This window comes from Solanum stenotomum, chromosome 7, assembly GCF_019186545.1.
Source record: "Solanum stenotomum isolate F172 chromosome 7, ASM1918654v1, whole genome shotgun sequence".
Lineage (NCBI taxonomy): Eukaryota > Viridiplantae > Streptophyta > Magnoliopsida > Solanales > Solanaceae > Solanum > Solanum stenotomum.
Window position 1 is genome coordinate 37778386 of NC_064288.1, and position 72089 is coordinate 37850474.

At 35.5% G+C, this 72089-nt stretch overlaps 2 protein-coding genes and 1 long non-coding RNA gene across 7 annotated transcripts; 1 reads left to right on the forward strand and 2 right to left on the reverse strand.

The window, feature by feature from the left end:
* Positions 1–10472: 10472 nt before the first annotated feature.
* LOC125871930 (CBS domain-containing protein CBSX3, mitochondrial) lies at positions 10473–12991 on the forward strand. Its single transcript, XM_049552651.1, has 6 exons — positions 10473–10608; positions 11162–11434; positions 11512–11593; positions 12280–12353; positions 12510–12570; positions 12659–12991. The coding sequence occupies exons 2-6, from the start codon at positions 11168–11170 to the stop codon at positions 12799–12801; spliced, it is 627 nt and encodes a 208-aa protein (XP_049408608.1). The 5' UTR covers positions 10473–10608; positions 11162–11167; the 3' UTR covers positions 12802–12991.
* A 14560-nt stretch (positions 12992–27551) lies between these two features.
* Positions 27552–35578, reverse strand: LOC125871921 (ubiquitin carboxyl-terminal hydrolase 2). Of its 5 annotated transcripts, XM_049552632.1 has the most exons (8): positions 35491–35576; positions 35397–35451; positions 34479–34555; positions 33867–33910; positions 31684–31730; positions 28867–28913; positions 28632–28734; positions 27552–28541 (listed from the first exon to the last, which is right to left on the reverse strand). In XM_049552632.1, the coding sequence occupies exons 4-8, from the start codon at positions 33895–33897 to the stop codon at positions 27765–27767; spliced, it is 1005 nt and encodes a 334-aa protein (XP_049408589.1). In that variant the 5' UTR covers positions 33898–33910; positions 34479–34555; positions 35397–35451; positions 35491–35576; the 3' UTR covers positions 27552–27764. The 5 variants fall into 5 exon arrangements, with proteins under 5 accessions (XP_049408589.1, XP_049408588.1, XP_049408587.1 ...); XM_049552631.1 differs by having other exon boundaries at positions 34479–34632; positions 35397–35578; XM_049552630.1 differs by having other exon boundaries at positions 35397–35577.
* Positions 31994–33151, reverse strand: LOC125871943 (uncharacterized). The gene is made up of 2 exons (XR_007447067.1): positions 32245–33151; positions 31994–32135 (listed from the first exon to the last, which is right to left on the reverse strand). It is a non-coding gene; the product is annotated as an uncharacterized LOC125871943 (long non-coding RNA).
* Positions 35579–72089: the final 36511 nt, after the last annotated feature.

Sequence of the window (72089 nt, forward strand, 5' to 3'; positions counted from 1 at the left end):
TCATTGTCCATATACACTCGGTGCTAAGCATTATTTCCCAAAATTATACATTATTAGTCTTTGAATTGCATTTATATGTGTGAAGGAATATTTTGCCCTTCGTTCAATACAATTCATCAAAATAGCTCATAAATTCATTAAAGTGAAAATGTACTTTCAACTTTAGAATCATAATTAGTATGTGAGAATGACTTTAACACTAAGATCATGTGCTCTCATGAGAATGGACTTTCAATCAACACAATAGGATCATCATGGTCATGTACATTACATGCACAATAATGTGTAAAGATGCATATGAGAACTATACTTTCAATTAACACAATTGATACATCATGATCATGTTTATGCATGAAGTGTGTGTGTGAAATTGTCCTTGCAATGACACAATCAACAATATTATAATCATCCTAGACCATTCATACAATATCAAGTGTAGGGATAAGGGAAGAATAGCCTTTTCAACAATACCACTATATACTCAATAGTCATAGGCCTTTCAACATCTAAGTAAATCATGAGTTCACACACAATCTTGTCAATATGCACAAACCTTCACAATGTGCCCTTCAAGGGCTATGGACCAACTCATCCCAAACATATAGCAATAGTACAATAGATAAGGGAATACCATGATCCAACAACTCATCAATACATTAATCACATCATGATTGGCACTTTATACTTCAAGTATTCATAAACATGCACATGATATCATGATCAAGTAAATTAATGTTTAGAAGTATTACCTAAACCAATTCAAGTCTAGGTGGTCTAATCTAAGGCATTATATTGCGAAATTCATCGTTCTTGGAGGATCACATTCAAACCCTCAATTAGCCTCTTTCGTGGCACAACCCTAGACTATATCAATTCATCTTAGAAATCTTAGGTTAATCAAGTATATATGTTAAATCACACTTAGATCATGCAATTACATCATAATTAACTCACATTCACTCAATTGGACCAATTTGCAAAACCATCATATAATGTAAAGAAGAATCGTAGCTAGGGTTGGGGAAAACTCATGAATTCTTTGTAATTCAAGTTAAAATCATCTAAAATCAATAGTATCATCAATAACAAACATAATCCAACCTTTAAGAACAACTTTGAAAGGAATACATGGGGTTGAGTTGAAACCCTAGCTAATTGGATTGTCTAGAATTGAGTTAAAAACTTTTGAAAGGGCTCCTTGGGTGATAGCTTCCCAAGGATGAAGAACTCACATACCTTAGTGTAGAATCCAACCAATTTCGTGTAGCAAAGCTCCCTTCTTGAAGCTCTAACTTGGTTTCCTTCTTGGTTCTTCAATAGAGTTTCTAGAGAGAAGATTCTTGGAGAGAAGAGTAGTTGGATTTTGATTTGGGGTCTTGGGTTATAATGACTTAAAGAGGTGTTTATGGCCCCTAATGGAAACTAATTAAAAAGGAATTAATTGGAAACTACCTACCTTGGCCGAGATGTTTGGACAACTTACATGTGTGGTTCACAAGACCCCCATCCACGGACCATGGATGGGACCACGCCCCGTCCTGTGGGTCGTGGTTTGGGTCTGTAGTTAGGCCTTGGTGGCCTTGTCCTATGGAGCATGACCACGAGCTGTAGATCAATCTACTGGCCATGGATTGCATCCGTGGTTCACAAGTTTTTTGCCAACTTTTGCTTTAATGGGCAGCCTTGGGGTTAGGCTGTAGGGTCCCCCTCAAGGACCCTTGGTTGGTCCTTGGGGGGTCGTACCTTGAAATTTAACCCCTATAACCCTCATTATTAGTTCGGGAAGTCAATATACAACCTAAAACCAAACACCAAACTCAAAAGCTCACACGTTAGACTATAGTTTCACCTACTAGTTTCCATTAGACTTTAGCTTGGTCTCACTAGTTTTTCCGGGTTGTTACATTATCTCCCCCTTAGGAAAGTTCGTCCTCGAATGACACTTGAGACTCTTTTTGGAATTAAAGACTCGAGACTAGCAGCCCAAACAAGCATGAAACATCAATAATGCACAACTCAAGATACGATATTCACAATGGGCACTTATCCAAAGGAGGTAACATCAACTCCAATTCAACTTGTTCAATGCAATACAAAGAAGTATGAACTATAGCTACACAACCTATTTATGCATGATATTCTCACAACTTGTCATGTTCAAGGAGGAACTACCATCTCATAACTAAAACATGTCCATTTATTCTTCTCATGAAGTACAATAGGCAACTCTTACTCAAAGCACCACAACATGAGGAAAACAATTCACATAAACTCATTTTCTTTCAAAACACAAGTTTTCATGAATATGCAATAAATAAAGAAGTCATGGCAACATATGAGCACATAACAACAATATTAGCTAGGCATACCATCTCCCCCTTAGGAGTGAGCCTACACAACACTTCTAAACATCATTAATCACATAGTCATAGGAAGAATTACATTTTGTCATTAAAAGCAAGCTCAACACAATCAACATAGAGCCCAAGTGCCATTTCATCAAAGACACAACAAAACATGTTCATCACACTATCTCATGAAGTCAAATATGCCATCTCCATACTAGGATGCACAACAACATGAGGAACATGTAAATCATGAAAAATACATTTTATACAAAGTAAGAATCCCTCAAAAACATGCAAAACTTAAGGAGATCATGGGAATTTGTAAAACACTCATGACCCCTAGATATAGAACAAGCCCAAAAAAAGGAACTCTTGGTCTCAAGCTAGAATATGAATAGAAGAAAAGATGAGGATATCGAGACTCTCAATCAATGGTTCTACCCAAGCACATGATCTCCTCCTTGGGAGTAATCCTTTTTTTACAAAAACCTCAGATACTACTCCTTTCAACAAACTCAAGACATTATCAAGACTCATTATAACCTTACCGGGCTCTAAGACTAATAGAGGTCTAATAATCATGCATCCAAATCCTACCAAGGTTAACAAAAGTAACTCTATGGGACAAGGAAATTATAGAACACACATAACATCCAAGACTCCATCATCAAGAAATGGGTCAAGGAGAACTCATCATCTTAGGATAGAGGAGGAATAGAAGGGGACATAAGGATATTGGGACATCTCATTGGCCCTTGGCCTCCCAATTAAGCACCTTCAACTAACACCCTTACTAAAATACCACTCCTCAACATTTTCATGGAAACACTTTCTCACTCTTCTACATCCGGTCTAAGATTCCAATTGGTACTTCTAAATTAGAGAGGTTCTCATCTAAGTACTCTTGCTCACAAGAAACCTTACCAACTCCACTCAAAACCCCATATGAGCCTACCAAACCGGGCCAAACTTCTCAAACTCACTACACCTCTTAAGGTGAGATTAACAAGCAAGCCTAATTCATGAACATCAAGGACACTCAATGACCTTACCATCTAAGCACATTATCCCTCACTTGGGGTAAGCCTATACAAACTCTTTACAACATCTCTTCCTTCAACTCTAAGGTCGGAGCAAGTCATAATTAAATCTTCACACTCATCACACAATATGATTCTAAACCATGGAGGATTACACTTTTATCCTCTTTTAAATGAATTTACTCACTCAACCCCTCTAGGCATCACTTTAAACACCACCATTCATCCAAATCCACCACATCATAAAACTCATTATGGCTAAGTTGGGTTATACTAACAACCACATGTGGCCATAATTAACCCATGAATACTAAGGACAACACAAAAGTTCATCATATCCAATTTATCAAGTCACAAAAGACAAGTATTACCAGAATAGAAATAAGCATGAAACACATACCGGGAGCAACATTAGGAGGATACTCTTGTTCACCTCTATCTTGAAGAGCATCAGACCTAACTTTCTTCCTTTCCTTTCCTTTCCCCTAGTGGCAAGTACCGGGCAATCTCTTATTTTGTGGTCACTCCTACCACATTCATAACAATCCTTCATGCCGACTAGACACTTCCCATTATGTTTCTTTCCACACCTAGCACAAGTAGGCCTAATCACATAATCCACTACCACTCACTCCTTGATATTTTGGGGTAGACACCTCTTTTTGGTTAAACTTAGGGGGAATATTGGAAAAGCTTTGACCATAAAACCCTTCTTGGGAGGAGTCATCATCTTCAAGCCTATGCCTCTTTGTTCCTCTAGGCCTCTCTTCAAGTTTCTCCTGTTCAAACCGTTGAGCACGAATCACAAGACGATCCACATCCATATCATTCTCAAGCATAACCATACTACACTCCCTTTTTATCAAGTTAGATAAACCCGATACAAACTTACTCATCTTCATCTTAGGGTTGGCTAATATGGATGAAGCATATCTTGCCAACCTAGTGAAAACCCGAGCATATTCCTCAACACTCAACCTACCTTGACGAAGGTTAACAAACTCAAGTATCTTAGCCTCTTTCACCTCTAAAAGGTTAAACTTATCAATGAACTCATTCTTAAATCTTCCACATACCATGGGGGCCTTTTCTACCGACCTAGCTCATTTCCATTGACTAAACCACATTAGAGCAACGTCTTTCAATTGGTAAGCGGCCAATTCCGCCTTCTCTACCGGTGTTACTCCTATAAAGTTCAACACCCTAGATATTTCCTCTATAAACTCTAGAGGATCTTCCTCCATCTTTGACCCATAGAAATCCGAAATCTCTATCTCGACTTGAGTCAACCAATGAAAACCATACCTAATACTCTCATTTGACATTAAGTCAATAGGAACTCGAGGATCTTGAGGAGAATCTCATTGATCATCATAATCTTCTTCAAACCCACCGATGCAAGCTCCTTCAGTAGTCATATCTAGTAGATCACCGGATAAGGATTAGAAGAAAGACCCTATAAGGTTAAACTCTATCGCACGACTCAAAGAATGAAGAAGAAAAGTTTTTCCTAACATTCGATATCCTCCTATTCATAAAATGTGGCGCACTTCACATTTATGAACAAGACTCTACTAGATGTGGTTTGACACATCCTGAAAACCACCCCATACACCTTATGCTCTGATACAACGTTTGTCACGACCCGGGGTTACCCCCTAGAAGTAACACGGCTTAATTAACCCCAAAGGGGTCGCATACAAACCTCATAGCATTCATGAACATTAAAGCATAGGAAGATAGTGTGGAATTTAAAACTTTTCTTTACAATCGAAGTCTCTTATAAAAAAATGAAAGAGTATCTATGACACTATGTCTCAACCATCTATTATACTTGGAATAAAACTCTTGAAATACAAATCTTAGGGACACGACCCTTACAACAAAAGTCTAAAACATCAAAGAAAGACAATAAAGGACATAAGGTTGAGCACTCGAATACAATGAGGACTCACCAATCTTCTTCTTCTTGATCTCCAATGAACCTAGCCACGAGAATGAAATACAATATCTCCAAAGCCTACACTTATAAAAAAAAATGTATAAAGATGGGGCTAGCGCAAAAAGAACTAAGTATGGAAGTCATGCGCAAAACTATTAAAACATGCATGAAAAGGGACTTTTCATTTGAAATCAAGCTATATGCCATTTTTTAACATCATCTTTGAAATAGTTGGAGAATGCAACCAATAAGGCAACTCACATACATTTCATTATAGCATGAGAGATATCATTATAATAACAAGCATAGTCTCCAACATGAATGTAATACAAATCCCAATCTTCACAATACATAGCCTCCAATCATAAGGTAATACAAGTCAAATACCAAGACCATCTTATCATTAAGTAATCATAACCTAAGCAACCCCTAAGAAGCACTTGTGCAATGTATGGTAACTAACATGCATTTACAATGTACAACACAAGCCAAGATCACATTCATACCCATTTAATAGTAAAGCCATCACCTTAGAAACACCTAAGGAACACTTGTGCAATGTGTGGTTAGCATCCCATAATACCAACCCTACTAAGTACTCCTTTGAAGCTACCTTAGTCACGCACTTCATCTTTAGACCTCATTATAATCAATAGTCACAAATAAGGAAAATAGGCATGTACATTACTTGAATTATAAGGAAAGTCATTCATAACAACTATCCATTCAATATACATGCATGCATTCAAATCTCATCAAAATGCAAAGGAACTATCCCATGACATCCTACTAAGTCTGCTTGTGCAATGTGGAAATGAAGTTCCATACCCCCACTCTTACTAAGTAAAACTTATTAAGAAGTCATAGTATAATTCATATCTCATTCATTATCTTTATTATATAGGAAAAGTTGTCATAACTGACATAGACCATGTGAGCTACATGGAATCCGGTGTCATGTAACCTCACACCAAAAGAAGGTGTCCTACTTGCCTAAGGTAGAACTAAATGTATAGCTATAAGGTGGATCCACTAGCTAAAGTCCTATGTTGGCACATAGTTATGGAATAAGGAGATTGCTTCTAGAAACCCGACCTCTTGCATTGGCGGAGGAGCTTGCATCTCATGAGTTCACTTAGATGACCCAACCTATTGCATTGGTGGAAGGGCCTTTACCTCATTGTCCATATACATTCAGTGCTAAGCATTATTTACCAAAATTATACATTATTAGTCTTTGAATTGCATTTACATGTGTGAAGGAATACTTTGCCCTTCGTTCAATACAATTCATCTAAATAGCGCATAGATTCATTAAAGTGAGAATGTACTTTCAACTTTAGAATCATAATTAGTATGTGAGAATGAATTTCACACCAAGATCGTGTGTTCTCATGAGAATGGACTTTCAATCAACACAATAGGATCATCATGGTCATGTACATTACATGCACAATAATGTGTAAAGGTGCATATGAGAACTATACTTTCAATTAACACCTTTGATACATCATGATCATGTTTATGCATGGAGTGTGTAATTGTCCTTGCTATGACACAATCAACAACATTATAATCATCCTAGACCATTCATACAATATCAAGTGTAGGGATAAGGGAAGAATAGCCTTTTCAACAATACCACAATATACTCAATAGTCATAAGACTTTCAACTTCTAAGTAAATCATGAGTTCACACAGTCTTGCCAACATGCACAAACCTTCACAATATGCCCTTCAAGGGCTATGGACCAACTCATCCCAAACATATAGCAATAGCACAATAGATAAGGGAATACCATGATCCAACAACTCATCAATACATTAATCACATCATGACTGACACTTTATACTTCAAGCATTCACAAACATGCACATGATATCATGATCAAGTCAATTCATGTTTAGAAGTATTACCCTAAACCAATTCAAGTCTAGGCGGTCTAATCTAAGGCATTATATTGCGAAATTCATCATTCTTGGAGGATCACATTCAAAATCTCAATTTGCCTCTTTCATGGCACAACCCTAGACTATATCAATTCACCTTAGAAATATTAGGTTAATCAAGTATATATGTTAAATCAAACTTAGATCAGGCAATTACATCATAATTAACTCACATACACTCAATTGGACCAATTTGCAAAACCATCACATAATGTAAAGAAGAATCATAGTTAGGGTTAGGAAAAACTCATGGATTCTTTGGAATTCAAGTTAAAATCATCTAAAATCAGTAGTATCATCAATAACAAACATAATTCAACCTTTAAGAACAACTTTGAAAGGAATACATGGGGTTGAGTTGAAACCCTAGCTAATTGGGTTTTCTAGAATTGAGTTAGAAACTTTTGAAAGGGCTCCTTGGGTGATAGCTTCCCAAGGATGAAGAAATCCCATATATTAGTGTAGAATCCAACCAATTTCGTGTAGAAAATCTCCCTTTTTCAAGCTCTAACTTGGTTTCCTTCTTGGTTCTTCAATGGAGTTTCTAGAGAGAAGATTCTTGGAGAGAAGAGTAGTTGGGTTTTGATTTGGGGTCTTGGGTTATAATGACTTAAAGAGGTGTTTATGGACTTAAAATACTTTATATACATGTATAATTACCATATTAAACTACCCCTAATGGAAACTAATTAAAAAGGAATTAATTGGAAACTACCTACCTTGGCCGAGATGTTTGGACAGCTTACAGGTGTGGTTCACGAGACCCCCATCCACGGACCATGGATGGGACCACGTCCCATCCTGTGGGGTCGTGGTTTGGGTCTGCAACTAGCTCTTGGTGGCCTTGACCTACGGAACAAGACCACAAGCCATAGATCAATCTACTGGTCGTGGATTGCATCTGTGGTTCACAAGTTTTTTGCCAACTTTTGCTTTAAGGAGCAGCCTTGGGGTTAGGCTTTAGGGTCCCCCTCAAGGACCCTTGGTTGGTCCTTGGGGTTCGTACCTTGACGTTTAACCCCTATAACCCTCATTCTAAGTTTGGGAAGTCAATATACAACCTAAAACCAAACACCAAACTCAAAAGTTCATACATTAGACTCTAGTTTCACCTACTAGTTTCCATTAGACTCTAGCTTGGTCTCACTAGTTTTTCCAAGTTGTTACACTTAGGTGGTTGAAGGTGCCACATCAACACAAAAGGTGCACAAAAATACGAAAAAATGGGTTCAGGGGAAGGGGGGGGGGGGGGGTAATAGGACCTAGTTAAGTTTAGGTGTGTGTGAGAATTCGATCATAGTCTAGGAGGTACTTGTACCCTTATCCCCTTTATGATAATTATTTGCATTCATTGCTCAATTAAAACATAATAAAATCATTTAAGAGAAATAAAGTATGCATGAAACATTTCGGTTTTTAATTATTATTTTTTATTTTCATTAGAGTACAACCTAAAATAATGTGTTTTAAAGTTGCTCATTTTAATTCTCACATTTTCATTGTTCATTGTTTTATGTGAATAAAATACACATCTTCTTCATTCTTATACCGATGGTTATAGTGCACTCTACATAACCTGAAAATCGTTCACTTTTGTCATAATATTCGTTTTCAACTTCTTTCACATATATAAATGGTGAGTTCTATCAACTTCTTATATACATGAATACTACCTCTGATCAGTATGGTCTTTTAGGTTATTTACTATTAAGTTTTCTATTTTTGCTAATTAGTTCTTATTTTTTTATTTTGTTGGAAGGTCCTCATTTTTTTTATGAATATTATACTATTGTGCAAATTTTTTTTCTATTTATACAACACATATTTTTTTTAATCATTTCTTAATTTATAGCACAGTAAATTTTTAAAATGAAAACTTTATTTACATATATACAATATTAGATTAAAAAAGTGACCTTGCAATTAGTGATTGTCAGAAAAAAGATAGATGGAACAACAAATCAATTAATTTGATGTTGGTAAGTCTTTTTTTTTATTTGAGCAAATTAATATCAATGTCGTTATTAGTCGATACTTGATCATTCATAGCATTACTATATATTCAGTTTTATTTTCATTTTTCAATGAAAGTTGATGACCTACAAAATTCAAACTTTATTCGTATTGTATTACATATTTAAAAGTAATCAATTTTAGATTACTAAATTATTTGTGATTCACTAATTTTCTAGTTATCTAACATCATATATTAAAAGTATTAATTTCGTTCTTATTCTTGATTATCACTAGACTATTACAACTTATGAATTTAAGGATTTCGACAAATAAAAAACGATCATATGGACTTAAAGTATTGCAAATTATATTTCATGGAGAGGTACTTTATAAAAAAATTATTTTAAATTATTGTTATACCGCATAAAGCACGGACAAATTTTCTAATTCAATATTAAGTTAAAAAATTCATATTTCTAAAGTAGTATAGATAGAAGATAGATATATAGTTTTGTTCTTAAAACAAAGCGAGCTAAATTATGATTTCAAATGTCAAACATAGGTTGATAATAATTGGTATAAGAATTTCCAACAATTAGCAAAAGTTGACATTTCTTCTCACCATAAAATATAAGATTTGATATTTTTTAAAAATATTCACGTGAGCTACTAGTTAAACTTAATAAATTCTATGAGCTCACATCTTTTTTTCTAGGGATAAGAGTCTGAAAAATACCCAACTTTGGTCGGATTTGCTATTGCAATACTAAACTTTCATAAGGACCTATTACCTCCCTAGACTATTTAATATCGTATTTTTTACCTCCTAAACTATTTAATAGTGTATTTTAAAGGTATATATGTGCGGTATATATGTGCCCACGTGGACACATTACTATTTATAATTTTATATTATTTTTTTTGTCCACGTGGACAAATATATATGTTTAAAATACGGTATTAAATAGTCTAGGGAGGTAATAGGTCCTCATGAAAGTTTAGTATTACAACAGTAAATCCGACCAAAGTTGAAATATTTTTCAGACCCTTATTTTTTTTCTATTTTGATTATAAAATGAAAATAATGTCCATTTTTTATAGAAAGGAGTAAAATAATGGTACATACATAATGATAATAGCATAAAACAAGGGATGAAATGTCTGGTACCCCTAGTAAAGTGTCCGTGGTATTAAGTGAGTGGTGGAAAGGTGAAGGGTCACGATCATCTCCTGCTTCCTCACAAAAACAGTGTATGGTCCGATTTGGACACACATATTACTACCCTGTTATAAGTATAGGATAAACTCGTAGAAATTGTTCTGGAAACCCTTATTTTTTCTTTTCATTTTCTTCCGACTTTCTCTGTCAAGGTCTCTTCTTTTCTTTCTTCTCCTCTAATTTCCATCTTACTGTTTGTTTATGCAAACAACACCAGATCATGATTCTTCTTTTGTTTTTCTCTATTTGATTCAATGAAATCACTAAGATCTATAGATGTAGAGTATCATTCTTTTGATTATAAAACATGAAAAACAAATACCTTCGATTGGATTGATATATACATCAGCTTGTCTTTTTCTGATCTGTTCATTTTTCTTTTCTTTAATTTTGCTTTTATGGTGTGTCTTCTTTATTAAATCCGGTGAAACATCTTTGATCTGTTCACATAAAATGATTACTACTTTTTACACCTACTGTTTTGGTTACCGGTAGACTCGTTTTGATGTTTTGAACAAACAGGGCTCAGATTTCCTTTGTTTCAGAAATAGCAAAATGGAGCATGTCCAGCTTCTTTTCTTTATTATTAATAATAAAGCAAATAAACATCTAGGGATCTTCTTTTTTGTTTGAAATAAAAATGTTCTTTGTCTTCTATGATTGCCAAAGTTGTTATATAGATTGCTAATCTGAATTAATTGATAGGCAAAAATGCAAGGAGGAGGATTCAAGCAAATGTTCTCTTATGGAAGTGTCTTCAAAAGTGCTGTCTTACGACATGTCCGATTGGTGAATCCAGTTCTAGTGTCGAGGCCCCTTATGTTTGTGCGCCAGGAAACAACTTCAACTGCTCGTATAGAAGAACATGGTTTTGAAAGCACCAAAATATCTGACATTTTGAAGGGCAAAGGTGAAGGTGCTGATGGCTCCTGGCTCTGGTGTACTACAGATGACAGTGTTTATGATGCTGTCAAATCGGTTAGTTAGTATTTGCATTTTATGATGCTGTTACTTTTATCCTTTATGAGAAACTCATTCTGTGTGTCTATGTCCAGATGACACAGCACAATGTAGGAGCCTTGGTGGTTGTCAAATCTGGGGAAAATAAGTCAATTGCTGGCATTATTACAGAGAGGGGTAAATACCTAGTATCTTAATTTCTTGTTTTTTCAACAGTCATTTCTGCAAATCTAGCTGTATGTTTCAACAAATAATGGAAGCAGGAACTATATCATGTTCATTCACCTCGTCTGTAACATTATTGGGATATTACTACCGACCAACCTTCATTAGTAATGCTCTAATTCATGAATATCTATGTGAATGAATTGTAAGCAAAATGGATATTTACTTAATAATCTATATGTGACGATGTGAATGTTAGTTATAAGACATAAGATAGCATTGACATGAATGTCGAATTGGGGAAGGTCACTGACATTGTCTGTTTCTTTCATTTTATAGTTGTTTTCACCTGAGGAAATGTATTTGTGAATAATGCAATTGAGATTTCTTTTGGATTGACTTATTTTAAGTGTTCCAAAATAAACTTTTAAGCAGTTTTGTATTGTTTGGGTAAAATAAACAAGTGTTTTTAAGCCAAAACCATAAGTTAGAAATCCTAACATATGATTATTGGTTTATAAGCCATAAGTTCCAAACATGCTCTGAATTAAGCTATAGCCTACAGGCAATGTTTTCTAGTTGCATTTTCTGCTCTCGAGTTTTGTAAGTAAAGTTTACTAGTTGTAAATACATAAGATTTCACACAGTTCTGATTATTCTGTTTTTCTTCAACCTTCTCATTAATTTTCTCCAACCAGATTATCTTCGGAAAATCATAGTACAGGGAAGATCATCCAAATCAACAAAGGTCGGGGACATCATGACGGAGGAGGTAAAACTCTAATGCCCCTCTTATCATGAGGAAAAGAAAAGAAAAGAAGAAATAAAAAGTCAAAAGCATGCAGAGTTTGCTCCCTTGTGAAATATGTGGCATTTGGTATACATTATTAATGCAAAATGACTAATCATTGTATGCGTGTGTTTGCAGAACAAGCTTATCACCGTCACACCTGAAACCAAAGTTCTGAAAGCAATGCAACTGATGACAGGTGCTAGCTATTTCCTAGTAAACCTCGTACCTCCCTTTGTAGATTTCTGTCATTCATCTCACGTGCTTTTCCATATTTCACTTGCCAGATAATCGAATCAGGCACATTCCAGTTATCGATCAGACAGGTATGATAGGGATGGTGTCCATTGGAGATGTTGTCCGTGCTGTTGTGAGTGAGCACAGGGAAGAGCTGAACCGGTTGAATGCCTTCATACAAGGAGGTTACTAGATAGATGATGATGACGACAAATAAATAGATAGACTGCAAGGTTTCTGCTTTGCAGTTTAAAGATGTCTGAGTTGGGGGAACTCTTAATCTTGTAAATGTTGACATCCTTACATCTTCTCTAGCTTGATGTTTGCCCATGGATATGGGCCTTTTAATTTTGGGATCAATAAGATACCGTCAGTCTGCACTACTATTGTTTTTAAAATATTAGGTTTGCTTGCAATTGGCCAGTGAGTTTCTTTAACCAAAACTGAAAAGGTTATTTTTCGCATGTTGTTTTCAAAAATGAATATTCTATAACGGGATTATTATCTCTTAGCTTCAAATTGTTCCCTAACCTTTTAAACATACAAAGATTAAAATAACCATAGTAGACTAGGAAAAAAATTACTTGAATTTTGATTGTACCAAGTAACTGTGAATGTTCTTTAAATATATTTAGACAAGTGCAGTGAGTATATCTATGACGAATGAGGCAGCTCATTCTATATGTGTCGCGATCCAAAATGAGTCATGAGTAGCACCCACGCTTAACCTCATAAGTGAGCGAACCAACGAATTCAACCCCAACTTATGTCGATTGTTCAACTTAGGGAAAACAACCATAATGCGGAAGCTCAAAACTTATTAAAGTAACCAATAAAATAACCTTTACAGTCTATTACATATTATCTCCAAAACCTGAAAGTCATCACATCAAGGACATCTATTCTCAAAATACAATGTCTAAGAGTATTAAAGATCTCAAAATAAATAAGTAGAATAGTCTATGTCAGAAATCTAAGGACATCATGCCATAACCGAGAGAATCCAACACAAGCTGTAAGTTATTAATAGCTCACCCTGAAATCTGATGTGCTGGAGACTGACAAGAGCTAAGGGCGAGTCGAACTCGATGTTACACTCACTGCACTCCACAAAAGGAAAATGAAGAAAACACAAGTAAGGGTCAGTACAAGACAATATGTACTGAATAGGTATCATCAGTCAACTCAAAATAGAAACTAATATGCAATAAGTAATAATATAAAACCAACAATGACACGTAACAGGCGGCAAGAAACAACCAACATGAACAAGTGATAGCAACACTAAAGTAAGGACGTAATCAGTCAACAATATCAAGAACACACATGCGAACTCGTGCCTCCACACCAAGCTTTTTAGGGAATTGAGTTCTTGAGATTGAGTACATTAAATTGTTTTAACATGTTTCCCTTTAATGTTACCATGCCGGAATGTGACACCCGATTCAATGTTATTGTAACACTCCGGAAACTAGGAGGCTAAACTAGCTTGACGTGAGGGTTAAAGTCATGAACGTACCTCCCTGTACCTAAAATATAGGGTTTTGTGTTAGAACGTCAAGGTACGAGCCTCAAGGACTAACCAAGGGTGCTTTAGGAGAACCCGTAGAAACTGTCTGACAGTGAGACAATGACCCACGGAGGGGACTCACGCCTCGTGGGTCAACCCACGCCCTGTGGGTGAGGGTTCATGGGTCAAGGCCTCAGAAACAGGCTCCAGTAACTCCACCCACGGTTCACCAGCACGCCACGTGGGTCCATCCACAAACCGTGGTCGTGGGTGGTCACCTGTGAACAATTTTGGTGAGTTAGTTGAAGGGTACTTTGGGGTTTTCTAGTTTTAGTTAATATTAAGTGACGTCGTTTTACACTAAATTTAGACTAACTTTATCATGATTTAAGACCCCTAAATTAAGTCATCTTCCTCATAATTCCAAAATTCTCTCTCTAGAACTTCAAGGAAGAAAAAAAGGAAGTTAGAGCTAGGGTTGAAGGAGCAAGGTTTTATCCTCAAATTCATTAGATTTCATTGCTAAGGTATGGTAGCTCTTCATCCATGGATAAAATTCATCCATGGAGTCCCTTCAAAACTCAATTTCAAAGATAGAAATTCCCCAAAAGCTAGAGTTTGACTCCAAGTCGTGGATTCCTTTCAAAAATAATTCTAATGATTTAATTACTTTATATTATGATTGTATTGATGATTTATTATGGTTTTTATGTTGAAATCCCTAAGAATCCATGAAATCCCCCTATTCCCAAATTATGACATTGTGATGTGGGTGAATTGATAAAAGAAGGATATTATGAGATTATGCTTGTAATAATTGAGCTATTTGAATAATGTTATCATCCATGTCTAATGTAGTAATTCTAGATGTATTGATGGAATATGATCTATGGTCCTTGAAGGGTAAAGTATGAGAATTATGCACGATTATGAGATATATGTATATGCTTTAAGAACACTTTGAGAGTAAAGTGATTATGATTATGATCTAGTTGTTGTGTTGTTGAAAGGTTATCCTCATACACATACCTATGTACGAATATGATATGATGTGAAAGGTTTTCTCACAATATGATGATTCTAAGGTTGAAAGACTATTCTCACCTATTTAATCTATGACCTATAGTAGGAGTTATATTGGATTGAGTGTCAAGACATTCTTCCATGAATATGAAATTAAGTCAAGACTTAATATGAACTCCGTGGGAATTAATTCTTAGCACCGAGTGGATAGTGATATGAGATGGAAGCCCTCACGATAGTAGAGACCAAGTTTCTAGAAGCAATCTCTTGGGATAGAAGCCCTCACGATAGTGGAGGCCGGGTTTTCTAGTAGCAATCCCCTTATCCATAAACTATGTGCCCTCATAGGTATTTAGCTAGTGGATCCACCAAAGCTAAGAGTATGGTTCTACCTTAGGCAAGTAGGACAACCTCTTTACGGTGTGGGGTAGACATTTGATTATATGTTAAGCTCACATGGTCTATGTCGGTTAAGGCGTATCCCACTATGCTAGTATGAACAAGAATATGAATTATGGACTATAGCTACTCAAGAAGCTTTACTTAGTATGGGTGAGATTATGGGATCTTATTCATGCATTGCACAAGTATGCTTTGAGGGTATTTATGGTATGTTCCTCTTATGGTATGATGATTTGTGAGTTGATTATGCTTTTCCATTATCTTCAAAATGATGCTTTAACTTAGTAAATTGCATGCATTCAACTTAAATGTCCATTTTAGCATAATTTCATGATTTTTATGCATGACTATCATACTTAGTGCATATTTGTACTAACCCATATTTTCCTCAAGTGTAGGGTATGTTCTCAAGGTAATCCTCATTGTGGCTAAAGCTTAGATTTGCTCATTTCTCCTAGCTTGTTGGTGAGTCCTCGTGATTCGAAGACAGATGTTTTCACGTAGTAGTTTCATTCTTGTATTTTCCTTTCGGATTATGTTGTATGGGTTGTGTCTCTATATAATTCAATTATTATAATAGATGGCTATGTTGGGACAAGTCTAGACTTCCGTTTTCCTTTATAAAAAAATTGGACTTGAAATGCGTTTTTACTCTTATTGTTCTAATGCGTTATGTTATGATATGCTTAGTTAGTGGCTTACATGATACCTTTCGGGATTCTATGTGCCTTGTTACATCTAGGGGTACCCTGGGTCGTGACAAACTTGGTAATCAGAGCTCTAGGTTTAGAATGATTCTAGGATGATATCTCGTAAGACATGTCTAATAGAGTCTTGTTCATAAGTGTGAAGCGCGCCACACTTATGAATGAGAGGCTAGAAGATGTTTAGGAAACTACACTTCTTTCATTACTCTTAAGTCATGCCAGAGTCTAACTCTATAAAGTCCCTCTCCTAATCTTTCTCTTGTGTCTTCAGGATATGAATACAAGAAGGGCAAACGCAAGAAGAATGGAGGGTGACAATGTGAAAGAAGAAGCTCCTCAAGCTAATCAAGCTCTGATTAATCTTTCGGCTATATCGGATGTGGAGGTTAGGTCGGCTTTTCAAATGTTGGTCCAAGCTTTGAAGACTCAAGCTCAAGCAGTGACGGCTTATGCCAATAGAGATGTTGTGACTCATGTGAATTCGGCTACTTCAAGGGTTAGGAATTTTGCTAGAATGAACCCTCCCGAATTTCATGGCTCCAAACTGGAAGAGAATCCTCAAGAATTTTTGGAAGAGGTTTATAAAATACTTGCTATTATGGGGGTGACTTCGGTAGAGAAAGCGGAGTTGGCCACTTACCAATTGAAAAGTGTTGCACAAGTATGGTATAATCAATGAAAGAGCAATAGGCCGGTAGGAGCAGGTCCCATGGAGTGGGAAGTTTTTAAATCGACATTTTTTGATAGGTTCTTTCCCTGAGAGTTGAGGGAAGCTAAGGTGGAAAAGTTCATTAATCTTCATCAAGGAAGCATGAGCATGAAAGAGTATGCACTAAAATTCACTCAATTGTCCAAGTATGCTCCAACTATAGTGGCAGATTCAAGGGATGTCTAAAATTCACTCAATTGTCCAAGTATGCTCCAACTATAGTGGCAGATTCGAGGGATGAGATGAGTAGGCTTTTGACGGGGGTGTCCGGCTTAGTAGTAAAAGAATGTAGTTCGGCAATGCTCCATCATGATATGGATATCTCACGTCTTATGGTGTATGCTTAACAAATAAAGGAAGAGAAACTCAAGAAAAATAATAGGGAGGTGAAAAGAGCTAGGACCGGTGATGGGAACTTCTCCAATGCTAGGTCTGGTGGACAAGGTCGACCAAGGTTTAAACAAAGGTTTTCCAACCAAGTGTCACGACCCAAGCCTAGGGCCTAGACGTGACCGGCGAATGGGGAACCCGAAGGAACCCCAAACAAGCCTCATAGCGTATCTTACACATCATTGGTCGCGGAAGCAATTAAAATGACCATAAGCGATAAGCATAATCAAGGGGGAAATCGGGACTAAGGGAGCAAGAAAAAAAGAAGAAGAAATGATACATAAATACCATAGATGAATCAAGCTCAAACATAATACACAACTTGTCCAACACCACCTCTAAACATAGGTACTTTAGCGGGGGCCAAGACAAACAACTGGGCTCACCCTCATAGTCAAAACATAACTAAAAGGAAAAGTCTTATACATAGCAAAAGATCATAAGCAACGTCCCCGGAATGGAGGACTCACCAATAACCTTGATAGAAAATCGTATTAGCCACGCGGAGGACGAGGGTCAAGCGGTGCTCCGGTCCCTACATGGTGACATCATGTAGGCATAGAGTATGCGTTAGTACGTTTGAATGTACTAAGTATATGGGATGCAATGCAATGCAACAAGGGATGGACATCATAGGCAAAATGCATAATCGTACCCGATAGATAGCATATTAATGAGATGATATGTATAATGATGCTTATATAAAAATCATATTTAGTAGGGCATAGTATATGTGTAGTGAGTGACCATCAATATAGTATTTCCAAGGCCTACCACCCCCTTGGAGAGGCGAAAGAGGTACAAACCCCTCAATGTGGTTACCCGGGCCTACCACCCCCCGAGCTAGGGACCAAGGTACAAACCCCTCGATATGGTTATACGGGCCTACTACCCCCCGTACTAGGCAACCAAGGTACAAACCCCTCGATACGGTTATACGGGCCTACTACCCCCCGTACTAGGCAACCAAGGTACCAACCCCTTGATACGGTTACCCGGGCCTACAACCCCCCGAGCTAGGCTTGGTCGACTCACACACTATATAGAGAAAATCATATACATGTATCCATTTCATCATCATTTCAATACTTATATAATCATCCGACTCATAGGACGTACATTGGACCTTCCATTTCATAAGAATTCTATAAATGGCATTTTATCAAACATATGGTGGGCTACTTGTTCATGTAAATAAAATCATGTGTTTCAAGAGTACTAAGTCCAACCAATTTCAAAATCCATATAAAACAGCCCACCAACAACATACATATATATATACATATATAACAACCTTCATAATTTGATCATGGAGGCATGAAAACCATAAACATCATATAATCATTCCATTTCATGATAATATACAAAAATAGACCATAATAGGATGTGTAGTAATAATTCCATAATTCAAGAGTTCATAAATGATCATAAGGACCCATAAACTTGAAGTAAAATAGAGGATAAATGGTTGGACTTGTGGAAAGGAAGGTTTCCACAATCAACCCACATACCTCAACTTTGGAGAATTCTTGATGAAGATTGGAATGGAGAATTGCTTGAGATTGAATCTTGAATCCGGAATTAAAGCTTGGGATCCTTGAATTTGGTTGATGATCTTGGTGGAATTTTTGGAGAGGGTTTAGAGAGAGTTTTTGGATGTTTTGAAGTTAAATGACTAAGTATGGATATGTCCCCTTTTTATAAAAAAACGTCCCAACACTTAGAAAAAAAATTGAGGCGGGTGAACAGTGTTTTCGGCTACTGGAATTTGCATTTTCTGCCGGACAGGTTTTACGAAAATGGTCATAACTCCTTCATCCTAACTCGGAATGAGGTGAAACAAATTGCGTTGGAAAGCTAACTCACAGAGCTTTAATTTTGATAGTTTGAGCTCCTTCCAGTTCCTTGTGTGCTGAGAGATATGCCCCTTTAAAGTTGACCCTCAAAATCGCATTTTTTGCGATTTTCGAATTTTGATACGGTTGTTCTAAAATTCGGGTTAGACTCATTTCCCACTCAATTTGACCCCCTGAATAAGAATATGAAGTCGAATTTCCGAAATGATGCACGGATTTTGAGATATATGGAAATTACAATTTTAGGTGTTTTCGAAGCACATTTTCGGGCATTTTTGGGGTCGTTTCACCAAGGCTCCTTTAGTACTCCCCCAAGGGTCAACAAGGATAGGGTGTCTAACCCTAAACCTCAAGGAGGTAATAGTGGTGGTGCTTATGTGGCTAGGCCCAATTGTGCAAAATATGGAAGAAAACATGATGGTAAGTGCTTAGTTGGCTCGGACGATTGCTATGGTTGTGGAAAGAGTGGCTACACGATGAGAGATTTCCCGATGCTCATGGCCAAGGGGAGAGAAGGCAAACAAGCTCCTCCAAGCGGTTCAAACTCCAATGCCCCAAAGCAAAACCACTTTTATGCTCTTCAATCCCGAGGTGACCAAGAGAGCTCTTCGAATGTTGTGACCGTAATGTTAAAAGTCTTTTCTATTGATGTATATGCCTTGTTATATCCCGGTGCTACTTTGTCCTTTGTGACAGCTTATGTGGCCATGAAGTTTGATATGATCCCCGAAGTGTTATAAGAACCTTTTTTGGTCTCCACCCTGGTTGGTGACTCGGTGGTGGCTGAGAGAGTCTATAGGTGATGTCCCATTTCCTTATCCCATAGATTTACTTTGGTGGATTTGGTAGAGTTAGATATGTTAGACTTCGATGTGATTTTGGGTATGGATTGGTTGTATGCATGTTATGCCTCTATCGATTGTAGGACTCGGGTGGTGAAATTCCAATTCCTAAATGAGTCTATCTTAGAGTGGAATGGGGGAAATTCTATGTCTAGAGGTCAATTTGTCTCTTGTCTTAAAGCTAGGAAAATTATCTCCAAATAATGTATTTACCATTTTGTTAGGGTGAGGGATGTTGAATCTGAAACCCCTTCTCTAGAGTCAGTTCTGGTAGTAAATAAGTTCCCGAATGTTTTCCCTAATGATTGCCCGGTATTCCTCCCAAGCGGAAAATAGATTTTGGTATTGACCTTCTTCCGGACGCAACCTATCTCAATTCTTCCTTATAGAATGGCTCCAGCGGAGTTAAAAGAGTTGAATGAGAAACTAAAGGATTTGCTAGATAAGGGTTTTATCCGACCGAGTATGCTCCCGTATTGTTTGTTAGAAAGAATATGGGTCTCTTAGAATGTGCATGGACTATCGTCAATTGAATAAAGTGACCATTAAGAATAAATATCCCCTTTCGAGAATTGATTATTTGTTTGACCAACTTCAAAGGGCTAGCTATTTATCTAAGATTGATCTTCGTTCGGGTTATCACAAATTGAGGATGAGAGGGGTTGATATTCCCAAGACGGCTTTCTGAACTCGATATGGTCATTATGAATTCCTAGAAATGTCGTTTGGGTTGACTAATGCTCTGGCGGCATTTATGGATTTGATGAATAGAGTGTTTAGGCAATACCTAGACATGTTTGTGATTGTGTTTATCGATGACATTTTGATCTATTCAAGGAGTGAGAATGAACATGTGGACCATTTGAGAATTGTATTGCAAGTTCTTAAGGACCAACAACTTTTTGCAAAGTTTAGCAAGTGTGAATTTTGGTTAAGGTTCGTAGCTTTTTTTGGTCATATTATATCAAGCAAGGGTATTGAGGTAGATCCTAAGAAGACGAATGCGGTCAAGAGTTGGCCTAGACCTCTAACTCTTTCCGACATTAGAAGCTTTTTGGGTTTGGTCGGTTACTATAGGAGGTTTTTTAAGGGGTTTTCCTCCATTGCTTCTCTGTTGACGACTTTGACTCAAAAGAAAGCTAAGTTTGTGTGGTCGGAAGCTTGCGAGAAAAGTTTCCAAGAGTTGAAAGATAGACTTACTTCCGCTCCGGTGTTGACCTTACCATAGGGTACAAATCGTTTCGTAGTATACTGTGATGCCTCTAGAGTGGGGTTGGGATGTGTCCTCATGCAAAACGGTAAAGTGATTACCTATGCTTTAAGGCAACTTAAAGTCCATGAGAAGCATTATCCTACCCATGATCTTGAATTAGCGGCGGTTGTGTTTGCCTTAAAAATATGGAGGCATTATTTGTATGGGGTCCATGTGGATGTTCGATCACAAGGGTCTTCAATATTTGTTTAGTCAAAAGGACTTGAATCTTCGTCAACGAAGGTGGTTAGAATTATTAAAGGATTATGACATAAGTGTCTTTTATCACCCCGACAAAGCTAATGTAGTAGAGGATGCACTTAGTAGATTATCCATGGGTAGTGTGGCTTATGTAGAGGATGAGAAGAAAGAATTGGTTCGTGATGTGAATAGGTTGGCTCGACTAGGTGTTCAACTAGTGGATTCCACCAAGGGTGGTGTCATGGTCCATAATGATTCTGAATCGTCCTTTGTGATGGATGTGAAGTCTAAGCAAGACCTTGATCCTTTATTAGTTGAGTTGAAAGAGTCGGTACTTAAAAAGTCCGTTGAGGATTTCTCCCAAGGGGGAGATGGGGTGCTTAGGTACCAAGGTCGGTTATGTGTTTCGAATGTTGATGGTTTGAGGGAACAAATTTTAGAGGAAGCTCAAAGTTCTCGGTATTCTATTCATCCAGGAGCCACCAAGATGTATTGTGATCTACGGGAAGTCTATTGGTGGAATGGTATGAAGAAAGATATTGCGGGATTTGTAGCCAAATGTCCTAATTGTCAACAAGTTAAGGTTTAGCATCAAAGGCCGGGAGGATTTTCCCAAGATATAAGTATTCCCACTTGGAAGTGGGAAGATGTAAACATGGACTTTATTGTGGGTTTGCCTCGCACTCGAAGGCAACTCGATTCTATTTAGGTCATTATAGATTAGATGACAAAATCAGCCCAATTTATTCCCGTTAAAGTTTCTTATTCGGCGAAAGACTATGCTAAGTTGTATATAAGGGAAGTAGTGAAATTGCATGAAGTTACTCTATCTATTATTTCAGATCGGGGTACTCAATTTACTTCTCACTTTTGGAATTCATTCCAAAAGGGGCTTGGTACTAAGGTCAAGCTTAGCACAACTTTTCATCCCCAAACCGATGGTCAAGCGGAGCGTATCATCCAAACATTAGAAGACATGTTGAGGGCATGTGTTATAGACTTCAAGGGTAATTGGGATGACCACTTGCCATTAATAGAATTTGCCTACAATAATAGTTATCACTCAAGTATCGGTATGGCTCCCTTTGAAGCCTTGTATGGTAGGAGATGTAGGTCTCCGATTGGTTGGTTTGAGGTGGGTGAAGTCGCTTTGATAGGTCCCGAGCTAGTTTATGAAGCCATTGAGAAAGTTTCGCTTATTAGAGAAAGGTTGAGAACGGCTCAAAGTAGACAAAAGTCTTATGCCGATGTGAGAAGAAGGGATCTACAATTTGAAGTAAATAATTGGGTCTATTTAAAAATCTCACCCATGAAGGGTGTGATGAGATTTGGCAAGAAAGGGAAACTTAGTCCCCGATATGTAGGCCCCTATCAAATTTTGAAACGTATTGGGAAGGTTGCCTATGAGTTGGATTTTCCAAATGAGTTGGCCCCGGTTCATCCGGTATTTCATGTTTATATTCTTAAGAAGTGTATTGGAGATTCGGCATCCATTATTCTCCTAAGAGGGCTGGGAGTTGATGAAAGTCTTTCACATGAAGATGTTCCGGTAAACCGGCAAGTCAAGAGATTGAGAAACAAGGAAATAGCTTCCATGAAGGTTTTATGGAGAAATCATTTAGTTGAGGGTGCTACTTGGGAGGCCAAGGCCGATATGAAGTCCCGATATCCTCATCTCTTTCCTTCTACTCCTATTCAAGGTTTAGGTAAATAGTTCCTCTTGAGTTTTAGTATTTTGGGAGTCATGTGTGTTATATGTGTTTTTCCCATGATTTCCTTATGTTATGCATGTTCTTGATGAAATTCATGTTTACTAAGAAAATGGGTTTTCATGATTTATGATCCTCATATTGTTGTGCATTTAGTATGAGTTGCCTATTTGACTTCATGAGATGAGTTGATGAACATGCTTTAATATGCTTTTGAGAGTAATTGCATATTGACTCCATGATATTGTGTTGAACATGCTTTTAGTTGGAGAAGGTAGTTCCTCTCCTATGAATATGAGAAATGTTGAGCTTCATGCATAATAGGTTGTTAGATGTAGTTTCTACTTCCTTGTGTTGCATTGATTATGTTTGAGATGGAGTTGAAGTTTCCTCCTTTGAATTGGGCATTATTTTGATGTTTCATGCATGATGGGTTGCTAGTTCTGAGTCTTTTATTTCGTAAGGTGTCTAGATCGTCATTCGAGGACGAATGTTCCCAAGGGGGAGATATTGTAACACTCCGAAAACTAGTAGGCTAAACTAGAGCTTGATGTGAAGGTTAGAGTCATGAAGGTACCTCCCCGTACCTAAAAATATAGGGTTTTGTGTTAGAAAGTTAAGGTACGACCCCCAAGGACCAACCAAGGGTCCTTGAGGAGAACCCTTAGAAACTGCCTGGCAGTGACCCACGGAGGGGACTCACGCCTTGTGGGTCAGCCCACGCCCCGTGGGTGAGGGGTCGTGGGCCAAGGCCTCAGAAACAGGCTCCAGTAACTCCACCCATGGTTCACCAGCACACCACGTGGGTCTATCCACAGACCATGGTCATGGGTGGTCACCTGTGAACGGTTTTGGTAAGTTAGTTGAAGGGTACTTTGGGGTTTTCCGGTTTTAGTTAATATTAAGTGACGTCATTTTACACTAAATTTAGACTAACCATATAATGATGTAAGACCCCTAAATTAAGTCATCTTCCTCATAATTCCAAAATCCCAAATCAAAACTAACTTTTCCCCAAAATTCTCTCTTTAGAACTTCAAGGAAGAAGAAGAAGGAAGTTGGAGCTAGGGTTGAAGGAGCAAGGTTTTCTCCTCAAATTCATTGAATTTTATTGCTAAGGTATGGTAGCTCTTCATCCATGGATAGAATTCATCCATGGAGTCCCTTCAAAACTCAATTTTAAAGATAGAAATTCCCCAAAAGCTAGGGTTTGACTCCAAGTCATGGATTCCTTTTTAAAACGATTTTAATGATTTAATTACTTTATATTATGATTGAATTGATGATTTATTATGGTTTTTATGTTGAAATCCCCCTATTCCCAAATTATGACCTTGTGATGTGGGTGAATTGATGAAAGAAGGATATTATGAGATTATGTTTATAGTAATTGAGCTATTTGAATAATGTTATCATCCATGTCTAATGTAGTAATTATAGATGTGTTGATGGAATATGATCTATGGTCCTTGAAGGGTAAAGTATGAGAATTATGCATGATTCTGAGATTTATGTATATGATTTAAGAACACTTTGAGAGTAAAGTGATTATGATTATGATCTAGTTGTTGTGTTGTTGAAAGGTTATCCTCATATACATACCTATGTATGAATATGATATGATATGATATGAAAGGTTTTCTCACAATATGATGATTCTAAGGTTGAAAGGCTATTCTCACCTATTGAATCTATGAGCTATAGTAAGAGTTATGTTGGATTGAGTGTCAAGACATTCTTCCATGAATATGAAATTAAGTCGAGACTTAATATGAACTCCGTGGGAATTAATTCTTAGCACCGAGTGGATAGTGATATGAGATGGAAGCCCTCACGATTGTAGAGGTCGGGTTTCTAGGAGCAATCTCTTGGGATAGAAGCCCTCAATTTAGTAGAGGCTGGGTTTTCTAGTAGCAATCCCCTTATCCCATAAACTATGTGCCCTCATAGGTATTTAGCTAGTGGATCCACCTAAGCTAAGAGTATGATTCAACCTTAGGCAAGTAGGATAACCCCTTTTCGGTGTAGGGTAGACACCGGATTCCATGTTAAGCTCACATGGTCTATGTCGGTTAAGGCTTATCCCACTATGCTAGTATGAACAAGAATATGAATTATGGATTATAGCTACTCAAGAAGCTTTACTTAGTATGGGTGAGATTATGAGATCTTATTCATGCATTGTACAAGTATGCTTTGAGGATATTTATGGTGTGTTCCTCTTATGGTATGATGATCTATGAGTTGATTATGCTTATGACTTGTGCTTTTCCATAATCTTCAAAATGATGCTTAACTTAGTAAATTGCATGCATTCAACTAAAATGTCCCTTTTATAGCATGTTTTCATGATTTTTATGCATTGCTATCATACATAGTGCATTTTTGTACTAACCCATATTTTCCTACATTTTCCCCAAGTGTAGGGTGCGGTTCTCAAGGTGGTCCTTATTGTGGCTAAAGCTTGGATTTGCTCATTTCTCCTAGCTTGTTGGTGAGTCCTCATGATTCGAGGACGGATGTTTTCATTTAGTAGTTTCATTCTTGTATTTCCCTTTCGGATTATGTTGTATGGGTTGTGTCCCTATTTGATTCAAGTATTGTAATAGATGGCTATGTTGAGACAAGTCTAGACTTCCGCTTTCCTTTATGAAAATTTTGGACTTGAAATGCGTTTTTACTCTTATTGTTCTAATGCTTTATGTTATGATATGCTAAGTGGCTTACATGGTACCTTTCGGGGTTCTATGTGCCTTGTTACATCTAGGGGGTACCCCTGGGTCATGACAAATATCGTGTCGGAACGTGACACCCGATCCAATAGTATCGTGCCGGCTCGTTAAATTCTTGTTTTTTTTAACTATTTCACCACATGTGGAAGTGGTGGTGCCAGCACTATCTAATTTTTTTCATTACTCATGCACTTGGGTATTTCGTAAGTTGAGGATAAAACATTTAACTTTTGCGTATATTACAATTAATGAAAAATCATTTTGAATAGAGTCGATGTCATATAATAATAATTCTTCAACATAACTAAACTTGTTATTTCCATTAAAGTATCAATAAGTTATAACACTCCTATAAAAAATATATCACAACCAAAGAATTTTCATAAATAATTAAGGCATTTTAGAAGGAACAAAAAGAGATTTTTATCAAATTTTAATTTAAATAGGATGATCGGGGTGGTACAATAAAACTTTCAAATTTAAGCTCGTACAGAGAATAATCTTAAACACCCATGGTGTTACAAAAATATTAATAGATATTAATAATGTTATAACTTTATAAAAGAAATAATGTTTATTATTCAATTTATATGATTTTAACAAAGATAAGTCTTTAACTACTCATAAAAATTGAGCGATTTCGTACTTTGATAACGGCCTATTAGAACAGAAGATATTGCCCTTTAGAGATTCAAGGTATTTTTTCTTTGATGTTAACATCATAGATATTGTTGCATGTCAATATTGTTGAAGGCATTATAGGAATTAGCTTTATATTTTGCAAACATGATTTGTAAGAGGAGATTAACTACCCCACTAGGCATGTAAATTTGTTTGCAACAAATTTTCTCTGGTTTGAAAAATTAATTGCAATAAAAAAAAAAAAAGTGATTTTATTTATCAAGGTTGTGGGTACAATTTTGTGTATTATTCTTAAATTTTCACCACGATTCAATAGTCATTAGTAGTATATTCCTCAAAATTTGAACCTCCTTAAGATATCTTGAGGAAGAACACATCTTGATTACCTAGACTTTCAAAAAGACAATATTTGATGTCTTGATCTTTTTATGAATATCAAAAGTTCATGGGATATTCAAGTGCCTCTTCGAAATATATATACTCCTTTACATAGGTGTGAGCTAGAATTAGAATAGAGTAACCTTTAAATAAAATTTGACGGACATTTCACTTGTCTCATCATAGAGTAGAAATGAGACTATAAAAGAACCATAGAAATTCTGTAACAAGCAGTACTAGTGGCCATTTGGGCACTACACTACTACAGAATTCAAGGTCATTTTCCAGTGGTAGCTGAATGATGAGTTGTTCAGTTTCGTAAATATGTGCTCAGTTTGGCCATTTGGGCACTACACTACTACTGTTTCCGCTGTGGACCTCAATCTCATAATATATAGCCCAGAAAGAGGCTGGCCCAACTTAAATGAGATATTATAGGTTCGGTATGATCTATCATTCTTGCCAATACATTATCTTCATTTTGCTTCAGAGAGAGAAAAAAAAACACACAAGAGTCAACAAATGAACAATATTTTGGCCAAATCCAGTGGATTTCTAAAACTCGCCTTATGCAATTAAGAGAACGCATCTAACACCAAATTAGTATTGCCTTCAGCAAGAACTAAAAGTTGAAATTGGTGCTCAAACTTGGCCTGGGGAGCATGCAGCTCTCAAACAGGCACATAAACAAACACAGTTAAAAACCACAAATGAAACAGTAAATTGAGAAGAAATGTATGAGGTGTTAATCCTGAGGTTAACTCAAAACCAGTCATAACAACACTAGATCAAATACGACAATTTCATCTAGGATTGGTGGTTTTCTGTTTGGCCTTCTCTATAAGAGGTCTCAGCTGCTTCTTTTCAGCTAGAATTTTCAAAAAGTTGAACAGAAAGGGTATATAGTTGTGCTTCCGACGGATATTTTCAGTTTTCCATTTCTTGAACTTCTCCTCCTCCCTCAATATCTTATCACTAACAGCTTCAATACCAGAATTTACCTCTGCTAAGGATTTATTTAGTGATTCCACCGGGCTGCTATCCACCATTCTCTCCGACTGGGATGCAGCCAGCTGCTGCAGAATATGCTCCCTCCTCTTTTGAAGCTCCTTCAGCTCTGCAGTATACACCTCTTTCCTGTTCTTTACTACAGCCATCAGATTGAATCTTATTTCACTTTGGGAATACCTCTCAATACGTTCCTGAATAACTGGTTGCACCATGCGCAACCACTCAATATCACCTTGCCCACCAGGGCATGGTCCAAGACTGATTGGTCCCTCCTTCAATCCATCAAGCTCATACAACACACCGTCCACAGGTATATAGCTGATAAAATGATATACATCATCATCTTTTCCAGCAGCTTTCTGCTCCTCGGGCACAAATGGCTCAGGTCTTGCAAAACTATTATGAGCTGTGCGAATTGCTTCACTGTTATTGATAGCTAAACCTTTAAGCTCCGGTGGGAAATTCTTTGTGAATTCTTTTAGTGCAGATAATTCTGGGCCAATATCAACATCTGGACTGTTCAGGAGGATTGAAAGGATTGCTTGGGTAGCACAAGCATTGTTTATCACCTGTTTCACATCATCAAGAAAGTTACATGTCATAGTGTGCTAAGAAACTCCTAGTAGTTTAACCACATATATCATGTAAAGGTATTTGACCTGACTAGCAAAGAATAGGTTTGGGTTTGGGTCCTTGATCACAAGGCGATCATCTTTTTCACCAGGACGCCATTTGAAAAGGAATATCAAACCGTACACAGGCCTGTAAAAAATCAAAAGATAAATTATTATTTCCTTTTTGAAAAACTTGGAGAATCACAAGCTTGAAGCCCCCGAGAATAAATTGTTCGCACAAAACCATACAACTAATGCTCAAGTGGCAGAATTGATTCACCTAAGACTGTTGAGCTCATCAAGATCCAAAGAATACAACTCCTCGACCTGTTTCAACATGGAATAGTATGAGAAGATAAAAAGTTAAATCACCCAAAAGAAGAATACAACTCCTCGACCTGTTTCAACATGGTATAGTATGAGAAGATAAAAAGTTAAATCACCCAAAAGAAGAATACAACTCCTCGACCTGTTTCAACATGGAATAGTATGAGAAGATAAAAAGTTAAATCACCCAAAAGAAGGTAAACCAACCATTTTAACAGTCCATCCTTCCCAATCCCCCCACCTATTCCTTTGGTTTGTCTCATAGGAAAAGCATATCAATCATAGCTTATCAGCTTCTACAGTGAGGGCAGAAGAACTCCTCCATATAGAAATGAGATAACCACAGAGATATTGAAAGAGTTTTTTTTTTTGTTTTTTATTCTCTGGAGAAAGAAACAACTTGTATTCTATTTCCAAAAAAATCAAAAACCTGCCACAACAAGTAACTGATTCTAGATCTTCCATACACTCCTGTTTACACCAAAAATGAAACAACACTAAACAATTCATCTTCATCTTCTGGATGAAGTTGCTCTTGTTCTGGAAGCACCAAGAAGATACAAAGGGTTTAACAAACAAACATTTGTCAGCTTTTATACAGTTGAAGTACTACAAAACTAATGAGCTGACAAAATCCTCAAAAAGCATCAAAATTATTAACAGGGGAAAGGTTAGCCCAACTAAATAGGCTAACCGACATCTAGCCTCCAAAATCCTGTTGAAGTTAATACGCCATCAAAGCATCTGTGATTCCTCTCAATCCAAATACACCAGAAAATGCTTGCAGGCACCATGTTTCAGATTTTTCTGATGGTCTTGCCAACTTCCGTTGAGCTCCTGCTCACATAGGCATCTCTTACGGATAAAGGTACTGCCCATTTCAATCTAAAAATGTTTAGAAACAGATTCCAGATGTCTGTGGCCACAGGGCAGTGAAGGAGCAGGTTGACTAGCACATGAAGCATCTGTTTGCTAGTGAAAAGTTCTTTCTAGTTAGGTTGTCTTGGGTGAGGCAAACACCCTGTAGAGCCAACCAGCACTTTAGGTGGAAGTTTTGTTTTCCAAACTAGTTTGGGCCATAACTCAATTATAATATTGTCTGAGCACAGGTCAGCACACCTTAACACCTAACGGTGTAAAGACCTTCCTTAGCGTTGCCCCATTTCAGTTTGTCCTTTATCTGGGGGTTTGTTGTGTATTTCTCTAATGTTTTCAGCATGTCAATGAGCTCATCTATCTTCCAGTCACTAAGGTTCCTCCTAAGATGGGTCCCATGTGTTGACTTCTCTATTATGACAAATAATAGAATCTGAATTGCCTGCAACAAGGAACATATTTGGGAATACTTTCCTTCAGTCTACACATGAGGCCTAAGACCTTCCATGGCCATTGTTATCAAAAGCGAAAAGCGCAAAAAAGCTCTAAGGTCCATGAGGGCTTTAAGCGCAGAGCGCAAATAAAGAGTGGGCTTTAATGAAAAAAGGCGCAAAGGTAGAAAAGAATACAAATATATATGTTTAGTCCAAGACTAATAATTATAAACATGAATGACAAATATAAGACCAAAGAAATTGAAAAAACATTATGATAAAGTGAAATATCAATTATTTAGTGTCACTTCTTCATACAAGGCTCATTGGCAAGGAAATGTTTGTCTTAGAACCTTGATGACGACATTGAAGCGCACATAAAGCGAGGCGAAGCACTCAACACCTTTTGAGCCTCACTTCAGGGCTTAAGCGCGCCTTTGATAACACTGGTACAAGGGGGGAAGGGGGGGGGGNGGGGGGGGGGGAGCTTCCCCTATCATAGGAGAGAAAGCCCTTTGTTAATAAGGATAGAATATTTCACTGTCGTGATGCACTACCTGATCCATTTTTCTCCGAAACCCAACTACCTGATGATTGTAATAAGAAGGGCCAGCTTAGTTTGTCAAAGGCTTTTAAACATCAAGCTTGAGTAGGAGCCTATTTCCACCCGACTTTAACTTCCAATCCATAAGCTCATTTGCTATGAATGCAGGATTAATAATTTGTCTTCCCTTAATGAAAGCAATCTAGTGGCCTGAAAACTTATGGGTTTGTCTTTTCTAAGTTCAATAGCTCCTTTTGTTTTTGGAATGAGAATAAAGGATGCATTGAAGGACTTGACCATGATAGTGAATATGATTGGGAATAGCTAATATGGCATGCTTAATGGTGTCCCAAGCTTTCTGGTAGAAGGCCATTGTGAATCAATCAGGACCAGGACCTGGACTCTTGTCAGGAGCACATTAGTTGATGGAATCTCTCACTTCCTCCTTAGTGAAAGCAATAATTGTATAAGACTACAGGATGGATAGAGGAGAGAGATGAAAAAACCACTATGGAGGAAAAAATCAAAGGACAAGCTTTTTCCCTTCAGCTAAGTTCTAACAGAAGGTATTCGCCACTCACCAAAGAAAATGGTTCCTCGAAATCCCTAAACTTAGCAAACATACAACTTGCCTCAAAGCTCTATACGGTGCTAGCAAAGATAACAACTCCATTAAGTCGCATTACATGCATCTGGCATGTAACTGGTAAATACGGAGTTCAAGTTCATAATTGCATGTACAAAAGCAATAACTACATGGGAGATATATGATCATCAAATTAAGGGGGAAAAAAAGAAAGGAAATCGCCAAAAAGCATATTCTCGTTGCTTAGTGGAAATGTTCAACACAACTAAGAAATTAAACCACCTAAGATTGAAGAAAACAAATCATAATTTTAGAGTAAACTGAAAATACCTGCACACCTTTTACTTGCATCTGCTGCATAAGTTCAGTAAAAACCCCTGCACACAAGCAATGTCCGTATCTTTCATATTCAAGGGTTTTACCAAGTGAAACGAAACAGGGAGATCATCAGAAAAGCTTATCATAGCGACTACAAATTTAGAGGTTAGGTGGATTCAGAACCCCAAATTTAGTAGCTATCATCAACGATGAAGAAGATGTTACATTAGATTGTTCCCAGTCGTATTGAACACTACAGGAAACCAGTCTCCTTCTCCCCCACACCCAAAACCCACACTCAAGAATTTTAATTTTTTTGGGGTAATAGTTGTGTCCAGACCAGCTTGTGTGCATCACAATAATAAAGATGAAGAAGAATATTGCATTGCATTGTTTCTTCTCCTCTTGAGCAGCACAACAAACTGGTCTTCGAGCCACACATGAATCTCTGCAGCCCTTCTTCCCTGCCATTAAAAACTCGTCCATTGAAAAAGCAAAAAAAAAAAAAAGAATCACCAAGTAGTCATTCAAGCCCTCATTTGACTAAGTTTGATGAGAAGAAATGGTATGTACGTTTGATACAAGGTTAGGAAAAAGATTTCAGACTCTGGCCCAGATCCCTATGCCTAGGGGTTTGCAACGATTGAGTGAATTAATTATCTTTACATCAACAAGAGAACAAAACAACTGTATCACTCCACTTTAATTGAGAATGATATCACTCTACTTTTAGCACCCCTAGTTTTACTGGAAAGAGATCTTCTGAGTGTCTCTTTCCAAGCCCTCATGCCTAGGGCTGCAATAACTGAGTTTTTAACTTTTATCACTACCTGAGCAAGACAACATAACTGTCGAAAGACATAATAAATCTATATTAATGTACTCTCCGCAACAGTTTAAGACTTTAGATGACATGGTCAACACTTCAACATAGTATCACTGCATGGGGAGGTTTTGGGCTCGGGTTTTACTGCCACCCATTATAAAATAATAAGTAAAAAACTTAATTTTTCATATAGCAATAGCTCATTTTGTTTGAAGAATTCGTCAATATCCATTTTTGCATTTGAAAGTGATAAAATTCATATATCCCAAAGACCACCAGTAAAACCATGCTATAAGAAAGAGAAGTTGAACATCAGACGTTACACAAGTTATCAAAAATGAGTAGGTATCCTTCAACAAAAGGAGATACACCCAATCAATGAAGCAATATGATGTCATCCCAACGTACAGCTCCATACATTGCATGCACAAACTACCAAAATTAGGAAAATAATTTATGACATGTGGATGATAAAACTTTTTAATACTTAATGATGTGAAATAGGTAGCCTGGTTGCTTAGCCTCCGCTGATGGATGGGTAAAATGAGGAAAATTTTGTGTATCATAGCATGCGGCACATATGCCCTTTCAGACTAACTTTTATTGTCCAAAGGCACAAAAGGCGGTGCTTGAGGGGAAAAGAACTATATGTCCCCTATTGGCTAGTACAATGCAACAAAGGGAAGGATAGCTTCTTTCTGTAAATGTGATACAAGTGCAAATATTTTACATATATTAGCAGAACCACAAATTATTCTTTGAAAACATTTTTAACCCTATAGCTTAATACAAAATAGACATAAAAGAGAACTTCTCTTTTTGGAGGTCCATGAACTGTTGATGGTTTAATTGACAGTCCCAATAAAAGCTTTTATTTTACAAGGACAATCATAATTAAAACTAATAGTAGCTACTTCTCCAGCAGCCAGGAAGGACATCTACAGTTATCTTTTCTTGCATCTACAGTTATATCGCTGCAAGACCATTGCAGCAATATTGAAATCTAAACCAATAAAAGATGAATTACAAGCAGGGAGTGGAACACAAGGAGAACATCATTGGAGCATGACTAACATTCACAATTTAAAGTGTGAAGTCATGTGAGATGAGACTGAAGCAGCTAGAGCTGATATTGAGTATTGTGCCTTAGTTTCTTTTAGAGACTGTCTTCCTGTTTACATTAGAGTGAAGTACAATAACCTAACAATCTTTCTATTTTTCTATTTTCCTTTAAGATTATAACATGATCATCTAATACATCATTCTGTTGTCTTACCCATTTGGCTAGAGACTAATGACATGTTCAGAAAGCCATTAGTAGTAGGGATTATACTTTCAACTCTTGACCAAATAAGGCTGGGACACTTACCAGGATCAGACTCAATAGTGCACCACGACATGATTGTAAATTACCTGAGAAAGTAGAGAGACCATTAAAAAAAAACAAAAACCAAGGGCGGCTCAACCCTAAAGCCCCAAAAAATAAGGGCCTTCAAACAACCAAATTCAGTTCGCTCAAATACAAAAACATACCACCAAAAAAAAAAAAAATACCAACAGGCAAGTTTAAAGGAAGAACCAAAAGCAGATGAATGAAGGAGATATATACATATACATACATACACGAGACAACCAGATCTGATGAAAGTGCACCATATTAACCAATACAACACTTGCAACTAGGGCTGGACGTTCAGTCGATTCAGTTCGGTTTTTCGGTTTTCGGTTTGGCAAAAATGTGAAACCAAACCAAATTGAAATAAATTCGGTTTGGTTTTCGATTTAACCAAATTTAATTAACAATGGTACATTTTCAAAATTCAATCACTTTTGTTCAATTTCTTCAACCTCTCATGTTCTTACAAGTCACATCCAATTCTATGGCTTTGCAAATGTATTGACAGTTCAAGAGAAGTTAAAAAATTAATGGTAGAAATTCAAAAATTAGGCCATGACTAAACTCAAAAGGACATAGTTTTACCTGTTCAAATATCAAGTTTGTGCAAAAGGTAAGTTTTCACCTCAATACCTCATCACCTGTGGCCTGTGGCTGTGTTGCTGTTCAAATAATACAACGATCAACATTAACTTCTATAACAATCAACACTCAACAATACTCTCCAAACTCCAACAACCTGTGCCATACAGTTTGGTTTTTGCCTTTCAAATTTCAACAAGCATTTAACTTGCAACTTACCATATCATTGACTAAAATATCCAAACAAATCTGATAATTCTTGTCAAGCAGTCCAGCAGGAAGCAACATTAACAAACTAGTCGAGTATAAGAATAAAAAGACTATCAAGAGTCAAGACAACAACACTAGAAAATTCAACAAACATGTGCCCAGCCCTAAAATAGAGTTACAAACTAAAGTCCAGCTGCCTAAAAATAACTTAATTACAGAAAGACACCTAAAAATAACTTAATTACAGAAAGACACAGTACATTACAGTTCACGATCACACAAATAATCACATAGTTGCATACTTGCATTCAATGATTAAAAAAACCATAGAGGAAGCAGTACATTTTTTTCATATTCTTGCCATGGGTTTTCATCAGATTTTGCTCTTAATGTGTATCTAACAATTTATCTTGCTGTTTCACTTCAAGAATCTCTTTTGTTGTGATGGGTTTTTACCAAATGTTGCTCTTAGTAATGTATCCCTATGTTTGGTATTACAGCTTTAGAATTCATAAGTTACACATGTACCAACACATCCTATGTCTAAAACGCCCTGTGTATTTTAATTTTCCTTTCTATAACCAACTTCTAGAATGCTACACTGCTACTCGTGTAATCGTGTTGTTTTCCACAAGTTTATTAGATTCCATTATTAATCTTCCATCAAAAGAAAGATTTCCAGATGAGAGTTGGGACACGATGAGCACTAACCTTCGAGGCGCGACTCGCGAGCGAGCACTGAGCAGTGGCCAGTGAGAAGCGGCTTGCAGGCTGCGAGCACTCAGCGTGGACTGAGCAGCGGCTGGCCTGAACTTAAGAGTCGACGAGCTGAGAGATGAGAGTTGAGAGACGAGCTGCGGCTTAACGTAAGTCGAGTTGAGAGATGGGAGTGGGATTTCAGTTTAGGGATTTTCTTATTGGAATTTGGGTTGTGGGCTATGGGCCGGCTGGGGCATGGGCACCCGTGTTAAAGGGGAAATTACACATCTAATAGTTATGATCAACTTTTACATATATCAAACATAAAAATCGTATTTATATGTTATAACTATAGTTTGTATAATGCGCTCCATATTAAATTTTATGTTTGTTATGAAACTTTTGATTTGTATATTTCGCTATAAACATTCAATTTTATACAAATTGTTCATATTTGTACAAATTCATTTATACATTGTAATTTGTATAATAAGATTTATATTTGTATAATTTTAAGTGTATATGACGAAAATATATGTAGTTGTATTTGTATTTGTATATACATTTTTCTCTCGCTTTATACAAACGTAAACGCATTTTATACATTTTATACTGAAATGTATAAAATGGTTAATTGTATATCGAAAATGATTAATTGTATACCAAATCAGATGGCAAAAAAGGGGGATGTTTGCTGTGAATTACAATTAAAATAAACTACGGCTATATCATTTAATTTGAATTAATAATTTGCTATTTCATACAATTTTTCCAGTTATAAATGTAAGGAAAATTTTCAAAATGTCAATATTTTAGAATTTAATAGGATTTCTTATCCACATTTTCAATATTTATCAAAAGTGTTAATATTTAATTTGTTATATATCTAATTGATTTATGTATTTATTAATTTGTTAATTTGAAAGTATACAATTATTTAATAACAGAAGGAAGAAAATCAAGGGAGAGAATATTTGTCACGACCCAAAAATGGACGTGATGACACTCGTCTTATTCCACCAAGACAAGTCAGCCTAAAACTCAGCCTTTACAATAAAATGCGAAAATTTATAATCAACTTAAAAATACCCCAAAACCTGGTTGTCACGTGTACAAGCCTCTAATGTGTTATAATAAAATTGAAAGAAAATACAAATCTCAAATGACATTGTTTCTAGAATAGAACAAGATCATAATTAAGAAGAAAGAAGGTCCGTTGAAATGACAAGTAGCTACCTCACAAACCTCCACAAGAAGCCTTGGACAAGGAGAAGAGAAAATATCACAAAGGTCCGAGCTAGTAACCTACAAAAAAATGTAGTAGTAAGGGGTGAGTACCAAACCACACGGTACTCAACAAGTAAACTTCTAAACACAAGCTAAGGAAATAGAATACGGGTACTCCTTACACCCCAACCGAACCTCCATAACTACAACCTGCATAAAACTAGTCCAACCTAACAGTTCACAATTTATACAGCACACAGCTCAACAACAACACTCTAACAATTACATATCCTCAACAACCAGCTCAATATTCATCAATCACAACTATTACCTGCATAAAATCAGCCCAACCTAACAATTCACAATTTACATAGCTCACAGCTCAACAACAACATTCTAACCATTACATATTCTCAACAACAAACTCAATATTCATCAATCACAAGTTCCACAGAAAGGCACTCACAAAATCAGCAACACACAAGATCAGTTCACCAATGATAAAGATGTGCGATGGAATGAAATGCAATGTCAAGTATAGTAATGTAGACCTAATGATACACACCCGTTGTCTCTTAGTCCGGGACCCATGGGGGACATATTTGTCCATGCATCCGTCGTGGTGCGCCACATGTCCCTCGATAATAGTATCCATCGTGGCGCGCAATACATCCCTCGATATATAGTATCAGTCGTGGCGGGCGACACGTCCCTTGAAATATAGTATCCGTCGCGGCGCGCGACACGTCCCTCGAAATGATACATCCTCTTTAATTTCATATTCTTTCTCAATTCACATAACATTTGTCACAACCATGTCTCAAAACAATGCAAATGACATGTTCACATAAATAATGAGGAGATGGTCATTTTCATAATAATGCACAATTCACAACAACACAATCATGATACAACATCAACAATTAGTCAATAAGCTTTTCAAACCATTCTCAACACATCACACACCAACAATTAATCACATTGCATTTTATTCCCCCTTTTTCATCATTAGAATTATTCAATATGGACAAGTCAACCCATCACCAAGTCTCATTACCTCAACACCTACCACAAGGAAATACATGATTCTATACACTTAACAAGGGTTTAGAAATCCACTTGCCTCAAATAGTCGAACAATCACTTCAGGACTTGAGTCTTCCCCTTTCATAAAGCTTTAAATTGCTTCCAATCTATCAAATACATAATCTTCACAAGAATATGAATCTAATGACACCCATATTACTAAATTTAGTTTCGGCCCGAAAATCAGATCAAAAAGTTATCCCGAGCCACCAAATTCAAATCTGAAATGTTCTTTCAGATTATGTTTATCCGTGATAAAACAAACTCGCATGCAAAATTTCAACTAAAACGGATTGTTATTCGACCCCCAAATCAAGATTTTGATCTAAGAATCCTAGACCTATATTTTCTTAAATCAATCCAAATTCTATAGGTTTATATCCTAAAAATCTATTCATTATCACATAAAATTTAATGAAAAGGACGAGAATCATTACCTTAACACTAAAGCATAAAAAATTCTATTTTTCTCCTCCCTTTTTCTCCCTCTCTTTTTTTTTCGTCAACGTTCTTTGTCTTTGCGTTACTGCACAACAGCAGGAACCAAATATGACTTGTGACTCCTTTTTTTTCTTTTCCTTATTTTCTATTGGGTAGTTGCCCTTTTTTAATTTTATTTTATTTTTATTTTATTTATTTATTCATTTAGTAGGGCACTTTTCCCCTTTTTAATTATTTTATTTTCTTTTTCTTTCCTTCTATTTTTTCCCACTATTCTTTAACAACAAAATAATCCTTTATTAAATCTGAAAATCATGTCACTCATAAATTTTCTTTTTCTTTCCTTCTATTTTTTTCCACTATTCTTTAACAACAAAATAATCCTTTATTAAATCTGAAAATCATGTCACTCATTCTTATAACTCATAAATTATTTATAAAAGCTACTAAAATATCACGACCCAAATTCACAAGTCGTGATGATACCTATGGTCCACACCGATAGGTAAGTCAACCCAACATATTTTACCAATTTTAACTAACTAATGAGATAAAAAGGTAAACAACGAGTAAAAATCTCCAACACTAAGTTCTTTATAAATATTAAATGCGGAAAGCTAAAATACCACCCAAGAATTGGTGTCATAAGTACAAGAGCTTCTAAATATGATGCAAGTCTGAAACTAAATGACAAATCCAAACATAAGGGATATCCTGTCTGAATACTAAAACAACAGAATAAATAAAAGATAAAGGAGATGTGGGCCACAGAAAAGCCAAGGAGCTCACCACAACTTCAAGATACTCCAAGGTCGGACTCAAAAACTCCACGAGAGGTGCTCGTATTAAGGATCGAATCTACACCACAAAAGAGTGCAACAAGTATAGTATGAGTACGAAACCACGTGTACCCAGTATATCTCATAGACCGACAACAAAAAAGTAGTGACGAGAGTTCATATAAGAAAATCAATTATTTACTTATACAAGTCTACACTATACTTACCAGTCAAGTGTCAACAAATAGAAGTAAATCAAATATCAAGTACTTTCCAACCACCAATAAAACATATAATCATCAAGAATGAAGGATGTCATGAGATGCAATGCAGTATGACACCATGAAATGATATGCCTCAGTGCCAAGTACTCTCTCAACCGTATATACACGATACTTCTCGAAAATACATCGAGAGTTCATGACCCATGGGAGACTCGTGAGGTCCATATACCAACACGGACGATCTCCATGTGTTTGTGCAGACGATCCAATGCACTATCATAAAATTAAATAATTTTCGCACGGATGATCTCCACCTACCCAAATTATAATCTTAATATCTCACCATCCCCAGCACAGACGATCTCCACGTGCCCAACTTATATGCAATCTCATGTCAATGCATGTGCACAATGTGATATCAATGAAAAGGGATGATAATGCATCTCAATCAAATATCAATATGACATGTAATCACCTCAGCTATCACAAGTATACAGGTTCAATACATAACACAATCACACATAATAAATCAAGTCAATAATATATCAGCTAATGCCCATATGCTTTGACATTCTCGGATTACAATCCCCATTCTATAGTAATAAACTTTCCCTTTATAACACCAGTACTCATACCAATGTCCGTCACACCATTGATACGAGACCCCCGTCTTTCGCCCTTACCCATGGTCTATTTCATTTTTAATCTTTAATTAGAAAAAACGTCCTTCAATGAAGTTTGCAAGTCTTAACATACCTTGACTGCCGAACACATATCACGAATCCTCAAGATTTTCCCTTTCCCTTTCGCAAGGCTTCAAAATTTTCCCAATCTATCAAATATGCAATATTCTCAAACAAGTGAGTTCATTGCCACGTGTTACTATAGGTCTAGCCTAGATCCAAACTCATAATAATATATAATCAAACTCCTAAATTTGGTGTCAACTGATATGTCAAGACACATATTTGTTAAATATCAAGCCTAGAGTTAAGCTCCAACCCCTCCAAATATCATAAATCTATGAATATTCGTATAATAAAATATAACCAAACTTAATTTCCTATATCCATATATTAAACTTCAAGTATAAAGTAATAGTTATTAGAAAATTTCAAAATTTATAAAACCAAATAATTCCCACCATGTAACCTTAACAAAAACGAAAGTACCCAGAATTCAATTGCACTATCTTGTTTTGCCAAGTGTTAATTTTTTTCCTACTAACCAATTTTTCTACCCCCAAACAGAACCATCACGTGTTGCAGCAACTAATCCAAAAATTTGATTCTTTTCCTGTATCTTTCCAACCAAAAAGTCTAAAATTTTCAACCCTATGCCACTGATTCCTAACCCACTAAATTGCAACCATTTTCCACCAATCAATAAAGCAATAAGTGACGCCCAACATTCCAAAAATCAAGATATATGTAAATATACTTTGGAGTTTTGGCAAGAGTTTTTACCTGAGCAGTTTCGTCTTCTTCGATATCAAAATTGTAAAGTGCCCTCATTTCTATTTTATTTTATTTTGAGTTTTGTTGTTTCTAGTTATGACTCAGAAATTATTAAACCCCTCTTTACTTAGTTTAATTGTATACGTGGGCCAAGTGGTAAGGATATTAAATAAGTATAAATTATAGGAACCACATATTATAAGTACTAAATAACATCCTATCCCTTCTAGTTTTCTATTTACCAAAAATCCCTTAAAAATGATGTTTGCGGGATATATAGCGTTGTGCACATGATACATTAGGTTTGATAAGTTCCACATAGCGGGATACATAGCGTTGTGCACAAGATACATGCGAGATACATAGCGTTGTGCACGAGATACATATCGTTCGATATATTCCACATAGCGGGATACATAGCGTTGTGCACGGGATACACGCGGGATACATAGCGTTGTACACGGGATACACAGGTATTGGCTGTAAAAAAGGTGGGAAATCTTTATGTATCTTACAGACTTTATTAATTGGGGGAAATAAGAGATTTTTGAAAATTTTGAAATAAGAAGGGATAAATGGATATTAAGGTAAGTAAATGAGTGTAGTTAAGTAATTTGTCCATTAAATAAATTATGGACTTGGCCCATTAACTACCAACTTAAAAGATACTTTACTTTATTTGATAAATACCCGCTAATTAAATAATCACAGTTATCGAATAGTTCAAAATTTTCATTTAAATTTTTTATGGGGAGAGTCAAAATAGTCCTAGTTCTCAAAACGATCTAGCGGGTCGTTACATTATCTACCACTTAAACAAACGTTCGTGCTCAAGCGGTAAAAGAATATAACACACCTTAACGCTCAAAAAGTCGAGGATATCTACTCCTCATGTCTGACTCGATCTCCCATGTAGCCTCTTCCACTGGAAGATACATTTATTGAAGAAATCTCTTTCAACCTCAACTTTCGAATTTGCCTATCCAAAATGGTTACCGGCTCCTCTTCAAAAGTCAAATTTTGATCAAGTAACACCGAATCCCGTTGAATCACATGAGCACCACCCTGATGATACTTTTTCAACATCGAAATATGAAATACGGGATGAATACCCAACAAACCAGGTGGCTAAGCCAACTGATACGCCACCTCACCAATACGCTCCACAGTCTCGAAAGGACTAATATACCTTAGGCTCAACTTGCCCTTTTTTCCTAATCTCATCACACCCTTCATGGGCGAAACCTTCAATAGAACCCGCTCTCCCACCATGAACTTCAAATCACGAACCTTTTGATCTACATAACTCTTTTGCCTACTTTGAGCCATGAGAAGTCTATCTTGGATCAACTTAACCTTGTCCAAGGACTCCCTCAGCAGATCTGTACCCCACGGTCTAACCCTAAATGCATCAAACCAACCAATTGGAGATCGACATCTCCTACCATACAAAGCCTCAAAATGTGGCATCTCAATACTCGAATGGTAACTATTATTGTAAGCAAACTCTGCTAATGGCAAGAACTAATCCCAGTGACCACCAAAGTCGATCACACACGCCCGCAATATGTCCGCAAGAACCTGAATAGTCTGTTCATACTGACCGTCAGTTTGAGGGTGAAATGTTGTACTAAGATCCACCCGAATGCCCAACTCCTTCTGCATAGATCGCAAGAAAGGAGATGTAAATTGTGTGCCACGATCTGAAATAATAGAAATAGGAACCCCATGCAAACGAACTATCTCTCAAATATAGATCTTGGCTAACTTCTCTGAATTATAAGTAGTCCAACTAGTACGAAGTGTGTAGACTTAGTCAATCGATCCACGATGACCCATATAGCATCAAACTTACCCAAGGTACGTGGCAACCCTACCACAAAGTCCATAGCAATACGCTCCCACTTCCACTCGGGGTATGAGCATCCTTTGAGTTACACCTCCAGGCTTTTGGTGTTCATACTTTACTTGCTAACAATTCAAACACCGAGATACAAAATCTACTATGTCCCTCTTTATACGACACCACCAATAACGTTGCTTTAAGTCACGATACATCTTAGTAGCCCCAGGATGAATTGAGTACCTCGAACTATGTGCCTCCTCTATGATCAATCTAGTCAGAATGAGTTGGTCGACCAACCTTTTGTTTCAAGGACCAAGACTTCTGTAGAAACAGTCAAGGAGAGCTATGTTGGGAATGTCATTATTTGGGCATTGATTGATCAGTTCATTAAACCTTACCCATGACTTGTGCATTTCTTAAAGGTGAGGATACGCTTCCAGAATATCATTACCTCTAATAGAAGAAACTCCATTAGCTCCCAAGGGCTGCTTGTCATACTCACTTCCTTTGCTTCAATATAGACAAGATAGCAAAACTACAAGTTAAGTTAGTAAACTACGACTAAGAAGAACAAAAAAATTTCTAATCTAAAAATTCTCAAATAACACTACTCTCCAGCAGCAATGCCATTTTGATGCTTATCGTGACCAACGACACTAACCTATGGTATGAATGTCTACGATCGTCGATAGTATAGTTATCCAACTAAAGGTTGAGGTCGTGTCCCAAGGGAGTGGTTTTGAGAATTGATAGAAAAATAAAATTAAGCTCTAACAAGTCGTAGCTAAAGACATTACCGAACAAAAATATGGTACATTAAAGGGGGTGACACGAAAGTGTCAAATATCAAATTAGGGGTTTTGTCACAAGTAGTAAAAACAGCAAAAAATAATAAGAAAATCAAGTATGAGGAAATGTTCTTGGGGTGTGACCGCAATACAAATTGATAAGTAGTTGGATACAAGCTTTTGAAAGGAAATTGGTAAGATAATAGTGACTAGGCTAAGCTTTAAATGGAAATAAGTTCCCTCTTGGGCAACTTACCACGTTTCAAATGCGTTCCTCTCGGACACCCATCTGCCACATTAAGACAAGCCTACGCCCTACCCCACTTACTCTTTTGAGCTGAGTGTTAGGATATGGGACTAGGGCTCACCCTCTCGGGCTGAACCTCATGTCGATCCACTCCTTAGGCCATCAGTCTAGTGGTCTTGGTTTCGCGACCTCCCTCCTAGCAAGCTGAAAACACATGGCTGACTTTTTATTTTTAACTACAAACCCTCTAGATTAAACCACAACCACTAGGTGAAATCACCATTAAACTACATCTAACCTATCAGCAAGCAAGACCCAACAATAATATCAACACATATTTGCTAAATCACACCCCAAGAATGGGGGTTTTTAGCCACACATCAAGAAATAACAAAATACACCTAAAATGATAGTCAAATCAAATGGGTATAAGAAATTAAACCTTGATTTAAGCATAGGAAGAAGAATAGAGAAAACCCACTTCCAACTTATGGAAGATGAACTCCTTTCTTCAAGTTCCCAAAAACCCTCACCAAACTTGAGAGAAAATATCTAAAAAGTACTATTCTATTCTGGAAATTAAAATAAAAGTTCGACTCCCTAAAATTAATAACAAGTATAGAGACGGGTTCTTGCGATGTGATTGGATTATGGGCTAAGGTAGATAATCGGGTAATTGCAATTAATAGTGAATAGCTGTAAATTAGCGAATAAGCTAGACTTTAATGGGGGTAAACTTTCTCTCAAATAATTTACCCCGAATCAAATTGGTTTCTCTCGAACACCAATACGCAGCAATTAAGAACAACTTTCGCTTTAGTCCATTCACTCTCTCGAGCTGAATGTGCGGAAAAGGGTTTAGGGTTCATTCTCTCGAGCTGAATCCATGACAACCCAATACCCACAGACCATCAATTCAGAAACTTTGAATTTAAAACCTCTCTCTCGAGCAAGCCAAAAACACAAAGTTAGTATAGTGTTTGCAACTACAACCCATTAATTTCAACCACAATTACTGAATGAAATCACTTTTAAACATCATTTACACTATCAATCAACAATACCCAGCAGCTAAATCAACCCATAATTACATAATCACACCCCAAGAATTGGGTTTTAGCTGGGCATTATAAAAAAGTAAAAAGGATTACCAACTTGTGTTTCCACAACTGGGTATGATTGATATTGTCTTTACAAAGGTCTATGATGAAGAATCTTTAACACCCACTTCCAATTTCTCAGAAATGGAAATCTTCAAATCTTCAAAGCTAAGGAAATATCGTCTCTAAACTCAGTTGTAAGCCCTCAAACTTGAAAAATGAATAATAATGAAAATTTATGAATGTTTGATACTAAACTAAAGATTTAAAAACGTATTTATAGTCGGCCAAAAATATGTTGTGAAGGACCATTCAGTGCAATAAGTCAGGATCGCCGATCCACTCAGCAATCCACCCTTTGGTCAATTCCATCACCTTTTTTCTTTGGCCTTCAGAAACTTCAAGCTATGTAACATTGGGTGATATGGCACTGTATCGTGGAACCGTTTGGCGACTCGCTGACTACTCATTTTTATGGCATACTTGATTTTCTCCTTCAAGGCTTGGCACACTGGAACATTAGGCGAGACATTAGCCATTCGGTGATTCACCTAATGGATTAGGCGATCCTCAAGCCTTCTTTTCTTCGTCCTTTCAGCTGCCTTGTTCCTTTTTTCTCATTAGTGTCCATGCTTTGTTCCTAAATCCAAATACCTTAAATGCATGGATTTACATCAGTTATTGGCACAAAATATGCATTTGAGGACACTAAATCTGTTAAATAAAGCCCTAAATTAGTCCAAATCGTGGACTCATCACCTTTCCCAGCTGGCAGCATCGGGAAATCGGACGAAATGAAGATTCTCTTCGTTAGCACTAGCCATTTAGAGAAGCCTGTAAAAGTTGAAAGGTATACGTTAAAGCACGATAGGATTAGACAATTTAAGGTTGAAAGGGGTAGAGAGAAATTTTTTGAGTTACGGTACTCAGGTTACTGCCCCACAGAGTTCCGCCATAGCGGGATGAGGAGCTGCTACAGCGAGATGAAGGCCGCTAGTGTGGCCTTCATTTGGGACAAACTCCACGCGTGATCATGGCACCTTTTCATCCCAAAACCCATGTTTTTCACATAATTTCAGTAGATTAGAGTATATAAAGTGCCCTAGTACTTAAATATGCAATTATTTTCTCAAAACAACCCCTAAATGATGTCCAAATTTGAGTTTATGCCAAGAAGACCTTTCAACTTCCCCAACCCATTTTGGTATCGATTCACAACATTTTTGTGAAATCCTTAGGCCCAAGACATTGTGGAGACGTTGGGGACATAAGGGAAGTGCCCATGCTACGTTTTTCTATCAAATAAGCAACCTATGTTCATATTCAAAAACTACCCCAAAAACTATTTCTAATCAATTAGGTAGCAACATGCAATCATTGTTAATTAAGTACTGAAGTAAAAAGACCGTAATGAGCAAGAAACTTACCTCGAAAATTTGACGTTCGGAGCGAAGCAATCGAGTGTTTTGGAAATTTTTGGGAGAGTTTGGAAAAATAGGAGAAAATGATCTTTTTCACCCTATGTACTGTTTCCCAATCTCCCGCTCTAACGAGTGTATCCTCGCCACAACGGCCCTACGTCAGCGAAAGGGCTGCCGCCTTGGTGGGGTCAGGCTATGTAAGTTAGACGCGTTCGTTTCTTCGTGTTTTGCCTTAAATTCCTAACCGACCCCCTTTGAGTATAGGATCTTTTGTGTTTCGATTTGAAAGAGTCACCATCCGTCATGGTTTCTGTAATGGACCAATTCTTTAGTTTAGAAGTAAAACGAATTAGGGCGTGTGATAATCTGTCACTAGTCATTCGGGGACAAATGGGAGTAAATTGGAATCTATTGTAATAACCCGAACCATCGTTATTTAGGAAAAGCAAAAAATTCAGGAAATTATTGAGCCACTGTCCCGCCAGGGTAGGCCAGATGCCGCTAGGGAGGCAGCACCATGGCAGGGTAAGCTAGCACCAGAGCGGGATAGGAGAGACAAAATGTAAATAACGCAAAATCTTATTTTCTCCTTCTTCCTAAAACACCTAATTTAGACATAAACCACCCTAGAAACCCCCAAAAAGCTGCTCTAATCTTGAGAAGAAAGGAGAAGGAGATTCCTAGCGTAAGGATACTCATGGATTGTGGATTTCCGGTCAAGATCACCATCACGAAGTTCGAAAATAAGAAATGAAGCCAAAAACTCTGTGCAACTTCTTGGCGCCTAGGTAGGCAAAGTTTTATTAATTGAGTAGTTATAAATTTGTGCTCACTGCGTAGTATAATGTAAATCAATGGTAGGATTTATGCGTAGGCTTCGTACACCGAATAAGAGATAATTAAATCCTAGGAAGAAGCCTTAGACGATGAACTAGGGCTGGGTGATGGTTTTATTTCTTGGTTGTGTGATATATGTTGATGATTTCCGCATTATGATGCGTGTACTTGAATGAAGCATTGTAATTAAACCTAATGTAAATAAGTATGAATGAAGAACTGCCTACCATGAATCACCTCTTGATGTATGCTTGTAAGAATATATGTGATTGTGATTATAGGTGTTGAATGGTTCGGTGTTACGTTCCGCACACTAACTTGGATCAGTTTCCACGTTTCGGTATAAATATGGGAACGGTTGCCACGTTCTGGCATAAACATTGGATCGGGTACCACGTTCCGGTATGCTAACAACTTAGGTTTGGGTTCCATGAGAGGACCAATGACTTGTTATAATTGTATATTTGAGATTGTGAAGTTGTACGTTGTTCTTAAGTGATAATTGATGTGGTATTGTTCCTGAAAGGTTAAATGATTATGGTGACCATATATGTTTGTTCTACTATGTTGATTTAACTCGTTGAGTATCTCATTGTTGAACGAGCTGGGAAGGGCCAAGGGTTCAAGATTTGTTATATTGAGAGAAAGGTTGTATGTGTGTTGCAAGAGATTCAGGGTTAGAGGTTCGGAAGCTTGTTGAAAGGCGTCAAGTGGCAAGGATTGGGTAAGATGAAGAGAAGGCAAAGGTATATTGTTTGGGATTGTTCGTTCAGGGGAATGTTAGTAGTTGTAATTGTGGACTCTTCTATGGGTTAGAATGGGTAGGTCATGACAAGAACCTAGTAAGGTGGGTCGACTGAATCGGAAGTAGTGGTAAGGGTGCTAGTGAAATTCTGAGGTATTTGAGAAGGGGTAAAGGTGGAGAAGCGAGTGGTTTATTTGTATGATCTTGCTAGTTGAATTCTTATGTTATGTGGTGGGCATCGGATTAACCGATGATGCCTACCGGTACATGTGGGTTTGTACTGATACTACTCTTGCTATGCCTTTTGGCATAGTCTGGATGCAGGGTCGGTGATGTTTCATTAAATGAAGACGAAGAAATTTCCAGCAGCTTCTATTTTTCCTTCCGCATGGTTGAAGCTGTGTCTTTTTATTATCATGTTTCGCTTTGTACTCTTAGTAGCTCTTGTACTTATTTAGACTAGATCAATGGGGGTGTTAATTACTTAACAAGTTTGTACCTTGAGTCGTTTTAAACTCTTGTTCTATAACAACATGATATGAGTTTCCTTATTTCGACAATTTTCTTTAATTTTCTGCATGTTTTCAACTATTGGGATAGGAGGGTTCTCCTACTTAGGTGTTAGAGTGGGTGCCCGCACGGCTCGGTGGAATTGGGTCATGACATTAATGCTTCGTCAAAAATATTAATCAATACTTTATATTAATGGAGGTGCTAATATGTCACATTTAAAAAGTTGTTCATGCTTATACAAAAGGCTAGTGAATTTGATGTTTATGTTGGAATAATGTTATTTTCATGAAATGGTATTATTTATAAGTAGTTATTGATCTTTTTTTTTTTTAATCTTGATATGATAGTAAGTGAAAATACTCATTTTATTATCGCTTATTTCAAAATACTTAAGGTTGTTGTTGATCTTGCTCACTTTGTGTAACGACCCATTTAGTCGTTTTGAATACTAGAGATTTTTATTTCATAAAATATTTTCGATAGATTCTAAATGGGTATTTTGGACTATTCGTAATTATAATTATGAAATTAGTGGGGTAGTTTTAATAATTAAGTTAGTTGGTGGTTAAAGAAGATAGCATTAAAATTAACAGTGGGCCACTTTTACCACTTTTATAATTAGTCTTTAAATAATTAGGGTAATAAATAGCTTGTAGAAGAAAGAAGAGAAAATAGAGGAAGGAGCAAGACCGTAAAGGAAATTTGGAGGGCACAACTTCAGGTGAGATTGTTTTCTCCAACTCTTCAAGTAGTTGACTATAGTTAAATTTTCAATGTGTTGGATTTAGAATGTAAATTGCTGGATAGATGAAAAATCTTAATTAGATTGAGAAAGAAAAGAAAAGAATATTGGCGAATCTGGTTACAGGTTATTGTTTAGCGTTCTGGTTGCCACCAATAATAATGATAACCATATGATTGTGTCAGGTATTGGCATATAGAAAGATTGGCTGTATGGTCTAACATTCAGAGATAGTCACATTCCCATGAGTTTGGTCATAATGTGGCGTCATGGGTTTTATTTCCATATTTGTTCCTTTTAATTATTATATTAGGGTTTAAGTCCTTTTACTTATTATATTAGGGTTTAAGTTTTAATTAATTGAGATAGGTAATTAAATATTAGGTCTATGTTATTTGAATTACATTAAAGATATGCTAATTGGAGGAATTAAGACTTAGCCATAGGTTTGAACTTTAGGAAATTGATTATAGAATTAGGTGAGATTTTGGGTCTAGGCTAGACATAGAATAATATGAGTGTTTATAGACTCGTTAACTTACAAATTATGCACATAAACTTGATAGATTGGAAAGGTTCGGAGGCATTGAGGAAAGGAAACGCATTGGAGAAGTAGTTTGCTTGACTTCAGTTCTTTGGTGGAGGAAGGTTATGGTTTATTTTATGTGATAGATAGACTCTTAATAGCAATTGATATTCATTTACTGATATTGTGAAGTTCTCTATGTACTTGATTGTGTGGTTGTGTGGCTTGGTTCTGTGGTTTGTGATTGGTCTAAAATCCTGAGTTCGTGAAATTTATAATATGAAACCCTCTTTATCAAAGTGATGCCTTGAATAAAGAAGGCTTGATGAAATATTGTTAATGAAGTGAAAAGTGGTGATAATAAATGGAGAATTAACGATATATTGGATCAGGTGCCCCGTTTCGATAGGGTATTATTGGATCGAGGTGTCATGTTTCGACACGAAATTATTAGATCGAGGTGTCACGTTCCGTCACGATATTATTGGATCAGATTGTCACATTCTGACACAGTAACATTAAAAAGGATATTGAATTGATGGAATGTACTCAATCTCAAAGTACCCATTTCCCAAACGAGCGTGGTGTGGAGGCATGAGTCCTCGTGTGTGAGCTTGATATTGTGATTGATTACGTACTTGCTTCAGTTGTCACTTGTTCATGTTGTTTGTTGTTTATCACCTGCTAAGTGCTATAGTTAATTTTATACTATTACTTTATGCATATTAGTTACTATTTTGAGTCGGCCGATAATATCTACTCGGTACATATTGCCATGTACTGAGCCTTACTTGTGTTTTTATTTTGTGGAGTGTAGCGAGTGTACCTATGACTTCGACTTTCCCTCAGCTCTAGTCAGTCAACAGCATATCAGGTTCCAGGTGAGCTATTCATTCAAGCTCGTGTTGGATTCTCTTGAATGGCATGATGTCTTTAGTTTTCGGACATAAACTATTTTATTCATTATTTTGATGTCTTTAATACTCTTAGACTTAGTATTTGAAGAGTAGATTTCCTTGATGTGATGACTTTCAGGTTTTGGAAATGACATATAGTAGACTTTAATGGATTTGTGTTTCTTACACTAATAAGATTTAAGCTTCCGCATTATGGTTAGTATTTTATAAGTTGAATGATAAATATAAGTTGGGGTTGAATTCATTGGTTCACCTACATAGGAGGTTAAGTGTGTATGTCACTCATGACTTAGTTTGGGTCGTGACAAACTTGGTATCAGAGCGTTAGGTTCGGTGATCTCATCAAACAAGGACAAGTCTAGTAGAGTCTTGCAGAACGGTATGGGGACGCCTTTACTTTTCTTCGAGAGACTATAGGACTTTAGGAAAACTTCATTCCTTCTTTCTTTTGTGCTACTTCTTGGATCAAATTGATATTTAGGTGATACAAATTGGTATATGAACTTTTTTACTCTATTTCACATATGGTTAGTACTAGAGTAGTAGAAGTGGATATAGCAACACCAGGGGAAAAAAATGTGTCCTTGGAAATAGGTATATTTTCTCGATTGACTACAGGGCCTGTAATGACTAGTGATCAATATGATTTTTTTATCAAGTTCATACAGTTGAAACCCTCTTTGTTCATGGGTATTGATTATGAAGATGGTTATGCTTTCATTGTTGATTGTTTTGAGCGATAGGAGGAGAGATGGTTTCCTGAATATAGAGAAACGGAAGGTATGTGTTGCAGCCTATGAGGTCAAATTTTGTACTTTATCTAGATATGTGACAATATGCAAGAAGTTTCATAAGGGACAACTAGAAAATGAACATCATTACTTTAGAAAATTCAATTAGTATTGTTTTCAGAACATGTATGGGTTGTTTAGCAAATGATGAAATTAGATTGTGCCAATTGAGGTTAGAATCTTTACTACGATTCCATGGATTGATTGTATATTAAAGAGGGTCATGATACGACTACTACAATAGTACCAATGCTTCGTTAGATTTATGAAGTGTTCTACTTTTGTTATCGACCTGATCTAAGAAAGAATGCAAATTGCTTGGGCTAAAGACAGAACATATTTGGTAATGTTTTGCAGCTATTTAAGGGATAGAAATGTGTGGGCTATTTGGGTACGATCTTATCGATAGGTATGATGTTCTAGTGAGGTAGCTAACAGACTTTCATGGTGTGGTAGTACTAGGGTTATGTGGAAACGAATACGTCGATTGTCAAATAAGAATACTAACTACTTAAGGAGTTACCAGTTGTATGACATGGTCAGATAATAAGATCTAGTGTGGCATTCACATTTGACAAACCAACTAGTTTGTTACTACGGACACTTGGGTTAAGCTTTATTTTTAAGATTTTTTTTTTGTGGTGGATCTTTTGTACGGTATTAATGCATTTAGTTTGTGAAGTGTATCTTGAGGATTCCAAAGGAGGACTGGTGATTTTATCTTTAACTCCACAGGAGTGGATTGATATCGGAATGACAAACTTATGGGTAAGGAAAGTTCTAGTGAGTATACTTGTGTAAAGGAAATTGAAGATTTTAGGAAGAAAGTGCGTATAAAATTGGGTTAGTCCCTTGAATTTTATTGGTATACCTGAGTTTAAGGTGTCAGGTCGAGGAAAAAGTTAACTTCGTGGTGATGACAAGGGCTTTTGAACATGATGGTAATACGAGTTAGTGATAGAATGTGATTGAGATGCAACTATAGAATACAAATTGTTGGTTAAACAAATTTTGTATGATAATAATGACTTGTGAGTATCTAAGGTTGTGATTTTCTACTATTCAGTGAGTAACGTGGGTATATGGAAAGTTTTGAGAGATGTTGAGGCACTGCTCGAATAGAATTTAATGGAGCTAGAGTGATAATATATAAATAATAATTAATGGAATGTAGGGTAACCTTCAGAAAGAGGTGGGAGCAGAAATATTTTTTCTCTAATTGTAAGGGTAAAGATGTATCTACAGAGGAGTTCAGAATTGGATTCAGAGATGCGTGATTTCAACCGTTTTGCTCTAGTTATGGTTATATCGTCACGTGTTCATCATATTGGTTAAAAACAATTGGAAAAGACTTGAGAAAAGAGTGTACATACGTTCAACTCGAGTGTGACGGTAAGTTCTTTTGTGGTTTTGAGTTCAGTAATGAGTACTATTGAATTTTTAGTGAAGGATATGGTAAGATCTATGAAGAGGCGATCAATGATAAGCTAAGATACATGAATTCCTAAAAATCTTCAAGGTATGAGCTAATGTTGATAGATAAGAGGATTGAGTTACATAACTGAATTTACAATTCAATTTTTTTTCATTATACGTCTACATTTATGGTGATAGGTTTTGTCAATATATGGATTGGTAAGATAAGAAATGATTGATTGCATCAGTATTGAGCAATTGAAAGAACTTATGCATATTTTGGACCATAAAGTTTGTTACTTTTGATTGTTAAGGGATTTAATAAAGGGTTTCCCTCAGAATTTTGATTTAGAGTGTGAAGTAAAACGTCATGGGTTGTTGGTAAAAGGATGAGATTGGTAAGCGAGCTAGAGAAACAAGAGTCTGATATATTGAAGGGTCGAGATATTTAAAATTTTGCACCATGGGAAGAATTTGAGAAAAGTGAAGGAATAAGACCTCTCGTATAAACCCTTGGGGTGTAGTTGAAGGTTGTATTGATTTTTGCCTATGAGTTTAGATATGACTATGAGATGTGAACTAGTTTGGTATAGACTTACTAGGAGTTTATCATCGACTTTTATAAAGATTGAGTTTTGGTTTGGGTGACAAACAATGAGGTATGGAAAATTTAGAGTTTTACGTGGGGTTAGATTGCTCAAATTATAATAGATGACTTAAGAATGATGTACAAGGTGAGATATAATTCTACATGGTTATTAAGAATTTAGAGTTGGATTAATACTACTCTATTGATGGAGCTACATAGAATATTAAAATGTGTTACATAAACATTTAATGGTTAATAAGGGTTATGAGTTTATAGTATACAAAATAATTTGAGTGACCAAGAATTTCCCTAAGTGTTGGTATGAGGTATGTGATGGTTTAGAATGATAGCAAAAGCATGGTATGTGGAAGTGGATGTGGGGTTCGTTAAACCAAGTATGTGTACAATTATAATAGGGACTAAATTGGTGATTGTGGGTAGCTAGAAAATCAAAGAGATAGAGTCAGATGAATGAAAAGTTTGATATAGGCACTATGGAAGGAGTATCTAGAGTTATTCGACCTTGGTTATGTACATTCTTATGTGACCAACTACTTCATTCTGGGAGTGGTTTAGAGTATGATTCACTTTCTACGTCTGTGTGTGTTTTTGCTTATATGGGTGAGTCCCTAGTAGTGGATCAGGTGTACCGATTCTGTGATTGTCCTCCTGGTAGGGTGGCATCCTTGGTTAGACTTGTTCATTCCAGTTATGGAAGATTTGGTGTTGTTTGGGATAGTTAAAGTATACTAGTGATTCAACACGCACAACTTTGCTTATGAGAATTTATAGGATAGCTACCATGAAAATTTACAGTTGTTCGATAGACTTAAGATTTATCTCGTCATCGGTATCATGTTTTGGTTATGTGTGATTGAATGTGGGGACCATTGTGTCTAGTTTTGTCATTCTTAAGGTTTGTCTATAATAGCTACTAATCTAGCATTTGGACAGTGTCGTTAGAGGTTCTGTATGCTTGGGTGTATCACTCAATGGTGGTTACTTAATCATTTCCATTTTTTGGATCAGATGAGTTCGAATTTTCCTTGATGATTACTTGATGTCTAAAGATCATATTTTTATAGCTTAAGCTCGAGGAAATATTATGTTGTGAGGATGTAATCTTGATAAGGTCTGTGATGGTTGATGAATTACGAGTGTGTCGTGGTTGGTTCAGGTTCACTCCTGGTTGTAACCAATATTGATTCAAAATTTTATCATGGTTATGTTAGAAAATATTTGTCCTGATGGTTGTGTCAAGGTCTAGTGGAAGAATCGGTCAGTTGAAGAGTCCACTTGGGAATAGTTTTGTTGTTATTTAAGCTTATATACAACAATAGTTATCATTAGAGTATTGAGATGGACCCATTTGAGGCATTGCATGGGAGGAGGTGTAGATCTCCAGTTGGTTGGTTTGATACTTTTGAGATGAGACATTGGGTACTAATATTTTGGAGTAATCATTGAGACAACTACCCTTTCTTACCCTAGCCTTCTTTTGATCGTTCAAGGACGAACGATGGGCAAATTGATATGTAATGTAACGACCCATTTGGTCGTTTTGAGTACTAGAGATTTTCATTTCATAAAATATTTTCCGATAGATTCTAAATAGGTATTTTTGGACTATTTCGTAATTATAATTATGAAATTAGTGGGGTAGTTTTCATGATTAATTTAGTTGGTGGTTGAAGAAGATAGCATTAAAATTAATAGTGGGTCACTTTTACCACTTTTATAATTAGTCTTTAAATAATTAGGATAATAAATAGTCTGTAGAAGAAAGAAGAGAAAATAGAGCCAGGTGCAAGATCGTAAAGGAAATTTGGAGGACACGACTTCAGGTGAAATTGTTTTCTCCAATTCTTCAAGTAGTTGACTATATTTAAATTTTCAATGTGTTGGATTTAGAATGTAAATTGTTGGATAGATGAAAAATCTTAATTAGTTGAGAAAGAAAAGAAAATAATATTTGTGAATTTGGTTACAGGTTGTTGTGTAGCATTCTGGTTGCCACCATTAATAATGATTACCATACGATTGTGTCAAATATTGGCATATAGAAAGATTGGGTGTGTGGTCTAACATTCAGAGATGGTCACATTCCCATGAATTTGGTCATAATGTGGCGTCATGGGTTTTATTTCCAGATTTGTTCCTTATAATTAATATATTAGGGTTTAAGTTTTAACTAATTGAGATAGAAATTAAATATTAGGTCTATATTATTTGAATTCCATTAAAGATATGCTAATTGGAGGAATTAGACTTACCCTTAAATTTGAATTTTAGGAAATTTATTATAGAATTAGGTGAGTTTTTGGGTCTAGGCTAGACATAGAATAATATGAGTGTTTATAGACTCGTTAACTTACAAATTATGCACATATACTTGATAGATTAGAAAGGTTCAGAGGCATTGAGAAAAGGAAAAGCATTGGAGAAGTAGTTTGCTTGACTTCAGTTCTTCGGTGGAGGTAGGTTATGATTTACTCTATGTGATAGATAGACTTTTAATAGCAGTTGATATTCATTGAGTGATATTGTGAAGTTCTCTATGTACTTGATTGTGTGGTTGTGTGGTTTGTGATTAATTTATAATTTGAAACTCTCTCTATCGAAGTGATGCCTTGAATAAAGAAGGTTTGATGAAATATTGTTAAAATGAAGTGAAAAGTGGTGATAATAAATTGAGAATTAATGATATATTGGATTGGGTGCCACGTTCCGGCATGGTATTATTGGATCAGCCACGTTCCGACAAGGTATTATTGGATAGGGGTGTCACGTTCCGATACGGTATTATTGGATCGGGTGTCATGTTCTGACACAGTAACATTAAAGAGGAAAACATATTGAATTAATGGAATGTACTCAATCTCAAAGAACCCATTTCCCAAACGAGCATGGTGTGGAGGCATGAGTCCTCGTGTGTGTGCTTGATATTGTGATTGATTACGTAGTTGCTTCAGTTGTCACTTGTTCATGTTGTTTGTTGTTTATCACCTGCTAAGTGCTATAGTTGATTTTATACTATTACTTTATGCATATTAGTTACTATTTTGAGTCGGCCGATGATATCTACTCAGTACATGTTACCCTATACTGAGCCCTACTTGTGTTTTTCTTTATTTTTCTTTTGTGGAGTGCAACGACTGTACCAAGGAATTCGACTTGCCTTCAACTCTAGCCAATCTCCAGCATATCAGGTTCTAGAGTGAGCTATTCATTCAAGCTCGTGTTGGATTTTCTTAATCATGGCATGATATCCTTACTTTTCAGACATAGACTATTTTATTCATTTATTTTGGTGTCTTTAATACTCTTAGACTTAATATTTAAAGAGTAGATGTCCTTGATGTGATGACTTTCAGGTTTTGAGAATGAAAAATAGTAGACTTTAATGGATTTGTGTTTCTTACACTAATAGGATTTAAGCTTCCTCATTATGGTTAGTATTTTGTAAGTTGAATGATAAATATAAGTTGGGGTTGAATTCATTGGTTTGCCTACCTAGGAGGTTAAGTGTGGGTGCTACTCATGACCGATTGGGTCGTGACACTTTGTTTCAAGTCAACAGGATGAGTACTTTTATTTAGCATTATATTACGTTATGAAAATCAATCGATATTTTCAAATTGTTTGATGAAAATAATATTATTCTGATATCAACATTACATTCTAATTTACTAGCTTTTTTATATAAGCCTGAATGATGTTTTGAAAATGTGATTTTATCAACGGGGCAGTTGACGTCCTTTCATCTATATCCAGGTATGGATTTACTTCTTGTTAACAATAAAATTTCTTGGAATGTTGATAATACCCAATTAGTTGGGTATGTGAACTTTCACCTTGTTGGTGAGGGTCCTAGCTATTTTCCACCTTGTAATTATCCCCTCCTCAATTTCCTCTTGCCCCATTGCCTATGTAATAAAAAAATTTGATTGGGATAAAGAAAATCATTAAAAAAAAGTATCTCATTAGTCACATGAATTAATCACCAAATTAGAACACCGATTGGGTGAGTTTAAAGAGTGCATATCCATGATTAGTTTAATTTGTTCAAGAAAATTCAAATAGTATTTTTTACTGCTAACAACAAAATTAGCTCTTAGTATTGCACGAAAAATATTAATACACACACACACACATATATATATACGTGCGTGTACCCAAAATTCGTCCTAAAAGGATAAGAGGTTGTAGCAAATATAATCCAATTTTTATATGCGGTATCAATCCTAAGAGAACTTTTTATGTCATACTTTCAGATGACAAGTCAATAATCAACAAAAATAGTTTTTGATGATTGACAATGTAAATCAGATTCTAAAAAATATTAGAAAAGTAAAGCCGTGTGAGAATAAATTAGAATTCACGTAAGAATAAATTAGGAGTAGCCGACCTATTGAAGAGTCACTTTCGGACTCAATTAGGATTTTCAGGACACGCAAAACACAATGACTATAAAAGGAGAAAGTTGAATAATAAGACATTAGATTTTGCACACAATGAATATCGTTGTTTTCAGCAAAAGGAAAGAAGTGGCAAAAAGAGCATACAGTGGCAGAAGAAAGAAGAACTAGAGCCACGTTTTCATTCTAAATAAGTTTATTGTTAAAGTAACTTGGAATCATTCTTGAGTTATAATAATTCTAAAAGTGAGTCTGTGATAGTTGTAACAAGAAGTTGTTGTGACTTCTTGGAGAGTAAATATAACAGTTATAGTTAATCGTTGGAGTTGAGGTACTAGAGTTAATCCCTTAGATTATAGAGTTGTAACCTGAAGCCGCTCTTTGAAGTTAGTGAGAAGTTGCTGAAAATCCTATACGATGTAGGTCATGGTTTTTCTTCCCTTGAGTAAGGAGGCTATAATAATTATCAATTATGATAATAAGAAGCAGAGATAAATAAGATTTTTCATTTAAAAAAATTATAAAAATAGAAGGTATAAAAACTAATTTAAGAAAAAATATTAAATTATAATAATGATGAGGAGAGATGAAAAATCAATAAATTGTAGTAATGATAAGAAGAGAGATAAGTAAAGCAAACATATTTATCATAATCATAATATAAGGTGAGTACAATAACTATATTTTTAAAAAAAAATTAAATTAGATACTATTTTATAACTTCTTTTGTGTTTTTAAACATAAAATATAAATTTAAAAGTATTTAAAAGTCAAGAAAATGAGAAAAAGGATAATTATGACTCTTGATCAAATAGTAATTTTATTTTAACATATTTTGGAGACCAAGAGAAAAAGAATTAAAAAAATAAAAAAGGATAATTTTTGTGAATAATAATAGTAATATTTAAGATCTTTTTTTTCATCAAATTTTATAAATCAAAAGAAAGAAAATAATTAAGGAAGAAGAATGTGTTTGTGAATAAGAATAATTAATTATGATGATAAAGAGGAGACAAAAACAAGATTGTTATTTTAAAATATTATAAAAATAAAATGAGTAAAAATAATTAATTATAATAGTAATGATGAGGAGAGAAGAAAATTATTTAATAGATTGTAATAATGGTAAGGAGATAGGTAATTAATATATTTTAAATATATATATATATATATATTGTGAAATTTAAAATCGCAATAAAGAAAAAAAAAACAAAAGTTAACAATAAAGACAAATAATAAACCTGGTCAAAGTGAGGTTTTTACATCATTATTTTATTTGCCACCTTAATATTTTTCTAAATATAGATATTAATCTTCAACTATAACTCTAAAATAATGCCTCACATATCAATTAATTCATATTTTATTTGTGAAATTAACTCTTTTTTTTTTTTTAAAGTCAAACACTTCCTATAATATATTTAATATTGTATCATATTATGTTTTCAAGTGCATCAAAAATTCACCCAAACGATTATTATTCAAGTAAAAGTAAATATTTTGTTATTTTAAATTACGGCTATAATCAATAAAAATAATTATATTGCACTGTTATTATTACATTGTGTAAATTGCATTTTAATAATAACTAAAACTTGAAATTTAATCTATTTGAATTTGAAAACTAAAAAGGATCCTTAAAATATTTTTGATATTCAAATATAAAAAAAATTTTAAAAAAATATTTGATTAAATTTTTTACTCATCGCACGAAACGTGAACAAATTCACTAGATGTAGCAAAATATTCAATTAAGAATTACATTTATTTCATAATTTTTTGAGAGGTATGCATAGTATATTTCAATTATATTATAATTTGATTTAGGTATATATATATATATATATATATATATTTATTTATTTTCAGATCACACTTATAAAAATATAGTGAATATGTTGTTGTTGTTATTATTATTATTATTTTATTATTATTATTATTATTATTATTATTATTATTATTATTATTATTATTATTATTATTATTATTATTATTATTATTATTATTATTATTATTATTATTATTATTATTCATTTTTAGAGATACATTGATATATGTTATTCATAGTATAATTCAACATAATATATTTCAATGGTATTAATGTATAATATTATTTATACCTGGTATAATATTGTATATACCTAATATACTATTCTACATATACCTGATATAATATTTAATATACCTGATATAATATTATATATACCTAGTATAATATTACATATACCTAATATAAATATATAATATATAATATTACATATACCTGGTATAATTGTTATTATAAATATATCATGCATATTGATTCAACCTTTTTGTGACCTTTTTTATGGAAAATATTTCTGTTGAAAAAATACGTATTTGATTTATGGTATAAATACATTTTTATGGAAATATGTGTAAAGATATATTAAAAAATATATAAAAAAAAACGTTACATGTATAAAGGAAATAGGAAAAAAGACGTTTAGAAAAAGAAAGGAGGAAAAAAATGAAATATAAATATTTTGTCCATATAAATAGGAACAATTGAGAATTGGGATTGAATAGTGGGATCTAATGAAATTTAGGGATTTGATGTCACGACCCAAAAATGGACGTGATGTCACTCATCTTATCCCACCAAGACAAATCAGTCTAAAACCCAAATAATACGGTGAATGCGGAAGTAAATGAGAATAGAAGTTTAATACTACAAAATAGTGCGGAAATTTATAATCAACTTAAATATACCCCAAAACCTGGTAGTCACATGTACAAGCCTCCTCTAAAGTATTACAATTGATTAGAAGGAAAGATAAAAGTCTTAAAATGACATTGTTTCTAGATTAGAACAAGATCATAAATAGGAGTAAGAAGGTCCGCTAAGATGATACAACTACATCACAAATCTCCACAGGAAGCCTCGGATAAAGAGAGAATATAGAGTATCACAAAGATCCGAGCTAGTAACCTACAAAAAATGTACTAGCAAGGGGTGAGTACCAAACCACACGGTACTCAACAAGTAAACTTCTAAACACAAGCTAAGGGAATAAAATACGGGTACTCCTTACACCCCAACCGAACCTCCACAACTACAACCTGCATAAAACCAGCCCAACCTAACAGTTCACAATTTACATAGCACACAACTCAACAACAACACTCTAACAATTACATATCCTCAACAACAAGCTCAATATTCATCAATCACAACCTCCACAACTATATCCTGCATAAAATCAGCCCAACCTAACAGTTCACAATTCACATAGCACACAACTCAACAACAACATTCTAACAATTACATATCCTCAAAAATAAGCTTAATATTCATCAATCACAAGTTCCACATAAAGGTACTTACAAAATCAGCGAAACACAATATTAAGTTCACTAATGATAAAGATATGGAATGCAATGTCAAGTATAGTGATGCATGCCTGAGCTAGTGATACACACCCGTTGTCTCTCAGTCCGGGACCCATGGGGGACATGTCTGTCCATGCATTCATCGTAGCGTGTGACACGACCCTCGATATATATTATCCGTCGCGGCGCGCAACACATCCCTCAAAATATAGTATCCTTCACGGTGCGCAACACGTCCCTCGAAATATAGTATATGTCGCGACACGCTCCTCGAAATGGTACATTCTCTTTAATTTCTTACTCTTTCTCAATTCACATAACACTTGTCACAATCTTGTCTCAGAACAATGCAAATGACATGTTCACACAAATAATGAGGAGATAACCATTTTCATAATAATGCACAATTCACAACAACACAATCGTGATACAACATCAACAATGAGGCAACAAGCCTTTGAAACCATTCTCAACACATCACACACCAACAATTAATCACATTGTTTTTTATTACCCCTTTTTCGTCATTAGAATTAATCAATATGGACAAGTCAACCCATCACCACTTTCATTACTCCCCAACACATACCACAAGGAAATACACGATTCTATGCACTTAATGATTTAGAAATCCACTTGCCTCAATTAGTCGAACAATCACTCTTGGACTTGAGTCTTCCTATTTCGGTGGGATTCCAAATCAGTGCAATCTATTCAAATAAATAATTACACTAAGAATTTCAAAGCTAAAAATAGACCCATATTACTATGTGTCTAGCCTAGATCTGAAAAATCACCCAAAATAAAATTAAATTCAAACCCGCAAGGATAAAGCTAAAATTCTATTAAAACTAAATTATTCATAAATCATAGGCCCCAAATTTATATTCCATAAATAAATTATAGAGCGCAATATTTCTTGACCATTTTCTTTGAAAACATATGGGGTACGAACAAATGTACACCAAATTTATCATATTCAACATCAAGCTTATAAAATTTCCAGTTTCTAGTATCTATACATTTAATAAGGAGAGTATAATTTATGAGAATTAGAATACAATTTAAAGGAACGGAACAGCCATTACTTTCTGATCTACTTCATTAGTATAAAATAAATTCTCATATAAAATTCAATAGTTAAAATAACCTTCATATTGTCCTAGTGCTATGTAAAATCAATACCACCGTCTGACATTTTAGTATATATACTAGATATAGATATAGGACCCCGTGCCAGCACTAGGCCCAATATATATATATATATATATATATTTTATTTTAATTTATGTCATATTATGGAATTTGAGAAGTTATTGAAATTTTTATATGATTTTAAAAATATTTTAAAATTTTAGCTATCGTGATTTGTAGTACTTTTTTTTAACATAATTTTGAAAAAAATATTTATTACTCTGTTTGTTCTAATTTATGTGGCACACGCAGAATTTTAAATATTAAGCATTTTTTATATGTCTCTTTAATATATTAAGTTGTTAATTATTGTATTTTATTGTACATTTTGAACCTAATTTTTTAATAATATATGTTATTTGCCATGTCCCAATTTATGTGACATTAATTGATAGATTTGTTGGAGTCGAGAGATTTATTTTGTTAATTATTGTAATTTAGTTTTTTTTTCCGTCAATTTCAAACAATATATGTTGTTAATTGATAGAATACTTTTAATTTAATTTTTTTAAAAAAATATGTGTGACTCTCCATGTCCCAATTTATGTGGCACATGTAAAGTTTTGACAATTAACCAAAATTTTAATACATTTTAAAAAATATTTTTAAGTCGTTAAATTTTAAGTAATAAGTAATTTAAATTGTTGTATTATTTATTACAATTTATAATACTTTTAAAGTAGTTAAAATATTGTACAATTTATTATGATTTATAACACTTTTTTTTTAATTTATGTCATATTATGGAATTTGAGAAGTTATTGAAATTTTTATATGATTTTAAAAATATTTTAAATTCATAACTATATATGTCAATGTACAAGATTTTGATAAAATAAAATCTTTAAAGTTAAATTATAATGTTTTTGAAATTTAAATTATTAAAACATATATAATGATTTTATAGAAAAAAATAATATCATATAAAATTAAATGAAAAGGATAATAAATTCAACTTTTACCATGATAAGGTTGAAAAATATTATTTAAGTGGAAGGAGGTGGGGCCCACTTATATATTTTATATAGTAAGTATTGGACATTTGTAATGATTTAATTGGGACAATGGTAGTAAATCCTAGACTCTTCTAATATATAGTAATATATATATTACTAACCAATCAACATTATCCAAAGTGTGAATATCATTATATTATTATTTTAATATAGATTTCATGACGTCAATTCATAATAATCTAATAGGACAAAAATAATTAAATTCACCTGTAATGAATGATAATTCTCTAACATCAATTCTTCATCATTCTAATAGAATAATTCTGACATTGAGAATATACACGTTCAAAGCGGCTAACCTGAAGCTATGAGAATCTCTTTCGAAGTCGCGGCACGCTTGTGAAAATAACATTATAGGTTTTGTGCGCCGCTGGATTTTTTTTTTGGGTAAATCACATAAATATGCTATATTAAAAAAATATTTACCATCTATAACAATATAACTTTTTTAACTTAATATAACATTTTTTTGGAATTGAAAATGTTGTACGATTTATCTTTTTGTTCGCTTCCTCCTCTTCTTTTTTTTTATTCTTCTTTGTCTCTTTCTCCGTCATTTTTCTTCTTCTTTCTCATCTTCTTCTTTTTATTCTTTTTCTTCTTCTTTAAAATTTTCATTTAATTAACTATTCTCAAATTAATATTTGCTCATATTTTACTATCTTTACTCAAGAACATGACAAGAAGAGGAATAGAAAAACTAAAAATTTGTATAGAAATATGTTTTCAAGCAGAAATTTCAAATCTCTAAAATTACAGCGGTAAGAGTTCACCATTGTTAGTCATTATAAAGCTTCAAATTTTAGATTCATTATTTGAATTTTACAAATTTGTGATTAGTTTGGATAGGTTGTTCCTACAAATAATTGACAATGACATTTGTAGTTTATATCTCAATTTTGAGAGGGTTTGGTTAAGTTTATAATTGGTAACACACTTATACTACATTTATAATACATGCGCATTACATTTTTAATACATATTGCAAATATCACTCATGTTCTTAGTGATACAAACCAAAATAATTTATAAGACACATATAATACATGTTTTATTTAAGAATAATACAAGTTTAATTTAGTTTATCTTGTCTTTCGTTAGTTACGTTTTTCATTTATTCTTAATTTTCTCTTCTAATTCAACTTTAATACTATGTAATACACTTTTAATGCAAATTTAAATCATTTTGTAGTTTATTATTTGTTACTATTAGATTACTTGTTTAATTCATTATTGATATACGTTTAATTCACTTTATAGATCATTGTCTGGTCTTTCATCAGTTATATTTTTTATTCAAGCTTAATTCTCTCTTCTAATTCAACTTTTAATATTTGTGTAATACAAGTCAATTCATTTTTCAGTTTATTGGTTAATTTGTTACGATTGAATTACTTGTTTAATTCATTATTGATACAAGCTTTATTCAGTTTACAGGTCACAAAATGCTCTTTCGTATGCTACATTTTGGATTCATGTTTAATTCGCTTCTAATTCAACTTTAATATGTGTGTAATACATTTTTAATTCATTTGGCAGTTTATTATGTTTCTTCATTTGTTACGATTAATTACTTGTCTAATTCATTATTGATACAAATTTTATTCAGTCTACGAATCATTGACTGCTCTTTTGTTTGCTACATTTTGCATTCATAGTTATTTCTCTTCTAATTCAATTTTAATTCAAATTTAATTCATTTTGTAGTTTATTGGTGATGCGTAGAAAAAAAACATGACTAATCTGGTCATGCTGATTTACTTCAATTTATAAGACATGTATAATATATGTTTATTCATTAACAATATATTTATAATACATTTTGCAGACTTCACTCTCTTTTTAGTGATCCCAATCAAATGATTTATAATACATGCATAATACATTTTTAATGCATATTGCAGACATCATTCCAATTTAGTACAATCTTTAAAAACAACATACATAATAACTTTTAGGGACTAATTTTTTATAAGAGCTACATATTCATTAACGTTTATTTTGATCCATATCATTTCTTGTACCACATTAAATATTGAAGGATCAACAACTTAAATACCATTATAGTGGTTGACAACATAATTTCCAGGGACAGATAGAGAAAGAATGAGCTCAAGATTTTCTTCTCCCTTTAGAGACATAACGAATTGAATTTGTGGTTCAAGATTGTAGATCTTTCAATTGTAGCTTTAAAATATTGATACGTTGCACAGAGAGAATGAAAAAGGAGAAAGAGAAAAAAGAGAAAGAGGCGAGAGAGAAACATAAATCAAATAAATACATAATATTGTTATATATTGATATAAATGATAATAATTAAAAAGTATACTTAAAATAAGTAATTATTTTTTAATAGGGATCCACCCAAGTAATTAATCCTTTTTTTTTACACAACCAAGTGGTTTAGAGTATTGAATATTATGGACTTGGCCCATTAGCCACTTACTAAAATTAACTATTTAAAATTTATCCGCTAATTAAATACATGTAGTTCAAAGAGTAATTCAAAATTCCCATTTAAATTTACAGAAAGGGACTTTTATGAAAGAGAGGGGACTAGTTCTCAAATGACCTTACGGGTCATTTACATTATCCACCACTAAAAATCATGTTCGTCCTCGAACATAAAGAAGGAATAAGAAAGAATAACCGACATTACCAAAAGCCTGAGGTATGACCTACCAGACGGTGTTCATCTCTCTAAGTGAGCTTATCCTTAAGACCATTCCATCAAGATCAACTACTAAGAACTGAACTTTCAAATCAAACTTTGAAAGATCTACAAATCAGGAGTGATTATCAGGCAACAAACTAATCCATGAATCCAATCTAAGCTGAAATCTACCAGACCATAACACAACCATCATGACAAATCTTTTATTACATAACCAAGATAACATTTTGAATCGATACTGGTTGCAACCAGAAGTGAACTTGAACCAACCACCACACACTCATAACGCACAAACCACCACAAGTCTTATCAAGATTTCCTTCACAACACAATCTTTTCACGAGCTTAAGTTATAAAAGAATCTGTTCTTTAGACATTCGGTAGTCATCAAGGTAGAACTAAAATTATCTAACCCAGAGAAGAAAATGATCAAGTAAGCCCAACAAGCGAGTCACTTCAAAATGCAGAGCCTCTAACAATACTCTTAGACAATTGCAACTCTTCATAGTAACTCTTATATAAGTTCCCATAAGCAAGGTTGTGCGTGTAGAACTACTTGTATACTTCAACTATCCCAAACAACACTAAATTTTTTATAACTGAAATGACCAAATCTGCCCAAGAATTTCACCCAATTAATAGGACAATCACAAGATCGGTACACCCAATCCACCACTAGGAATTCACCCATAGATGTAGAAACTTGTGTTGACATAGAAATCTAATGACACTCCAAATCATATCCAAAATGAAGTAGGTGATCACATAAGAATATACAGAACCAAGATCGAATAATACTAGATAACTCTTTCATAGTGCCCATATCAAAAAATTTCATTCATCTGGCACTATTTACTTGATTTTTATCTACCCACAATCAACCAGTCTGATCTCCATTACAATCTTACAAATACTCAATTTATCAAACCCTACATACTTCTCACAATACTCAATTGAAGACAACACACTTAATACTAACAAACATCATAACCACACCAACCATTTACCTTACTCTCAAACTGCCATTAGTATCAAAGTCTTCTTAGCAAATACAATATGGCCTCCAAAAATTTCGAACTATGGCTCTATCTCTTTCCATTTAAGCATTTCATGTCAGATGCAGGTCACACATAAGACTGATAAAACTAATTCCAAATCTAATAGTACTTTTGCATCGAGGTACAACAATTGAATCACACTCAAAGTCAACTTCACTTAAACTTTCACATACAACATTTCAACTACCATTCATACCATCATGTACCTCATGTCAAAACTCAAATAAATCCTTAGTCACTCTAATAATTATATATATTATAAGCTCATGACCTCTATTCACCATCAAATGTCTATGTAAGACATCATAACCGTGTGTGTAGTCCCATCAATAGAGTCATTTGACTCCCCTTAAAATCCTTAATAACCATGTAGAACTGTAGGTCTATATATTTACTCATCCATAAGTCACTACCATAACTTGAACAATCCAACTCCACACACCAACACAAAATCTTCCACGCATCTCCATTTGTCACCCAAACAAAAACACAATCTTCATAAAGTCGTTGATAAACTCCTAGTAAATTTGTGCTGAACCAGTTCAGATCTCAGTCATTTATAAACACAAAGATAAGAATTCATACAATGTAATGACCGGGTTCGGTCGTTATAGAAGAGCCAACGGGGATAAATTTTGGGCCGAAAAACTTTTTCGTAGTAACTTGAGATTTCCCAACCTAGTCCAGATTTGGACGAAATCAGAGTCTACGAGGTCTAGGGAAATCTGGTAACAATTGAGTGATCAAATTAAGAATTCGATCACGTGAGTAGATAGATAAGTCATTAAGGAACCCGTACGATATTACGGAATTGAATTCGGGCGAGTAGAACTCTCGAAATTGATCTTAGCATGAACGGGTAGTTTTTGAGTGTCATTGGTTGAAGGTGTGTTGTAAAATGGGGTCTTATTAGATTTATTATTTTTGCTCACTGTTTCATGCAAGTCGCTATGGCGGGGATTTCTGCCGCCAGGGTGGAGCCGCTGTGGTGGGGCAGACGCGAGTTAAAGTTGGAAATAAACCCCAAAATCATATTATTCTGCAATTTTCAAACTTTAGAACTAAGGAACAAACATAGGGCTTTTCTTGACAGTTTTCCACCATTCTTAAGGCTAAAGGTAAGATTTTCACTCCCCGAATCCATTTTTTTATCCATAGAATGTAATCTAATGGGTAATTATCGATGGGGAAGAGTTTTGACCTGAGAATTATGGTGGAAAAAGCCCTAATTTGGATATTGGGATCATGGGTATAATCTAGGGTTGATAGAATTGTTAGTAATTCAGGTAATTAGTGATTGATTATTGATTTCCATGTTATTATGATTGTTTGTAGACCAAGAACAAGCGGAACGAATCCAGAAAGGGAAGAATCAAGTTTCTTAGGGGATTCAAGCTTGTTTCGAGGTAGGTGATGGTTGTGATTCTATGATTCTATTATGTATATTTGTTCTTGCTTCATTATGATAGATGTATGTATGCGAATGTTTCATTATTGATCACATTACTTGTAAATAAGGATATATGAATGATGAATGCCATGAATCATGACTTGATTGTATGATTATGAGAATGCAATGTGTGATTGTGATTGTGGCTTATTGAATGGATTGGGTGTTGCGTTCCGACACACTAACTTGGATCCGTTGCCATCAATGACCGTCGTTCAAATTCAAGGGTGAGCCCGTTCTTATGGGCTGTCATGAGTTTTATTTCTGTTTATGTCCAGATTTCGGACTTAGACTTTCTAGTTAGTTGTTAGTGCATTAGTTCAGGGTTGTAACCCTTCTGGTTAGACTTATGGATCTTGCTAGATGTTTTGGTACATTGACTTTCAGGTTTTAGGTGTTACTTCCGCATATGTGTTTAGTTGTTAGACTATTGTTTTGGAGTTTATGGGAACTCCTTATTTCTTTCCTTAGCATTTAACTTGCTTTCGTAACTTAAATGCTTTAGTATTTTGATTTAGTTGGTTTGCAAATTAGTATTAATGATTCTCCCACCGGAGGGTTAGTGTGGGTGCCAATCATGATGGTCTGGGTTGTGACAAAGTTGATATCAGAGCCTAGGTTCATTGATCTCGATGTACCAAAATGAGTCTAGTAGAGTCTTGCGGAACGGACGGGGACGCCTGTACTTTTCTTCGAGAGGCTATAAGACTTTAAGAAATCTCTCTGTTTTCTTTTGTCTCCTTTCGTGCTATAACTGCATTCCAATTGGTATTTGGCGATTCAAATTGGTATCTAACCTCATTCACTCTTTTGTACGTAGATGATTAACACTAGATTCAATGGCGTTAGGCCCGTAGCTCCCGTCAATGCTCCAGCTGAGGAATCTGCAGTGAGAGGTCGCGGTCGAGGCAGGGGTAGAGGCCGAGAAAAGGTGGAGTCTACTGGGGATGGAGCACCATTGAAAATGCTCCCAGAAATGAGGCCCCTTCTGTGCATCATGAAGAGATAGAGGAGAATGTTAAGGTTGAAAATGTTGAGAAGGTTGGACAAGAGAAAGAGGTGCAGGCTGAAACTATAGGTGTTCCTCATTTGGACCTAGTGTTAGCTCAACAGATCATGTCATTCTTAAAAGGGTTGGTTGGTCATGGAGTGCTTCCCTTTGTTCAAGCAACTCAAGCTCCTACTAATCCCCCTGTTGCTATCAGTGTCCCCAAGGTAAGAGGGAGTGTAGGTAATGATGCTTTCTTTCGTCCTTTGTTGGGTCCTGTTATGACTGGTAATGAGAATGAGATGTTGACTAAGTTCTTCAAGTTGAAACCGCCTGTGTTCCTTGGTTCTGAGAGTGATAATGCATATGAGTTCATCCTAGATTTCTATGAGAGGCTTCATAAGTTGGGAATTGTCCATCAACATAGGGTTGAGTTTGTGACCTTTCAACTTCAAGGTGAGGCTAAGCAGTGGTGGAGGGCTTATATGGAGTGCAGATCTTCAACTTTACCCCCACTCTCTTGGACCCAGTTTCATGCTTTGTTTTTAGAGAAATATGTTCCTAGGACTTTGAGAGATCGCAAGAAGGATGGGTTAATGGCTATGTAGCAAGGTGGTATGTTTGTGGCTGCTTATGAGGCCAAGTTCCATGCCTTGTCTAGATATGCTACTCAATAGGTGACTACTGAGGATGAGCGGATCAATTTATTTATTAGGGGACTAAACTCTGAGTTGCAGGTATTATCTGTTCATACGACCTCTGTAGGGAGGAGCTTTAATGAGGTAACAAACTTTGTTAAGAAAGAGGAGGGGGTGAGGCGAGACGGTCAGGCTAAGGAATTGACTAAAAGGGCCAAGAACTCGGGTAACTTTCAAGGTTCTTATTACAAAGTGTTAGGGAGGCCAACACTGGCGGTCAGGACAATTCAGTCTGTTATGCCCACTTCTACAGGTAATTACCCGGGAACTCCATCTCATAATTTGATTCAGGATAGCTAAGGAGCCACACCTTCGGCGGGTAGCAGACCATCTTTTGATCGCACATGTTACAATTGTGGCGAACCTAGGCATATGAGGAGAGATTGTGCCCACCCGCGCATGATAGATTCCACGCAGCAGCAGACTAGAACAGTGGTATCCGTGGGAATTGGCAATAATGATCGAGGGTGTCCACAAGGTGGGCGAGGCCGTGGGGGTAGAGGAAATGGTAATGTAGGCAGAGGTGCAGCGCAACCAGGCAGGGAAGTCACCCGTCAAGATGATAGGGCTCAGTGTTATGCCTTTCCGGGCAAGAATAAGGTAGAAGCGTCTAACACAGTGATCATATGTACTATTCTTGTCTATGACCGAATGACTAATATGTTATTTGATCCAGGTTCTACTTATTCATATGTATCCGTGCAATTTGCCTCAGAATTTGCTATGATTTGTGATATACTTGATTCCCCCATCCATGTTTCTACCCTAGTTGGAAAGTCTATCATAGTCACCCATGTCTATCGTGCTTGTCCTATTTTGTTTATGGGTTTTCAGACTTCGGCTGATTTGGTGATTTTGGATATGACTGAATTTAATATAATCTAAGGCATAAATTGGTTGTCCCCCTATTATGCTCTGCTTAATTGTAATACTAAGTCTATAACTCTAGAAATTCTGGGAAGGGAAAAGTTAGAGTGGGAAGTGGTGTACAAGCTTAAGCAAGCTAAGATCATATCCTTTATTCGGGCTAGTGAACTGGTAGAGCAGGGTTGTTTGGGTTATTTGGCTCATATTCGGGATGTTGAGGTTGAGTCCCCATATATTGAGTCTATTCTTGTGGTGTCAGAATTTAGAGAAGTGTTTTCTAATGATTTGTCTGGTATGCCTCCAAATAGAGATATAGATTTCTGCATCGATTTAGAACCTGGTACTCATCCCATTTCCATCCCTCCATATCTCATGGCTCCGACAGAATTAAGAGAGCTTAAGGCTCAAATCCAAGAGCTCCTTGATAAGGGATTTATTAGTCCTAGTGCTTCCCCATGGGGTGCTCCAGCCTTGTTTGTTAAGAAAAATGATGGTAGTATGAGAATGTGTATAGATTACCGGCAATTGAATAGGGTTACTATTCGAAACAACTATCCTTTTCCTCGAATAGATGATATTTTTGACCAATTGCAAGGTGCATCAGTTTCTCCAAGATTGATCTAAGGTCTGGTTACCATCAATTAAAAATTATGCCTGAGGATGTGCCCAGGATGGTGTTTAGAACCCGTTATGGGCACTATGAGTTCCTAGTTATGTTTTTTGGTTTGATTAATGTGCCTGCAACTTTCATGAGCTTGATGAATAGGGTGTTCAAACCATTCCTTAATTTGTTTGTTATAGTCTTTATTGATGATATTTTAGTCTATTCGAAAAGTGAGGGTGAGCATGCCGACCATCTTTGTATTGTTCTGGGTGTTCTTGGGAAATAAAGGTTGTATGCTAAATTTTCTAAGTGTGAATTTTGGTTGACTTCTGGTGCATTTTTGGGACATGTAGTTTTAAAAGAAGGGGTAATGGTAGATCCCCAAAAGATTGAGGCGGTTAAGAATTGGGTTCGGCTTAGCTCTGTGACGGAAGTTAGGAGTTTTGTGGGGTTCACTACCTACTATCATCGATTTGTGAAGAACTTTGCTTCTATTGCCACTCACTTGACTAATTTGACCAAAAAGGAGATACCATATGAATGGACTAAAAAATGTGAGGAGAGCTTTCAAAAGCTCAAGACTTTTTTGACCACCGCACCTATTCTAGCACTATCGGTTGAAGGTAAATATTTTATTGTTTATTGTGATACTTCACATTCTGGTTTGTTTGTTGTGTTGATTCAGGATAAGAATG

Excerpts from the sequence above, each read along its gene's own strand:
- LOC125871921 (XM_049552631.1), bottom strand. The coding sequence starts at position 33,897 with ATGTCGTGGTGCACTATTGAGTCTGATCCTG. Across the intron at positions 31,731-33,866 it reads CACTATTGAGTCTGATCCTG|GGGTTTTTACTGAACTTATG; the intron begins GTAAGTGTCCCA and ends GCTTGTGTGCAG. Across the intron at positions 28,914-31,683 it reads TGCAAGTAAAAGGTGTGCAG|GTCGAGGAGTTGTATTCTTT; the intron begins GTATTTTCAGTT and ends ATGTTGAAACAG.
- LOC125871930 (XM_049552651.1), top strand. The coding sequence starts at position 11,168 with ATGCAAGGAGGAGGATTCAAGCAAATGTTCTCTTATGGAAGTGTCTTC. Across the intron at positions 11,594-12,279 it reads TGGCATTATTACAGAGAGGG|ATTATCTTCGGAAAATCATA; the intron begins GTAAATACCTAG and ends TTCTCCAACCAG. Across the intron at positions 12,354-12,509 it reads GGGACATCATGACGGAGGAG|AACAAGCTTATCACCGTCAC; the intron begins GTAAAACTCTAA and ends GTGTGTTTGCAG.